General features: G+C 40.6%; 1 protein-coding gene across 1 annotated transcript; it reads left to right on the top strand.

The window, feature by feature from the left end:
- Positions 1-6,465: 6,465 nt before the first annotated feature.
- On the top strand, positions 6,466-31,212 carry MFAP3L (microfibril associated protein 3 like). The gene is made up of 4 exons (XM_045019433.1): positions 6,466-6,893; positions 23,617-23,707; positions 23,929-24,341; positions 30,281-31,212. The coding sequence occupies exons 3-4, from the start codon at positions 24,059-24,061 to the stop codon at positions 31,141-31,143; spliced, it is 1,146 nt and encodes a 381-aa protein (XP_044875368.1). The 5' UTR covers positions 6,466-6,893; positions 23,617-23,707; positions 23,929-24,058; the 3' UTR covers positions 31,144-31,212.
- Positions 31,213-63,688: the final 32,476 nt, after the last annotated feature.

Raw genomic sequence — 63,688 nt, 5'->3', positions numbered from 1 at the left:
CCTCTGTCACTGTCTTCTACCAGTTCTTCCTTGGCCCTCCTCAGTTTCTCTTTCCTCTCTCAGCTACCCAATTCAATGCTTGCTTAGCATGTCTCCTATCTTCCATATGGTGTACATGTCCTGATCACCTGAGCCGTCTTCTTTAATGATATTTTCTAACATGTCCTGCTCTGTCAGCTCCCTTACTTTCACATTTGTTATTTTGTCTTTCCATGAAAGTCTCAATTTCTTAATGGCTTCTTGAGGTCCTTTCCACCCAACAGTTCTATGATTCTATGAAATGTGAAGTATGTCCCTCAGCCATCTGTGATGGGCAGCTTCCAATCTCGCTGTGTTAGTCACTGTCACCAGCCATATCTCTGCTCCATACAATAGCATACTCAGTACAATCACATGGAATAATCTGATCTTTAGTTTGGCTTGAAGACCTCCATTGGACCTCAAATTGTTCTTCCTTCCAAAAATGGTGTTTGCTTTGCCTAATCTCATATGAATATTTTTATCACACTCACCTTCCAATGTCATTGTACTCCCCAGATAGCAGAACACTTCTACCTGTTTAATTTTTTTCCATCCAAGTACACCTTTTCATCTGTTCTCCAGCTTTCTATCTTCATAATCTTGGTTTTCTTTACATTTACTTTCAATCCAATTTTTTTGCTGCTTCCTCTTTTATTTCTGAGGTAAGGGCAATCATTCTGTTCCATGTCATATTTAGGAGAGCCATGTCGTCAGCAAAGTCAAGATTGTGCAAGTCATCTTGGCTATCACGTTTTACACCATCCACAATGCCTTTTGTTGCCTGTTTCATCACCCAGTATATTGCTAATGCACAGAGGATTAGTGTAATACACACCCTTGTCTAATTCCAGTCATAATATTGGACCACTTACCCAGGCCTGTATCCAATCACACTGCCCATCTACTTCCATCATATAAACTCCTTATTACGTGAATCACTTTGTCTGGTATCCACAGCTTCTAGCAATATTCCACGGGGTCTCTCTGTGGACACTATTGAACTCTTTCTTAAAGTCGATAAAGTTGATTAAGATGGGTTTTAGCCAAGCCGTAGCTTTTTCAATGATCTGTCAAACAAGTGAATATCTGTTCATAACATGAACCCAGCCAGTTCTTGTAATATTTCATCCACTGCCTTCTTCATTTTATTCAGCATAACAGTAGCCAATACTTTGCCCAGTATTGATAGCAGTACAATACCACTCCAGTTTGTGTACTGAATAAGCTCATCTTTTTTTGGCAATGCCACAATGATACCATCCTTCCAGTCTTGTGGCACTTGTTCTTTCACCCATATTTCATTAGAGTTTTTTTAGATGCTCAGTCAGAATTTTGCGTCCCATTTTTAGTACTTCTGATTGAATTCTGTCAACATCAGGAGCTTTCCCCTGTTTGAGACCTTTGATATCTGCTTTAATTTCATCAGCTTTTGTTGGTCCTTCTTCTAGATGTTGAAAATGCGTGAAGAACAAGCCAGACATTGGAAAGAACATTTCCATTCCATATTAAATTGTCCATAGCTGACAATCATGCACAGGTTCAAAGATAGATGGACCAATCATCTGATTTGATATGGCAGTCACAATATTCCAATATGATGACATAATAACTGAATTACGTAGTATTTGTTTTAGGTTTCAGCTAATAAAAAAATAACTTTGTTTATATACATAGGGCCCAATCCATTTAAGACAATGGTAAAACTCCTATTGACATCAATAGAAACAGGATTGGGCCCATATATATTCTAATGAAGCTTAATGAACATATTATAAGAAAGGAAGTCAATTGTTTTCTCTTTGTCACTCATGAGCAATAATATATATCTTAAAATGTTTTTCATTGGGCACAGAGAATCTTAAAAAAAAGTTAAGATACTTAAGTACAGTATAATCTCTCTCTCTCTAAAAAGGTATTTTTCATGATCAAACACTTCCTGTCATTTTACTTTAAATGTATCTAACTATTGTCCTATGAATTTGTTTTGATCACTAAACTATCAAACATGGCTATTGTACTAAATAGTGTTTGAAAAAATCTATTGTTTTCTTCCTGATCTTTGTTGTCAGCCTATAGTGCAGTGGTTTTCAACTTTTTTTCATTTGCAGATCCCTTTTGAAATCTTAGACATAGTCAATGGACCTCCAGGGGTTCATAGTCAACAGGTTGAAAACCACTGTTCCAATGACAACCTTTTGCAGACCGTTAGAGTCTGTGGACCCCAAGGGATCCGTGGACCACAGATTGAAAAGCACGGCTATAGTGTAATATTTGTAAGTAATACTTTGCTGCACCTGTGGTCCACTCCACCCAGTGATTGTAGAGACTATAATTAAGTGAAAAATACAATTTTATCTTTATTTTCTAAAAAGGTGATTACAAAACTGCCACGATCAGGGCCGGATTTAGAAGCAAATGACCCAGGCAACTGCCTGGGGTGCCAAACTTGGGGGACGCCAGGCTCAGAGTGCTGTAATGTATTCAAAAGTTTAACAAATGGAGGCAGAGAGTACCAAAGACACTCCATTCCTGTGGCACCATTTGGTCTAGGGCTGGCCCTGTCCATGATTACATTGCCTAAATATAACTAATGGTAATACCAAAGTTCTCTGCTTACACTAACGTAAAAGGCTTCTTGTGATTAAACCAGCGCTACTGGAGAAGTAAAGTATACTCACTACAGTAAATATAAACTGCTGGATTAATATAAAATGCTAGTCTTAGTTTGCATCAGACAACATGATCAATCAACATATAAACTGTTCAGGAAGGACAGGCAGGGCAGAAAAGGTGGGAGAGTTGCATTGTATGTAAGAGAGCAGTATGACTGCTCAGAGCTCCAGTATGAAACTGCAGAAAAACCTGAGAGTCTCTGGATTAAGTTTAGAAGTGTGAGCAACAAGGGTGATGTTATGGTGGGAGTCTGCTATAGACCACCAGACCAGGGGGATGAGGTGGATGAGTCTTTCTTCCGGCAACTAACAGAAGTTACTAGATCACAGGCCCTGGTTCTCATGGAGGACTTCAATCACCCCGATATCTGGGAGAGCAATACAACAGTGCACAGACAAATCAGGAAGTTTTTGGAAAGTGTAGGGGACAATTCCCTGGTGCAAGTGCTGGAGGAACCAATTAGGGGCAGAGCTCCTCTTGACCTGCTGCTCACAAACTGGGAAGAATCAGTAGGGGAAGCAAAAGTGGATGGGAACCTGGGAGGCAGTGATGATGAGATGGTCAAAGCAGCAAAGACTAACGTCTCATAGACTAACAGACGTTTTGGAGCATGAGCTTTCGTGGGTAAATACCCACTTCATCGGATGCATGCATCACATGGGTATTCACCCACGAAATTTCATGCTCCAAAACGTCTGTTAGTCTATGAGGTGCCACAGGACTCTTTGCTGCTTTTACAGATCCAGACTAACATGGCTACCCCTCTGATACTTGAGATGGTCAAGTTCAGGATCCTGACAAGAGGAAGAAAGGAGAGCAGCAGAATACGGACCCTGGACTTCAGAAAAGCAGACTTTGACTCCCTCAGGAAACTGATGGGCAGGATCCCCTGGGAGAATAATATGAGGGGGAAAGGAGTCCAGGAGAGCTGGCTGTATTTTAAAGAATCCTTATTGAGGTTGCAGGAACAAGCCATCCGGATGTGTAGAAAGAATAGTAAATATGGCAGGCGACCAGCTTAGCTTAACAGTGAAATCCTTGCTGATCTTAAACACAAAAAAGAAGCTTGCAAGAAGTGGAAGCTTGGACAAATGACCAGGGAGGAGTATAAAAATATTGCTCAGGCATGCAGGAGTGAAATCAGGAAGGCCAAATCACAATTGGAGTTGCAGCTAGCAAGAGATGTTAAGAATAACAAGAAGGGGTTCTACAGGTATGTTAGCAACAAGAAGGTCAGGAAAAGTGTGGGCCCCTTACTGAATGGGGGAGGCAACCTAGTGACAGAGGATGTGGAAAAAGCTAATGTACTCAATGATTTTTTTGCCTCTGTCTTCACGAACAAGGTCAGCTCCCAGACTGCTGCGCTGGGCAGCACAGTATGGGGAGGAGGTTACCAGCCCTTTGTGGAGAAAGAAGTGGTTCAGGACTATTTAGAAAAACTGGAGGAGCACAAGGCCATGGAGCCGGATGCACTGCATCCGAGAATGCTAAAGGGGTTGGTGGATGTGATTGCAGAGCCATTGGCCATTATCTTTGAAAACTCATGGTGATCGGGGGAGGTCCCAGATGACTGGAAAAAGGCTAATGTAGTGCCCATCTTTAAAAAAGGGACGAAGGAAGATTCAGGGAACTACAGGCCAGTCAGCCTCACCTCAGTCCCTGGAAAAATCATGGAGCAGGTCCTCAATGAATCAATTTTGAAGCATTTTGAGGCAAGGAAAGTGATCAGGAACAGTCAGCATGTATTCACCAAAAGCAAGTCATGCCTGACTAACCTAATTTCCTTCTATGATGATGTAACTGGCTCTGTGGATGAAGGGAAAGCAGTGAACGTGTTATTCCTTGACTTTAGAAAAGCTTTTGATATGGTCTCCCACAGTATTCTTGCCAGCAAGTATGGGCTGGATGAATGGACTATAAGGTGGATAGAAAGCTGGCTAGATCATCGGGCTCAATGGGTAGTGGTCAATGGCTCCATGTCTAGTTGGCAGCCGGTATCAAGCAGAGTACCCCAAGGGTCAGTACTGTTGCTGGTTTTGTTCAATATCTTCATTAATGATCTGGAGGATGGCATGGACTGCACCCTCAGCAAGTTTGCAGATGACACTGGGAGGAGTGGTAGATAAGCTGGAGGGTAGGGATAGCATACAGAGGGACCTAGACAAATTAGAGGATTGGGCAAAAGAAATCTGAGGTTCAACAAGGACAAGTGCAGAGTCCTGCACTTAGGGCAGAAGAATCCCATGCACTGCTACATACTAGGGGCCGAGTGGCTAGGCAGCAGTTCTGCAGAAAAGGACCTAGGGGTTACAGTGGACGAGAAGCTGGATATGAGTCAACAGTGTGCCCTTGTTGCCAAGAAGGCTAATGGCATTTTGGACTGTATAAGTAGGAGCATTGCCAGCAGATCGAGGGACGTGATCATTGCCCTCTATTCGGCATTGGTGAGGCCTCATCTGGAGTACTGTGCCCAATTTGGGGATGTGGAAAAATTGGAAAGAGTCCAGCAGAGGGCAACAAAAATGATTAGGGGGCTGGAGCACATGACTTATGAGGAGAGGCTGATGGAACTGGGATTGTTTAGTCTGCAGAAGAGAAGAATGAGGGGGGATTTGATAGCTGCTTTCAACTACCTGAAAGGGGGTTCCAAAGAGGATGGATCTAGACTGTTCTCAGTGGTAGCAGATGACAGAACAAGGAGTAATGGTCTCAAGGTGCAGTGGGGGAGGTTTAGGTTGGATAGTAGGAAAAACTTTTTCACTCAGAGAGTGGTGAAGCACTGGAATGCGTTACCTAGGGAGGTGGTGGAATCTCCTTCTTTAGAGGGTTTTAAGGTCAGGCTTGACAAAGCCCTGGCTGGGATGATTTAGTTGGGGATTGGTCCTGCTTTGAGCAGGGGGTTGGACAAGATGACCTCCTGAGGTCCCTTCCAACCCTGATATTCTATGATTCTATGATCAATGCTAGGAAAAGGATTGCTACTGAGTAATATATACAGCTAGTAGAGAACTGATATGCAACTAAAAACAACATTCTGAACTTTTCCATTTCTAACCCACACCATTTTGCCTTACACTATTAACTGAAATTATCTTTACTGAAGTTCTTTTAGTCTGACAAGATAATTGAAAAGAGATGTAGTGCCATAAATGCAATTTACATCAATCTGTATTGTTCTGTAGCAGAGTTGAAAAATAGAAGAATTTATTCCAGATAACAAAAGATCTTGTATAAGAATGGCATTTATTTGCTCAAGATTAATGTTAAAGGTAGACACAAGAAGTCCTATAATTCTAAATCTTCTCTAGTGCTTCAGATTCCACTGACAGCACTTTTTGGCACAGGAATAGTCAGAATAAAAATTATTTTAATCAACGTTTTAGACGTTAGCAAAATATCTAGGATGTAGGGGGGCGGGGTATGAAGGTGCAAAGGTTTCAATATAAAAAATCTTCGGTCATTCGCAAAAGCATTAATAGTAAGAAGAACAATTTATTATTTTGATTCTCTTAATCCAACTAATAATTTGCAAAATCCGCTGTCATTGCCTGTTGCCAGAGAGAAAACCTGTATTTCCGCAGCTCCCATGAACGTGGGATCCCTTAATCCCTGGATGCTCCATTCCACTCCGTTTTGTGACCTTCAGCGTGGAGAGGGTAAGGAAAGAAGCTGCACCAACCTTGGGCAGCTCATTGAATTTTCACAGCAGCCTGGCTCTAGCTCGAGCATGCTCAGTGCAGCGCTGACCTACTTTTGCGTGCCGAAGTGTGGAGAGCGCTGGCTGCCGTTCCGCTGAGTGAGAAGGAGCCGCCGGCGCTGCTGTCTTCTGGGGTCGCGCTTGGAATGTTGCGGCACCCCAACGTTCCACAGCCGAACGTCTGGACACCGCCGTGTCGCTCCCTCGAGCGCAGCCCGGGCTGCTGAGGCAGGCGGTTGCTTGCAACACGCTACGTAGGGAGCACGGATTACAGCCGCAGCGACGGGGCCACCTCTGTGAGCATTGCTGTCGGGCTTCGGTTCAGTTTCTTGTCTGCTTTCCATCGCGGTGAAGGCGAAAGGCTCTGTGGCAACCTGAGGCGCAGCATTTAAGTAGGAGAGCATCGTGGGGAGCAGAGATCTCGGGCCCGGGCGATCGCACTGAAAGGCTAAGTGGCCAAGAGGAGGGCTGGCTCACCTAGGAGATAGGCATCGGGCTTGAGGTTGGATTTATTCTTATAACTTTTAGCTTCCTACAGAGCACTGGTGGGCTGTTTTGGCATCAGGGTCAGATTAGCCGCTGGACACAATAGGATTGACCAGGACCCCAGCTGTAGGGAGCAGCGGTGGAACAGACTGCCAGTCAGGGAAGCCTGACCATGACCTGCTGTTGATTTTCCTCATAGGTTGGGTAGGGGCTCCCACCTGCTGCTGATGATGATACTCTGGGCAGGCTGGGGCAAGGGGGCCCTCTGTGCTGAAAGGGGGAGGCTGACCCACCTATCCAGGAGACCCGCCAGTTTAAAGATCAGAAATAGTTGTGATCCCTGAACCACCACACCTGTGGTTGGGGGGGGGAGAGGGAAATTCTACTGATACCACCCCCAAAAGACCCTCCTGCTAGGGGAAGAATCTTACAATTCAGTTGTCTTCAGGTTTTATTTGCTTAACAAGCTATACAAGTGCTGACAGAGTATAGGTAAAGGATTCCTCAGGTACAGCCTACCCAGGAGAGGGTTGTACACTATGTTTGGGGGTTGATTGCCTTTGTCCATTTGCCATTGCTAACCATTGCTGATCCTATGGTAAATAGATACATAGTACAATGCCATCTCTGTCATCTCTCTCTGCCAGGATCAGGCACTTTTTCCTCATCACTTTTGTATGTCTGTTATGGTTTCTGATTCTTGGAGGAAATATTTGTCTCACTTCTTTGTATTTGGGCTGTTGGAACAGAAAATCTCTCTCTGTCTCAATCTCTTCTCTGCAACATTGTCTGCACAGTTGCCTTTTGAGCCATGCCTCTTTCTGGGTTTAGACTGTGCTTTGTGCCTCCAAATTTCCATCTCCAGTTTGTGGTCACTCATTCTGTATTTGGTGAGATTCAGCCTTAGTTTTGCACATTTCACTGTGGTGCTCTGTTCCCTGAGTTCATTACTCTGATTGGGATCTGCAGCAGTCCTGCCTGTTGCTGTTTTTGATTTGCAGTATTGTCGATCCCAATTATTCAAAAATCATGAAGTCCAAAAGGATGGGGGCTGCCAGGGCACTGTGTGCCTAAGAACTGGATTGCTTTAACCCACCCATTGTCACCCACAGTAGCATACAAATTGTCATATCAGACCAGCAGTCAATCAAATCCAGGATCCTGTCTCTGAGGGTAGTCAGTGCCAAATGCTTCAAAGGAAGGTGCAGTAATCCAGTTCGAAAGATTACTAAATAATCCGAACAGTAATGAATGCCAGTTCTTAAAGCACTGCTTCATGCAGCAGGGAAACCCAAGAGATCAATCAAATATTAGGCATTCCTAATGCACCCATCACCATAATATCTACCTGTGGTGCTTCCAAGAACCTGTACCCCTGAGAGTATAAAATTAATGAGGCCAAAGCCTTTTCTCTCTGGAACCTTAAACTCCAGTGTTCTCTGTTTAACTTGGAATTCTTTGTTTTGGGAAGTATGAGGTTGGACAGTAGATTTTTGGCACATTATTATATCCCTGTGGAGAGGAGGAAGGGGGGGTATTAATTCAGCAAGTAGCACCTTTAAATAAAATAGATCTTTTAAGGAAGTTTTTTTATTGGGCTATTTTAATCTAAAGTAAAGTCAGCATGATTGTAGTTCGCATTAATTAAAAGTTTTGATCAGTACAACAGTCTCATGTGATACCTATCTGAATACCATGAGTGCCTTAAAGGGACAACATTCCTACAGTCTTCAACTTCGGAACATTCTGACAATGTCATCATACGATGTTACTTTAGCAGTACAATATAAGCAGTATAACAGGACAATCAATTGTAAATAACAAATAAGGACCACCAAGCAGTCATATTTTTAGTTCATTTGCACATACCAGACTTTTGTACAAAGGAGTAAAAGTTTCTAACAATCTGACAACATTGATACCTCTTTCAGTCAGTAATTTGCAGCTTTTCAAATAGATCTCTCTGATAAGCAACTTGCTTGACATTGTTTTAATTTCCAAATGGTCCTTCTAGACCAAGGGACCCCTCTTTTATGATACATTTTGTAGAAAAACTGAAATGTTAGTTTACAGTGAAAAAGTGTTTTTGAACTGAAATGTTTTTTAAAGTAAAAAAAACTAGCATACGTTTTTAGTTTTTTTAAAACAATACATTTTAGAACAGTTTTCCTACTCATTGCAACAGGGTCAACTAGAGATCTGCTGTACTTCGACTCGTTTTAATGGAAATCATGTTTGCAGGATTTACATCTTTTGTTTGGCTTGTTGTGTACAGACAGCAAAAGCATATTTGTTTGTGTTCGTGCAAGGGATAATAAAATCCCTTTCTTTTCTCTCTCTATATAAGCCTTTTAGCTTAAAGTACTTTATATCAACACTGATTTATTGGACAGAAAAGCTGCAGCTTTTCTTCCACCATTTTATAACCACCTCAATGCTGTAAAATATTCATGAGTTTAAACAGCTCACAATAAAACAAATATAAATAAAGCTCTTCCAAATAGCAAACCATCTACCTGGGGGAGAATGGGGACGGGTGATTAATCTTTCTTCTGCTTTTAATTGTATACTTATAGATGTGCATGGTATCACTGAAGAGTTTGCAGTTTGAGCTGAATAGAATTAAAACACAATTCAATTAAATAAAATAGCAATGGGAAAAGGCATTAGGTATTCATTGCATGCCAGTAAAGCCCTGCAAAAACCCCATATTGCACAATTTCCCACTTTAACAATCTGAGAAAGGCCCATTCTATACTATAACAACTGCAGTGTTTGGGTACGGGATTAAAATGTGTTAGTTGTCCCACAAAACTGAAATACGATTCAGTCTTTGGTAGCAGACGGAACCAAACTGTTTTTACCATGTCCCCAAGTTGTGCTGCAATCCTGCAAACAGCCAACACTGTAGCATAGTTCAGGAAAAGAAACTCAAAACATAGTTGGTGCTATTTACACTTCAAGACGAAAATGATTTTTATCCGCTTTCAAGGAGTACAACGTTATACCCTCTTCCCAAACTCTCACATCATTACAATGTAGATGAGTCCAAAGCTCTTCTCCATTTCTGTAACCACCTAGGTCAGAATCTGAAGACTTAGGCCAGATCTATAGTAGGAGTGCTTGGCACCATAGCCAAACCAGTATTGTATACCTGCAAAGCACTCCTAGTTTGGACACAGCTAATGCCAGCAAAACTTCACTTTTCCCAGTATAGCTTATTCCAGTTCCCCCGCACCCAAGCAAAATAAGCTATACCAGTTTTGCTGATTTAACTCTGTGTACATTGGTGGTGTCTGTCAGAGATCACACCTCATCACACTCTTAACTGACATAGCTATACCAGCAAAAGTTTGTAACGTAGACCTGGCCCTAAATGCCCCCCATCGGATCCTTTTTTGTCAGGGCAAAACAGGTTGCAGGTTAGGGCCAGTGTGTGACTGTGTATATGTCTTGTCATTGAGTGCAATCCTAATTGCATTATTTAGTGCTTTAAACTGAAAATTCCTGCATTTAGTTAGTACAGTGTAATTTCCTATCCATGTACAGGCATGTCCTAGAAATGCCACTGCCAAACAATGGGGATACTATTACTTCCCACCAATTACCATAATTTAATTAAATCACTCATGGCCAAGTGCAGAGCATCACAATGCATATCGAATGGGAAGGCTGAACAGGGAGGATACAAATGAAATGTCTTCCCCTACTACAAGCCTGCAAAAAGGAGTCAGTCATTTTGTCTCAGAGCTGATCTCCACGCAGACTTGCATTGAAATAAAAAAAGGTGTGAATTAAAACAATGTTAGTTATTTTGGTGAAATGTAGTATGTGTAAATTCAGAATAAAAGTAGCTAAAGTCATTAAGGGCTTATAGTGCAGACAGTTTTTGTACAGTTTAACTATTTTGGTTAGGGATGTAATTTAAAAAAAAATTAATTTATTAAATCAGTTCAACAACTAGTGAGGACACAGCTAAATTGGTATAAATGGTGCTTTTCCCAGTATATCTTATTTCCTTAAATTTACCGGGACAAACTGTACCAATAGGGGATTGTTCTGCTTTAATTATGCCAAGTTTCAATCCAATATAGTTGAAGTGATATACAAACTATGTGTTTAGACAAGATGTAACAAACTTTGTTTTTCTTTTAATGAAAAAACTTTATTTAAAAAAATAAAAATATTTTTACTTTGAATTAAACATTTGCAGCCCAAAGCTGACAGCCTTATGGCTGGCACTTGGGAAGAAGACAGTGAAACTGACTATATACAAAAGTGCCCAGACCATTCTGTTCTCATTATCCAAGCTGAACTGAGGCAAAATACAAAGAGTACAAAAGAGCATAACGAGTGAAAAGTAAACCAGATATTTAAGTCTTTCAAATTTAAATAATCTTAGGTCCTGTACATAGAGCCATGCGACTGGAGCCTTGTGCCCATACCACGCCCCATTGACTTCAGTTTAGCTCCACACAAGCATGAAGTTCTGTCCTCATGGGTCCCACTCTGGGATCAGGGACTAAGATGCTGTTAACTAATAGGTAAAGAAATCCAATAATTTTTAACTTGACATTATCCTTTTAGATGACAATCATTAACACACCTAAACTACAGTTAATTATTCCTTGCAAGCCACCCCTGACAGTTCTGAAGTGGTCATAATCACAGTGTTAGTGCTTAACCTCCTTGTACTTCATTCTGGAGGTCAGTAAGTAAAAAACAAGTCAGTAAAATGTGGTACATGCATATCACAGATTACATATTTTTATATAATGACTGTGGCCCTCTGAAGGTTGTTGGGAGTTTTTATATACAAATTCATTATTCTCCTGTTACTGAAAGAGGAGCCTTAAGTTAAAATACTGTTTCTTAATGAAAACTACATACACTGCACTGAAAATACAAAAGACTGAAACTATTCAGTTGTTTCGAAGACATGATAAACCTTTAAAGATGTTTATATAAAATATGATTAGTCATGAAAAGCCTTTACTATTTTATTTAAACAAAACCTATATTTTTATCTTGATCCCATTAAATATCAGTCCGAGCATTCTATATTAAATGTAAAATGTGGGCTTTGGGGTTTTTTAGAATGTGTATTTAAAGGACTAATTTCCTCCCCATCAGCTAGGAAAACCAATTATATTTTAGCAAAGTGGACTTTTACGAATACAGTTTATGGAGTGGGGAAAGAGGAAGATAAATATATTGGGCCCAATTGTCCATTGCCTTGTCCCTTGCATAGTTACTTACTCCTGTGCCAAGTGGGTGTAAAACACTAACAAATCAGATTTCTCCAATTGTTTACACCCATGGAAGGATTTTAGACCCACTTATGTAAATAAGAGATGAAAGGTGTATGAAGAAAATGAGAAATACACAGAAGCCAGTGGGATGAAGAAACTCACAGAGAGGTGGTATTTGGAATCATTGTGGGGAGATTCCATATGCCTCTCTTCTCTGCTATTCCTACTCCTTTCAACCAAAGGGATTTAAGTCCCTGATCTATCTGTGTTTAGTTTGAGTGATGAAAAAGTAGCAGTGTGAAAGCCATAGCCTAGGGTATGCTAGCAAAGAGTTAAGCAAATATCTCATAAAGTGACACAGCTGTTTCTGGAGTAATAGCTTTGTGTACCAAACCATGAAGCACAGACTGCCTGACCTCCTAAACAAATACAACTGCTAAATACATCCTGATGATTTATGCATCAGAGCTCTTTATTATTGTAGTAGAAACCTTGAAAAAGAGTATATACCTAAACATCCAACAAATTTACTGGACATGAAATTCTGGGTTTAAGAGACCTCTTCGCTACTGATCTTTCTGTGTCTATATAACCCACAGCAGATCTTTCTGTGTCTATATAACCCACAACTCCCTAATGGAACATGTCCATCAAAATGCAGCAGAAGTAAGCTTCTCTACTGAAAAAAAAATTCAGTTTTTATTGAGTACTTAATTGGTAACTTGGGAATTTATTAAGATGCTTTGTCCATGTGAAAAAATATATTTTTACAAATTGCAGACAGGAAGCCTTCTAGTTAACGTGTTCTCTAAATGTATCTGACTAGACGTCCACTTTACATGGAATAGTTGCTGGTGATACAATTTCATTTACACTGAAGTGTATCAAGGGTTTTGCTCAGATGTTTGGCACAGGTCCTCTACACTGCCGCACATGAGATCCACACTCAATTCCTTAGGTCATCAAGGACCGGGGGAGATTCTTGAGGAATTTAATAATCCTTCTAGATAATTACAGAGCAGCAAGCTTCATCTACTCGTTTTAGGTTGAATGGATTATGGGCCTTGAGGATGGTTTGGAGAGGGGTGGAATTTAGGTCCCGATCCAGTAAAGCACTTAAGCACCTGCATTCCTTTAAGTACAAGAGGTTCCATTGACTTGGGACTATTCATATGCTTAACTGCTTTTCAGGATTAGGATCTCAAATAGGAAGAACAATTATTGAGTGGAATTCTGCTGATCTGCTTTGCAACTGTGTAGGTATATTATAAACCTAACTGTAAAGCAGAATTTTCTTTATTGGCTGTGAATTTCCTCCTAGTTCATTCAGTGTTAAAATATGATGTGCAGCTAGTGCTCCTTAAACAAAGGACTTCATCATAAAGTATGTCACTTGTTTTAGAATGACATTTATGTCCATCACATTGTATATCTTATTGCTTGGCATTTTATAACTGTAACTTCTTAGTGTGAATCTCAATTTTGAAATAAAGACTACGGAAACCTTTACAAAGGGTAAAGAAAAGAAACCTGTCTCAAAACCTCCTGTACTTTTAGTGCTGTCTGTAACAAGTAGCTTAGAAGGGTTTCTTTATTAATATGACTCTTCTCTGTAACATAGTTTTGTTATCTCCTCAGAGCCAGTGTACGTCTCTGAATTTTCCATTTTGCCTGCTTTCCCTATTTATTGTTGTTTGTCACTTTACAAACAAAAGGACAAGTTCCTGACTGAAGTAGCTTAGTAGGGTCTTTAAGCTATAGACTCCTTTATACCTTTACTTGTAAACAGCATTCCTAGTTAGCAAAAACAGATTAGTTTGCAAATACTGAATTGCCCTACTGAAGACCATCCCACCTAGTAATCCATCTGTCAGTGGTCAATACCACATATTTCAGAGTAAGGTGCAAAAAATCACCATAGTAGAGAGTTATGTACTTTGAAGTATGACGTTTTATATCCCTTCCATACTTTTTTGGCTAGCTTTCTTTTTTTAATCCTTATTACGACTGGATTTAACTAGATACTGTCATTTTCTATATAAATGCCCAGTCTATTTTTTATTCTTGTTTCGCTCCTGGCTTTAATGTTATCTTGTGGCAATGAGTTTCATATGCTAATTATGTGTTGTGTAAAACATTATTTCCTTTTATCAGTTTTAAATTTGCTGCCTTCGATTTCATTGAATGTACCCTGGTTCTGGTATTATGAGAAAAGGTAAATAGGAGTGCCTGATCTATTTTCTCTATACCGTTCAATATTTTGTATACTTTAATCACATCCCCTCTTATTCATCTCCTCTCTGAGCTATACAGTCTTCTAATCTTGTTCTTAGACTAGTTCTGCTTTATCCTTTTTGAGATTAAGTTGAATTGAAGAGTTTCTGAACATGAGAAACCTAAACAATATGAGATAAAAGCACAACTTTAGATTCCTACTAACTACATACAAAAGAGAAAATATTTTTATTATTCCAACACTTACACATATCTTCTTGGGCATATCTACCCTTGCCATTTAAAGCAGAAAAAGTCCCTTTTGTGTGCAAAAACCATGGGAGCATCTACACTTGCCAATGACTTTTTGCAGTGAAACTCAGAAGTTTCACCGCAAGAAGAAAACCACCTCCACAAGAGGTATATAGTTCTTACTGGTGATGTTTTTGCAGTGATGTGCAAGTAAGACATATTCTTCCTGTTTACACAGCTTTTAGCCTCTGGAGGATATACCACAATGCCTAGGTGACCACTCTGGCCAGCAACTCTGCTGCTCTGATGCCAGGTAAACAGACATCCACCCCTCTCCTGCAAAGCCCCAGGAACTTTGAAACTTCCCTTCCACTTATCTGGCCAGGTGACAATGCCTGCTCTGCGGAGCAAACAATCCCCTGCTTGGAGCAATGCTGAGCTACTGGAGCTGATCAGTGTTTGGGGAGAGGAGGCTTTGCAGGGACCCAGATGCCCCGATCGCACACACACACCCCTTCCCACAAGACCCATCATCAAACTGGAGAGAAATGCACTGTTGGATAGCTGCCCTAGAGCGCTGCTCTCATCTGCAATGGAAGTGCTGCTAATGTAAACACTCTCTGACGCCTCAGGAATTAAGCGCTTTACTTTCACTGGTTCCCTATCACCGATGAAACTTACAGCGCAAAAACTCTGCAAGTGTAGACATACACCTTGTGTACTTAGAGATCTGGCCCTTCCCACAGTTACACAGTCTTCAAACAGGTCTTCTCGACGGTGCTTTCACTCTTTTCTCCTTCTTTAGACTTACATGGTAAGGCCATAGCCAATCTTTACTGCAGGTCAACATCTAACGAAACTCTTACAGTTTATCCGTCTCATTAATCTGTCTCCTCATTCTAGAATACCACTACCCAAAATGATAAAGGAATGCTAGAGGGGAGTTGCCATGGTGACTCCAAGTGTCATTTCTAGAATCTCTTAAGGCTTAGACACAAAACCCTCATTACTTCACATGTCCTTTGTTACTCTGTTTTTGGTGTCCCTAAGGCAATTCTCATATTTGTGCCTCTCACAGGTTGAGTATGACAGGGCTAAAGACACTTGGCTAGCCATGCAGCTCTGTTAGTGCACCTAAGGCCCTAACCTGCCTGTGAATATCTCTAGTATTTACAACACTTCTCTTGAGAAGATATAAGTGGCAGAATGGTAGGATGTTTGTTCTCACAGGGACCCGAGGAGAAGGTTCTGAAAGATTCTAAAGGCAACTGAAATGAGCTGTAGAGACAGAGAAATGTGCTTCAAGCTGGAAGCCATTAAACCAGTCAAGGAATCAGGTGCCTGAAGCTCTAAGGAAACGGTTAAGTCATGCAACAATTGCCATCCTAGCTAGAGACAGTAAAGAAGGAAACAGGAGGAAAGTCATGAGGGTACAAGCAAAGAAATATCCCAGAGAGACTGAGAAATATCCCTTTTAGGACCACTGCTTTTAAGATGATAGCTTTATTAACAAGAGGATGACAAAAGCCAGACAACTTGCTACCAGTTGTGAATGAACTGTGTTACTATTCATCTGCCAGCCTAGGCCCTAACAGTTTAATCTTTTATTGGGTGGTTCACACTCATGAGCCTCTGAACTCCCAGTGGTCTTTTGACCCTTCTGAATGACATAAACAAGTCCCAGTGTCTGCATTTCTGCTCCAGTAAAACCTATTCGCTTTTGACAGTTGTCCACTGTATAAACATATTGCCTCTAAGACCAGAAAAAGGGATGGGTGTGAAGAGAAAAACCAGTAAGTAGTATTTAAATATCAGGGGTTAACTTTAACCATAACTTTGTTGTACTGTCCTCATGACTGCCAGTCAGGTGGTGGTTTTGTGCTGTGGACAACTGAGAACAAGGATGAAACCAAAGTTCTCTTTCCTTTTACTTCATATTTACAGACCAAGCAAACTAACTCTGGACTGTTAGTGTTCCTCAAACTATAGAGACACTATTTATCCATTATACGAGTTGATTTCTTTTGGTTTGCTGTTGAATTGAATAACCTCATAGCACTAGATAATAGGGATACATGTTATTATTAGAAGGAGAACAAATTAATATAGACTTAGTAGGCCAGAACAAGGTATGCATCAATGTCTCTCTTTTGTGTACCCCTATTCAGAATGACCAGTTGATGGAGCACAAATTCAGTACTTCTGAGTGCAGTTTCTTCATCCCCTATCAGTTTATTTGGTTTTTCAGGGGTAAAACACCAGCTGTGCACTTTGGGTATGATATTAAAAATAAAAACTCAACTGGTCAATCAGAACATGGCTGCATGCAATTGATATCCCCAACAGTCTCTGAAATAACAAGAGAAAGACCTCCCAGCTTGGACCAATGTTTATTCCTGGGTAGGAAAATTTACAAGCCTTATAGTTTCTCTCTGCTGTATTATGCACATAAGATGAAATGCCTATAAATATTGGCCATATATGACTGGGGGAACATTGGCAGTGCAGCATGCTCTGGGAAACTCCCCCACATAAACAATATACAGTTAACACCCAAACAGTTTGTGGTCATGTCACCTGGAAGAAATGTATGCCATGCTCCCCTCAGATGACACGATTTCCAGTGGAATTCTCTAAGGGAGTTAATGCTGATTCTTGCAGTATTACTTTTAACTGTTCAGTTTCTACCAGCTTTGTGGGGGAAGGGGGTGAGAGAATACAAGTTCAGACTGGAGACCAATGGCAGACGTGTTGTTGTTAGAATGGTTGCCCAGAACAGTACGTGGAGGGGAAGATGTTGCACATCTGTGTGCCAAGCGCCCTGGGGTGAATGCTGAGATTCCTCATGGATCCTCAGATTCCATCCTAGTAGGTGATCATATCTTCTCTCTGTCCCAAGGAGGTAACAAAGCACAGCTAAAGAAGTTCTTTCCCCTTTCCACAGGAAGGAGATAATTTGGGCATACAAGTAGGGTGTTTTTTAAAAAAACTTCTTTAGACTTGAAGTCATTAATTCAATAATTGGCTTATACAGATGTGTCTGTTCATGTGCCAAAGACAGAAATAACTACATTATTTACAGTGACAAAGATAAATCATTTATAATTTTTCCCCATTCTATGACAAAAATCCTCACATCACAGTTATTGGGTCTCATGAAAATGATGGGATTAATATTGTGTACGTAACAAAGTGTACTGCTTCAGCTGTTGGGATTTGGGGAGAGGTCGGAAAACATTTCAGGATGCTGGGTTTGGGCCTAATTAACTCAATGGAAACTTGGACTGAGTGAGGACTGGAGGATCGGACTCAATCTGCAGATGTGGGGGTCTCCATCAGGACTTATTTTGTGTTTCCATTCTTTGTTCCTCTCTAATAGCACTTTGGCACAGACAGAAGAGGATTTCCTATAATGTTTAGTTACCCTGGTGTCTTTTGTAGTGTCTGAAAACATTTGTTGCCCAAGCCCCAAGTCCAAAACACTGTTTAGGATTTTTCAGAAATGCCTGACCCTTGCACCCTGGAAAGTATTTAGCACTCCTCAGGAAACCTTTCGCACATTGCAGATAGAAGCAGACCAAGATTGCAGTTGTCTCCATCCATTCTGGTTTGAAAATATCACCGGATAAGCTTTTGATAGATGGTTGGATTAATTCTATTTACTTCAAACCTAAATGCATCTATAAGGGCACTTTCAACTGTTTTAACATTGTACAATCCAGAAATCCCATGAGTGACTGAGGGTTTAAATGACTCATGCAAGGTCACACAGCGAGTCAGTGGCAAAATGAGAAATAAAATTCAGAACTGCTGACTCCTAGATCTTGCTCTTACCACTAGAAGTAAAACTATTTAATTTTAAAATGTTATGGACCATACCTTGATGATATATTTTCAAAGTAGATATTCTTCACATTTGACTATGGACAAAACTTGGAAAAAGTTCATTGACTGAGTTTGAGTTCTGACAATACATTTACACTGTACATGCAGCCTATCGGAAAAGTGTAGTTTGGAACCTTTAGTGATGATCCATCCTGGTAAATAGAGGAAAATGTTTCACTACTCTAACAACAGTAATGCCAATTTGTGTGTAATCAAGTTAATCGTTCCATGTTGTAGAGATGGGAAAAAAACTAAGATGAGTATTGCCAGGGAAGGACAAATTCAGTTTAGAATAGAGAAAAAGAGGCCTTTTTAATTTTATTGCTCCCTTAATATATGGAATTGACCTAGTTTTGCCAGCAGTCATATTTTTTCCTTGTTTAGATGCCACAGTAATTTCCATTGTTAACCAAAATCCTTAAATAAAATCAAACTGCTTTGCAAAGGAAAATGGAGACTTGGAAATTAATTAGATGTTTGCAGTTCTCTATATTTAGATCTCAGTTAGAATAATTTATTTCTGCTAACGAACTAAGTTTTGCTGCATTTGAGTGGCTAATCTTATGAAACCTATCAGTTGACCCCCTGTAGTTAATGTTAAAGCATATTGTGGTGTCTGTATTCCTTACACTATCCTATGGGTGGCATTTTCAGACGTGCTCAGCTTTGGACTAACTCTGCACCTATCAAAGTCCAAACGCCCATTCACTTCACTGCGAGCATAGTTAGACCAATAGTGAATGCTTTTGAAAACCCCACCTTACCTGCAGAAACTCCAGCCACTTTATAGGACAGTACTCAAGGGGTTGTCAAGGGATGGTAGTGTAATGAGAATATCAGCAAAAACTCTCTAGCCCAAACACTTAATGGTACATGACCAAAACAAGTGCCCCAGTTCCATTTCTAGCCCAAAGAAGCCGTAGCAAAAATTACATCTCTAGTGGATATTTTTCCTTTTTAAATTTAACTTAATAAAAACTAAGTTAAATATGTTTCTGAAATATTATATTTTAAGTATATTCCTCTAGCTTGGATAAACTCCACCATTCATACAGAACTTAAAGTCTGGCAGTAGCCTCAGCAAAGTGAATAATCCAAGATGCTTTACCATGTGTGCTGTGGTATGTAAACACAATTGCATGTGTTAAAGAAATAAAAACCAGATCCTACAACCCTTATGTAAGAGTCCTTACTTAAGCTGTTGACTTAAAGAGGACTGTTTATGCAAGTGCAGTTGAAGGATGATGGCATGGTATCCTCTCTCACTGAAGATACCTCTCTCACAGGTCCTAGGAAGAACCAGATGATAGTAAAGCAGGATTGGATAGTTGAGTTTGTGATGACTGGGAGAGCAACATGGTAAATTGCCTCGCAGGTGCAAAGGTTGCAGATCTCATGAGACATCTAGGCAGACTTATCTGTTCTGCTGGAGAGGAGTCGGTGGTCCTGGTAAATGTAAGTAACAGTGACATAGGGAAAGGTTGGAGAGAGGCCCTGGAGGCCAAATTTAGCCTTCTAGGTCAGAGATTAAAGTCCAATACCTCAATGGTAGCATTCTCTGAAATGCTTCCAATTCCACATGCAGGACCAGAAAGACATGCAGAACTGCAGGATCTGTATGTGTGGATGAGATGATGGTGTGGGGAGGAGGGTTTTAGGTTTGTTAGGAACTGGGGAATCTTTTCGGAAAGGAGGCGCCAATACAGGAAAGATGGTTCTACCTAAACCAAAATGGAACCAGACTGCTGGCGTGTAACATTAAAAAGGTTGTAGAGGTTTTTTAAACTAAGAGCTGAGGAAAAGCAGACAGGTACAAGGGTGCATATGGTTTGGACAGAAACATCCCTCAAGGATGCATTTATTAAAGAAGAAAGTCTGTATCATAGTAAAGAGGATAGGAAAGAAGTTGGTAAAGTACAGGTATGAGCGAGTGACATACAATCAAATTTGAAAGAGTCCCATTTAAATATAAACACGAAGGCAAGCAAATGAATATTGACAAAATGTACAAGTGCTTGTATACAAATGCTAGCAGTCTAAATATTAAGATGGGTGAACTGGTGTGCCTGGCATTAAATGAGGCTGTTTATATAATAGGCATCATGGACATTTGGTGGAATGAGCATAATCAATAGTACGTGGTAACTCGAGGGTACAAAATACAATGACAGAGCAGGTTGTGCTGGTGAGGGAGTGGCACTATATATGAAACGAAAGCACAGCATCAAATAAAGTAAACATCTTAAATGAGTCAAACTTTACTATAGAATCTCTATGGATAGAAATTCCATGCTTGAACAATAAGAGCATAGCAGCAGGAATATACTACCGACCACCTGACCAGGATGATGATGGTGATTATGAAATGCTCAGGGAGATTAGAAAGGCTGCAAAGGCAGAAAACACAATAATAATGGGGGATTTCAGCTATCCTCATATTGACTTGGTATAACATCACCTCAGGAAGGGATCCAGAGAGAGATTTTCTAGACACCATAAATGACTGCTTTTTGGAGCACAGCTGGTCCTGGAATCCACAAAGGGAAACACAATTCTTGATTTAGTCCTAAGTGGAGCACAGGATCTGGTCCAAGAGGTGAATATAGCAGAACCGCTTGGTAATAGCAATCATAATGTAATTAAATTTAACAACCTGGGGTGGGGGAGATGCCAAAGAAACTCACTACAGTAGCATTTAATTACAAGGGGAACTACACAAAAATGAGGAAGATAGTTAAACAAATATTAAAAGGAACAGTCACAAGAGTGACATGCCTGCAAACTGCATAGAAACAAACACCATAATAGAGGCTCAAAATAAATGTATAATCTGAATTAAAAAAAGCAGAGGACCAAAAAAATGCCACCATTGCTAAACAGCAGAGTAAAACAGGCACTTAGAGGCAAAAAGGCATCCTTTAAAAATTGAAAGTCAGATCCTAGTGAGCAAAATAGAAAGGAGCATACACTCTGGCAAGTCAGGTGTAAAAGTATAATAAGGCAGGCCAAGAAAGAATTTGAAGAGCTAAGGACACAAAAACTAGCAGGAAATATATTTTTAAGTACATCAGAAGCAGGAAATCTGCCAAACAATCAGTGGGACCACTAGACAATCAAGGTGCTAAACAAGCACTCAAGGAAGACAAGATGGGTGCAGAGAATCGAAATGAGTTTTTTACATGGTTTTCACTGCAGAGGATAGGGGGAAGATCTCCATATCTGAATCATTTTTTTAGGTGACATATGTGAGAAACTGTCCCAGATTGAGGTGCAATAGAGGACATTTTGGAACAAATTGATAAACTAAACAGTAATAAGTCACCAGGATCAGGTGGTATTTACCCAAGAATTCTGAAGGAACTCAGATATAAAATTGCAGAACTAGTAACTGGGGTATATAACCTATTGGTTAAATCATCCTCTGTACCAGATGACTGGAGACTAGCTAATGTAACACCACATTTTTAAAAAGGCTGCAGAGGCAATGCTGGCAATTACAGGCCAGTAAGCCTAACTTCAGTACCAGGTAAATTGATTAAATCTATAGTAAAAAACAAAATTATCACACACAGAGATAAATACAATATGTTGGGAAAGAGTGAACATGGCTCTTATAAATGGAAGTCATGCCTCATCAATCTATTAGAATTCTTTAAGGTTGTCAACAAACATGGACAAGTGTGATCCAGTCAATATAGGGTACTTGGACTTTCAAAAAGTTTAGACAAGGTCCCTCACCAAAGGCTCTTAAGCAAACTAAGCAGTCGTGTTATAAGGGAAGGTCCTCTCATGGATCAGTAACTGGTTAAAAGCTAGGAAACAAAGGATAGGAATAAATGGTTAGTTTTCACAATGAAGAGAGATAAATAGCAGGGTTCCCCAAGGATCTGGACTGAGACCAGTGCTGTTCAGCATATTCATAAATGATCTGGAGTACTGGGTGAACAGTGAGGTGTCAAAATTTGCAAAATTACTCCAGATAGTTTAGCCCAAAGCTGTAGTGAAGAGTTACTATGGGATCTCACAAGACTGGGTGACCGAGCAACAAAATGGTAGATGAAATTCAGTGTTGATAAATGCAAAGTAATGCACATTGGAAAACATAATCCCCTACTATACATACAAAATGATGGGGCCACTTTCTTGGAGTCATTGTGGATAGTTCTCTGAAAACATCTACTCAGTGTGCAGTGGCAGTCAAAAAAAGCGAACAGAATGTTAGGAGCCATTAGAAAAGGGATAGATAATAAGACAGCAAATATCTTCATACCACTATATAAATCAGTGGTACACCCACACCTTGAATACTATATGCAGATCTGGTCACCCCGTCTCGAAAAACATATATTAGAATTGGGAAAGGTATAGAGAAGGACAACAAAAATTATTAGGGATATGGAACAGCTTGCAAGTGAGGAGAGATTAAAAAGACTGCCACTGTTCAGCTCAGAAAACAGATGACTAAGGAGGGTTATAATAGAGGTCTATAAAATCATGAATGTTTTGAATAAAGCGAATAAGGAAGTGTTATTTACCCCTTCAAATAACACAAGAACCCAGGATCACCCAATGAAAATAAGCAGCAGGTTTAAAACAAACATAAGGCAATACTTTTTCACACACCACACAATCAGCCTGTGGAACTCGTTGCCAGGGAATGTTGTGGAGACCAAAAGTATAACTGGGTTAAAAAAAGAATTAGATACGTTCGTGTAGGATACAGGGGTGCTGGAACAATTTTTATAGTGGGGGGGTTCTGAGAGCCATTTAACCAAACTGTAAACCCTATGTAGAATGGAAACCACTTCAAGCCAGGGGATACGGCAGCACCCCCTGCATCCCTAATTCCAGCACCTATGGAACTATTGGCTATTAACCAAGATGGTCAGGTATCTCCATGCTCCAGGTGTCCCTAAACCTCTGACTTCCAGAAGCTGGGACTGTACAACGGGATGGATCACTTGATAATTGTCCTGTCATGTTCATTTCCTCTGAAGCATCTGGCATTAGGTTATGTCGGAAGATAGAATACTGGACTAGATAGATCTTTGGTCTGACCCAGTATGGCTGTTCTTATATTTTTATGATAGAACCAATAATGGCAACATGAATGTGACATGCTTTTTGCTTTTCCAGTTTAGGTGATTGCTGAGGATTAGTTTGTATGTAGAATCTTCAGACTAAAACTGCAACTGCTGCTACAGCTAAATTGCTGCTACGTGTCCAGGTAATAAATCCTTCTCCTACACTTGCCACTTTTATCAGTGCTATTCTTGGAAAAATGTATGCATCTTTTCCCAGTAAGAATGGGGATGGTGATAACATTAGCTTTTGGGTAAGACTAAAATGATGTGTGTCATATGCATTCATGGATATCTCATTATTTTAAAAAGAACTTTTGTAATGGAATATTTATGTCTCATTTTTAAAAATGTATTTATTTTATAGGATTTTTTTCTTAAATGTAAATCTTCATGGATCAAGGTAAAACTTTCCTGTGATTTGCTCAGCTTAGAAGGCTGCATTCAATAGACAATTTCCTATCCCAGCTCTCTTCTGAACAGCCTACTGAAGAAAGATGAACATGCTGAACAGCCACCACTTTTTGAACTTCTTGCGTACCACACGCCTTTTCATCTTACTAGCAGCTTTGACAGCTGCTGAGGATGTGACTAGTAGCACTTTAAATCACACTGACATGAACTTGGGATCTGTACCTGTGATTATCTCCATCGTTGACCATATTACAGTCAAGGAAGGGAATAGTGCCTTGATTGACTGCAATGTCCAAGGAAATCCTGCTCCACGTTACAAATGGTACAATTCCAATGGTTGTTTGCTGAAGGAAGAAGAGAACAGTGGTAAGGCTTTTATGCTCTGATTAATTTCTTACAATCTAACAAGGATCTTGGCATCCACACTTTGTTTATAATGGACTTTATTATTATATATAGACAGATGTATGTAAATGTAACAACCTTATTGTGTTATGCTTTCCTGTGAGGAGGTATGAAAATATGGCAGTCTCCTGGGGTCATGGCAGCTGTAAATTCATTTGTATACACTCTGTGAGAAAACAATTACAGATTTTAGTGGTTTGTTTGTTTGTTTGTTTTTGTGTGGCCACACACAGCAGGAAACAAGAAAGCTGAAGAGATAATATAGAAACCAGGGCCGGCTCCAGGGTTTTTGCCGTCCCAAGCAGCGGGGAAAAAAACACAAAAAAAAGCCGCAAACAGCTCCACTGTGCCGCTTTCTTCTTCGGCGGCAATTCGGCGGCAGGGACCAACGGACTCACTGCCGAAGAGCCCGACATGCCGCCCCTTCTCCTTGGCCGCCCCAAGCACCTGCTTGCTGGGCTGGTGCCTGGAGCTAGCCTGATAGAAACAAAAAGGAAGGGATTCTTTTCATCAGCAAATTTGTGTTTGGATCCTAGTCACCACTCTGTTCCCTTTGCTCTGATCTGGTGGCAAAGAGAGGATATAAAATTGGCTTAAGAGCTAGGTATTTTTGTTTACTGCCCAGGACCTGTCCATAACTTTTACTAAAAATACCCGTGACTAAAATGGCCTTAATGATAAGTACATGCTTAAATCCTTTGCCATGTCCTTTGGGACCTTAGTATTACATAAACTCATTTTTATGAAATTTAAATTTGGGGACAAATGTAAGTGCACATTATTCCTTTATGACACAAGTAAGGTTATTGTAGTTTTATGAAGCAACCATATTGTCCATGTAATAGAATTCATGCAGGACACTTTAAACACATCATAATGAAAGAAGGTTTTGAGTTATTCACATTAAATTCAGGATGACTTGTCTTATCAATGGCTGACCTGAGAGAAAACCCTGATATGATGCAATGATTCACCCAGCTGTGTGCACCACAGCATAATGTTTCTGTAACAGCTTTCTGTATTGTGACTTGTACTAACATATTTATCCATATGGGTACAGAAAAGAACTGACTGAGCTTCAAGCACAGTATGTAGGAGATAAGGCAGCGTATTGTAATTAGTGCTTTGGAGAGCTTTTACTGGAGCTCTCTCAGCAATAGTACTGAACAAAGCACTGTAAATTGCAGGGATATTAAGGCATTATATCACTTCAGCTTAAATTTCCAGTATTACAAGTTGTTTGTCCAGGAGGAAACATACCATCTCCTATAATGGGTGTTTCCTAGCACAAGCTTTTTCCCTAGTGTGTGTATTACTATATTTAAAATGTAGTGCTGAATTGTTCTCATGCAACAGGAAAAGCTCTACACAACAGTGTGGGCAATGAAAGGGGCGAAAATAATAAACAACTGAAAAATATTGTGTTATGGACAATTTGTGCTTGGAATCCACATGATTTGGCTTAACTGCTATTAGTACTTCCCAAGGTTAAAACAAGTGGTTGCCTAAGGAAGCAAAATGAATGTTCCCTGTGGGTATAACTCAGCCAATGCAGAGAATTCATGCAGGACCCTGTGCACCACTTAAGACCCATTTAAGCCTTTAAATATGAGACTTAAGTGGTATATAGGGCCAAGTGTAGGCTCTCTGCACTGTTGCTTTGTATGCCCAACTGAGAACTTTAAAGGTTGCATAATTTTCCAGTTTGTCGACGGCAGCAAAAACCTGTGAGCCAACACTAGTACCTTCTCTACACCCAGAATAGTCTGTTTCTCAGCAGGCTTGTGCTTTCTGCCAGAATCTTTTGGCACAAAACCAGACACTGAGTCACAGTCTAAATGCCATTATGTCATTTGTAACAGCTGCAGCAGGAATACATCAGCAAGCCATTTTGTGATTTTACAATGAATAAAGTTCCTATTGATTAAGAAGAGGTTTAGCAATACCAATGCTTTATATATTACACTATATTATAAGTGGGGCTGGTCATGCCACCTATTATGAAGGTTGCCTGACACTTCCTTTTATAAGACCCTATTTTTAATTGCTTATAACTTTGCCAAACTATTACCATTTGGGCTGAAATTTTCCATGCTGGGTCTCTGCCTCAGACTGAAATTTTCTTTAAAAAAAAATCAGTAAAACCAGTTTGGCTGTTTCCAAGGATGAGGTTAAAGTAAGATGCGTTGTCTTGTCCATGTTAAATTTGGCCTCATTCTAAGCTATTGAAAAAAAATATTGCAGTTCACACATGCTTGGTAGAGACTTGCTAGCACTTCGGAGCTAAATTCTCCCAAAGATTGTGTTCTCATTGGACATGCTCTAACTCACAGTTGACTTTCCCTGCAATTGCAACTCTGTGTTGCTATGGGTAGGACCAGGACCAGGCATTGGAACTGCAAGCGAGACTGTCTCTCCTAGGCTCTCAGTGATCCTCATGATGTCCAAGAGAAGGAAGTTGCCTGATTCAAATGTACAGAGGACAAGAGCTGGATAAGGGGGTGAGGTGGTGGTGGAAATAGATCGTGACAAGGAGCTTGGAGAGTGTTGTGGGGAAGTGCTTAGAAGCTGGTAAGGGGAGGGGGTAGAGGAAAAAAGAAAATGGGAGTTGGGATAGGCAAGGAGATTGGGTGCCAAGGAGACTGGGAGCCAAGAAGCTTAGGAGCCAGGGAGGGGGAAACTGGGATCACATTAGGAATAGGGGGTAGATGGGGACTGGCTGAGCAAGTAGACTGTGACTGGGTATGAGCGGGGGAGTTGGGCTGGGGGGGGAAGAGAAACAGATGTGTTGCGGAGCCAGGATCTGGGGGGAGAACTGGAAGTGGCTGGGTAAGGAGACAGACTTGGGATTAGAAGCCTAAAGAGCAGAGATTCGGACTGGCAGGGTGAGAGAATGGGACTGGGATAAGGATCCCAGGGTGGGAAAGAGACAGGACTGAGACATGGACAGATTAGAGGAGACAGGATAGAAGGAATCAAGCTTATGGGGAATGGCTCGATGTGTCTGTGACCACTACTACACACTGCCCTCCAGAACAAGTCACCATTCCTCACCATCTCGCAATTACTGCATCTGACCTTTCCTTTGCTGTCAGCAACAATCCACTGGCAGAGTTTGTGTCCCATCGCCCTTTAGTGCTAGCGCATATAGAGACTGAAAACCTACAGGGGCTCCGTTAGTTCAAGTGGCAGAGGTCTGTGCAGCAGATCTACTGGTTTCAACCCTGCTGATGACCAAGCAGTATAATGAGTCAGTCTATATGGGGGTCAGTATAATGCCACTTGATGGAATTTCTGTTTTAGAAATTTGCTTTTAAAAACTTAGGAAATGAGACACATGCAAAAAAAAAAAAAACCCCAAAACCCTGTGTTCAAAGAATGTTAAGGTTGCAAAGCCAGACACTCAAAAGTTAGGAAATGCCAGAATTAAAATTGCCTGTGCAAACTTAATGTGTAATGTGTATGCATTATGATACAGTCTTTAATTACATGGCCACATGCTGCCTTTTTTCAACAGGGCCTCAGTTCCCAAGCTTCAAAATGGGATAATAATACCATCTATTCTTGCCTGACTTCACAATCTTAGCATTCTTTTAATGTAGTGGTTTTTGGATATAATAGTATAGAGAATTCCACACCCCAGCCTAAAATATTTTATATGGTTAGACAAAAAAACTTTAGGGCTCAGTTCTGACACCCTTACTCATGTTGAGTAGTACCTTACTCTGTAAGTTGTTTCCTTGTAATCAGCTGGGCTACTTACAGAGTAAGGTACTCAATGTAAATAAAGGTGGCAGAATCAGACCATAGTTAAGATTATTTAACTAATTATACTTTTATTATAATATTGTTAGAATACTAAATTAATCTAAAAAGTACAACTACAAAGTTTCACACTTCTTATTACTGATAACTAACTTTCTATTGTACTAGAGAATTTATATATACAGTCACTATGAACATAACTGTACTTTAACATTTTTGTTTTGTTTCCCTATTATTTTAATCTGCCATAGCGTATTTTATTATTTATACTGTGGCTTAGTACACTGCATGTCTACAACTTCTTCATTCCATGATGTTATGTACAAAGTGACACCTGTAGACATGGAAAATTCTGACTACCTTACAGTGTTTGGAGGGTGAGGTCCTGATACTGCAAAGACTTACCCACCTGCTCATCATTACACATTTTGATTAGTATTGGGAGTTTTCAGACATTGCAAACTCCGTAAGAATAAGAGTGCAGAACTAATAATGTTGGTGGAAAAATAATTAGGAACTCCAAAAAAGTTAAGTTGGCGTAAGCATAGATTTTCACTGAGGATAGATGTGCAAACTATGAAACCTTTAGGATGAGCCATATTTTGAGTTAGAATAATTTTCAAAAAGAGGATAGCCACTAATATTCCAAATTGAAGCTGGCTTGTCTGATTAATTTCAAATGGCACATAATATGCTTCTGTAGCATAAGACTATGAATCCAAGAACTAAAAGAAGCTTTTAAACAAACAAACAACTCTCCAGGGAGAGAGAAGATGAAATTGGAGGGGGGAGAGAATCAAATACACACAACCCACATCAAGAGGTGAGGTTGCCAGTGCAGGCATTGCCACTGCTGTTGTGTCTGTGCCACTTTCTCTCTGTAATTGCAGATTCTGTGCCCCTGCCTTTAGCCACCTTGTGCTGTTATACAGAGAATCAGCATGGAAATCCACTGTGTGGTATTCAGGGAGACACAGAAACATCCAGAATTAGTAAAGCTACACTGTCCATTTGTGCTCTACTCTCTGTCCATACTCTGGAATTTACATGATGCAGGACCTTAAACCAGCCCTCCACACCCATGGTGAACATCATCTTTTAAGCCAGTCTTGCAATTTATCAAACCCACACTACAAACCAACTGAATAGGAGATACATATCTCCCTAGTATCTAAATAGTGGTGTTTGTCACTTAAAGATGAAACCTAACTATTTATTTGGGCGGTGGGAAGGGAAGAGGAGCTAAGTCAATATCCTTATAATATTAGGATGGGCAGAAATGGGAGCAGATTCAGATTTGAGCTCAATTTGATGATCATCAGTCAGCCATGCTAGGGTCAAAGCATGAACAATTTGCACTTCTAACTCTTGCAGTAGAATGTAATGATCAAATGTATCAATAACATTGCATAAATCAGTAAAGATTGCTCCCAATAAGCTTCTTCAGATAAAAACAAATCCACCAACATGTGCACAAGATTTTACTGAGCAACAGCCTGATCTTATTGGTGTGGCCCTGCTCTTTCCTTTGTCGTCATACCCCTGCTGTCTTGTCGCTCCCTTTGTCAAGTCATGTTTCAGATTAGACTGTAAGCTCCTTGCATATTTTTTCTGCACTGTAAGATCCCTAGCATACTTTTGGGTGTGATGTAAAGTTAACAGTAACAAGATGATAGGAGATGCTATAACAAAACACAAGAAAATTTACAATCTTCATCGGATTCAACAATGGACTACGTGACTTATCAGGTCTTCTATCTCAAACTTCTATTATTCATTAAAATTCAGCATTTTATGAAGTACAGCATGAGTTTGGGATGCTGTCCGCAGTAGGTAATTAGGTTTTTAACTTGTTTGACTATGATAGATATACAATACAGTTTATTGTGGATAGTGAGACATTTAAAAAATGCGACCTGAGTATAATCAGTGACCTTCATAGTAGCTGAAATTGTATTGTGGTGGGATCCTAAAAGCAGACATGTTTTTGTGACAAGTGATTCACTCCAGTATAGTCTACGTTATTGCCATTTTTCTAAATTCTGGAGCCAGTATGACAAAACTGATGATTAAAATGTGATACTGACCATGTAAACAAATGTTTTGGACTGAATTCTTCTATATCTTTCCTGCAGGAAAATGGTGGTTTCTTGACAATGGGCTACTGAACATTACCAGCGTGTCTTTTGATGATAGAGGTAAATACACATGTGTTGCTTCTAACATGTATGGCACTGTGAATAATACTGTGACTCTGAGGGTCGTCTTTACCTCTGGAGATATGGGGATCTATTACATGATTGTCTGCCTCGTAGCTTTTACCATTGTTATGATCTTGAACATTACCAGGCTGTGTATGATGAGCAGCCATCTGAAGAAAACTGAGAAAGCAATCAACGAGTTTTTCAGAACAGAAGGAGCAGAGAAACTACAAAAAGCCTTTGAGATTGCTAAGCGTATCCCAATCATCACCTCAGCCAAAACTCTTGAGCTTGCCAAAGTAACCCAGTTCAAGACCATGGAATTTGCTCGCTACATTGAGGAACTTGCCCGAAGTGTTCCTCTGCCACCTCTCATCATGAACTGCAGGACTATAATGGAAGAAATCATGGAGGTGGTTGGCTTGGAAGAACAGGGACAGAACTTTGTACGGCAAGCAGCAGAAGGCCAGGAGACTACTGATGGAGATGATATGTTTATGATTCCTAATGCACTAAAGCGCAGCGACTCTCCCACAGCTGACTCTGAGGCATCATCACTGCATGAACCACCACAGCAGATTGCGATAAAAGTGTCAGTTCATCAGCTGTCCAAAAAGGACTGTATAGATGACCAGTCACAAGACAGTGTGCAATTAGAAATTAAGGAAGAAGAGATTCCTCAAACACCAGCATCTCCTACTGACCCAATTCCTGATCCTTCTACTGAACTAAACTCCAATGATATAGCATTGGCAACTGACAAAAATACATGTTTTATTTATGAAAGCCATGTATGATAATTACTCTGTGAATCTATGCATACCAAGAAAATCAGGTGGAGCTCCTTTAAAAATAGATATTGTACTTGCCACTAAGCCTTACCTGGAGATTATCATAGCAAAAGCATGCATGTTGATTATTTGATATTTTCTTCTTTGAGTTAATTTTACTATTATGTATGACAGAGTAATTACTATTATATTAATACTAATTGCTCTTTTTGGTTTAGGAGTTTTTTCCAGAAACATTTACCTCAGCAATTTCTAGGTTGTTGTCAACTTCAGTGACCTCCTGGAAGTCATTTGTAGTGTTAAAGACACTTGATTTACTAAACATAAAACTGTTCTTCATTTTTCTCCTTCCGCTTCCTCTCTTCCATCTGCTGCATTTTTGTGTAACTGTTCCCATGAATTTGAAACATTGCCCAGGAGGCAGGATTTCAGTAGCCAAACAAAATCCTAGTTAGATCCTATTTACCAAGCATCTTTGCCAAGCTGCATTGTGAATTAGAGGGCTATTAAAGAAGGTTAAATGTGTCTTTTTCATTTGAGACCATTTTATTTATGTTTAGACAGTGGGGAAATAGGTTTCCCTACCCCTTAGACTGAAGAAGCCAATAAGTGTTCATTCACACAGATGATATACAGTGTATTTTTTTCTACAGAAGAGAAAGCACTTTATTTCTGCCAGAAGGCTACAGTACAAACGTGGAGTAGATTTTTTTCATATATTTAACCATCTGTTGACTTTACCAGAAGTCTATATCAAGAAGGACTATGGGTGTCCAAAATTTATTGTCTTGTTTTGCTTACATGGTAGAAGTAAATGGAACCCGGTGACTTTATATAACCTGTCTGGAGTGTGGATTCAGTAAAAGTATTGTACACTCCAGTATTTTGTTGCAGATGAGGCTGAAGTGGTGTAAGATCCTTGTTTATCAGGATTTCCTTTTTCTGCAGTGCAATTTCCTGATGAACAAAAACAAGTGCATCCATAATCATAATCTTTTTAATCCGGCAATGAGTCAAAAAATTAGTCAAATACTTGCTATTAAGTCATAATGGTCACCTCAGTGCATAAAAATGGACAATGATCACAAACTGTATTATGATAGTACAATTGATCTGCTATTTTAAAAAATCCTCATCAAATTGAGATCTTCTGGGGTGAGGGGGTTCACTGACATCTGAGCAAATGTGACTCCATCTGTATATAGCTTTCATAATCATGGCCAGTGGGGCATATGTCTGTCATTGGATATTTTTAAGAGCAGGTTAGTCAAACACCTGTCCAGGATGGTCTAGAGAAGACTTAGTCCTTCCTTGGCTGGGGACTGGACTAGTAGACCTCTTAAGGTCTCTTCCAGTCCTACAATTCTATAATATTAGGATCATGGAGTTATGCTCGGATATTAATGGACTGCAGGGATGGGGGAGGGAAGGGGGATAGTGTCTATTTCAGAAGTACTGTAATAATATGCACTACCAGATGAGCATGGAAAGAGAACACTTACAAGATAGAATTTGTGCATGATGAACAGTATGTTATTTAATCATCTGATACACATTTCACTTGGAACTGCTGAGCAGACCATGGTCTGTTCACTTTGGAGAAGGGCTACCATGCATTAGATCAAGTGTTAGAAATAACCTGGAGTCTCTTACTCCAGAGTGTTGTGGAGAGAGCATTCATTTAGACCGCTAAGAAATTGGTGAGCGCGGGCCACCCAGACATTTCCCAACAGCTGTCACAGCTAGTATAATTTGAGCAGTGCTGATGTTTGGCTTGGAGGAGATCAGATATGTTCACCGCATAAATAGTTGGGGGCAAACAAGGTCACTGAAGTTGCAGCCATCAGAAATGGATAACAATGGTGGTGGTGGCCCTGAATGGAGTGCTGAGTATCCTCAGGACCCAGTTCAGTTACAATCCACTGAGATACACTGAAGTAGCTAAGATATGCACCTGCCCTCACCTGTAAAATATGGTAAATGTCCCTTTCCTTACATTTTTATGACCAATGGGTATGAAACAAAAAATAAGAGGCTCAACTGGACTAATTTTTTTTTTAGGGTGCTATCAACTGTATGTGCAAGTTGTAGCCATTTAGATGCCTAGCTATTTGACTGCACCCAGTAGTCAGGTAATTCGACATCTAAATATGCACTTCCACAAACAGAAATATGCCGGGGCAAGGCCTCTTTAAAATTTGGCCCAAAATGTATCACTAATTGTAGTTACATGAAACAAATACTGTGCAGAAGAAGAGGCAGGAATGTGTTAGAAAGATGTTTATCATGACCTATTGAGAGTGAAAGTGCTCACCAAGTGAAACACACTGTAAGCTCTTCGTCTGAAGTACATTTTTGTTTTATGTTCTTATCCTTTTTGTTTTAATCAATTATTTGCTCTTGGTTAACAAAAAGAAGATTTTACATAAAGCAAGGGTGGAAGTGTGCACTGAGTTCTTTTAATTTGTCTTAATTATTTATATTAAAGAGACATATTGATATTCCTAATTGTTTAATGTTTAGCAAAAAATGGTTTCATACTATAAAGTGACTTGCCTGTTGCTCAGTGAAAGTAATTTTCTCAGGAAGAGCCACACTGTTCTTCATAGCAGAATGCTATAAATTTAGGAAGAGATTACTCCTCTAGTTTGTGAGCAACTCTGGACTGTGGTTTTGTCATCTCTTGAGTTCATATGGGTGCCACAATGGGGCTTAGGTTCCTAAACCCCCAGTTTTAAGCACCACTGCCATCTACAAAATCCCCTCTGAGCTGCCACCTAACCCTGGAGGCAAAGAGATAAAACAAATCAATATTTTGAAACCAAAAAAAAATCAAACTTATTTAAATTAGATATTTTGTATTTAAATTAAATTCAGATTTATTTTTTTAAACTAAACCTATTTAAAAATACATTTGAAAGTGACAACCTATGTTGAAGGCTAAAATTATTATAAGCTATTAAAACTTGCTGCCAAGTTTTCAAGAAAACCGTACCCACGAACTGGTGGAAGTTACTGGAACCAGAGTTTGTTGAAATACTAAACCAGCTTCTGACAGCAGTAGCCTCTTCTGCAAGTGCAGAGAGAATATTTTCCTCATTTCAGTTTATTCAGCTACTTAAATTCAGTGACAAGTTCATTCAAAGCTAAGAAGCCAACTGGGAGTTGAAAAAGCAGGAAAGCTTGTTTACCCTCTCCTACTCGAAGAATAAAAACTAGGTGTGAGAGAATATCTACTAGTTCTAAAATCTCAAAGGGCACGGTGACTAGAAACAATCAGTTCAATTCATTAACTACAGTTAATATTTCCTTTGTTTAATAAATCAGTTTTAAATGCAAAACATTTTTGATAAACTTTTTTCTTGTGTATTCAGCACTCTTAAAGTAGTTTTATTTAATAAAAAAGTTAAAAAGCTGTTTCAGTGCACTTTTAATTAAATTAGAATTTCCATCTAAAAAGAGCTTGATAACATCACAAGTAAAAATAAATAATCTGGTAAATAAGAGATGCATCATTCACCATTTTCTAACATGATAAAATATTTAAAAATTAAGAATCTGAATAAATGTAAATTAAGCTATATACTTGTTTAAATAAATATGTATAGATATATTACATCCTACTGGTTAGTAAAAAGAAGCACCAAAGATTATATTTAGTTGAAAATAACATGTTTTAATAGTACTAACTAACGAGAATCAACCTTTCTTTAGGAAAATAATTAAAAAGTACAAATGCAAAACACGATTTACATTAATTATTTAATTCAAGGTTTCCTGCTTGGTGATTTAAACCATGATTAAAATTAAAATCACTTTGATTTAAATCAATCCACCTTGCCTGTAGGCACCTAAAGTCCTAATTTAAAAGTTCCTTAAGAGCCTGAGGGCTTGTGTATACTGCATGTTAAATCGGCACTGCTGCAATCAATGCAGCTGCATCAGTTTAGCGGATCTGGTGAATACGTGATCAGTTGATGGCAGAGCACTCTCCTGTCAATTTCAGAACTCTACCTCCCCGAGAAGCGCGATGTAACTGACATTGACTTAAGCAGCAGTATAGACCAGGCCTAAGTTTCTGCCTCTGGGCATGTACACTGCTGCTCTAGCAGGCATCCAGACACCCATCTCACTCCTAAGCCCCAGTGTAATCCTCAAACCAGGTGGCAATGGGAAGAGCAATGCCTATTCCATTTCAGTTCCCCCCTGTGTCTGATGAGAAAAAGGGGTTTGAACAGAGGTTACCCATCTCTGTGGGCTATGGGCTATTCCAATATGAGTCTCAATCTCTTGGTGAAGCTTTCCACTTCGTATTAAATATTAATTAGGCCACTGGGGGAGGAAATGACTCTATAGCCTAGTTATCAGGGCATTCATGACAGAAGTAGGAGACCCCTATTCAAATCCCTTCTCCTTCTCAGGGAGCAGTGGGAATTGACCCTGGTCTCCCACATCTTACCCTAACCACTGCTGGCCTAAGGGTTATGATGGAGGTCACCTCCTCCAGTTGTTCTGTCTGGAGCTAGGCAGCAGACATTCTTGAAAGAAACAGGTTAGGCACCTAAGCTACCTGCCTCCAAGACAGAAGTTCCCAGTTGTGAATTGCGAGCTGAGATAGGTGCCTCCCTCCAGTCCACACTTAAGCCATGCCCCTTCATGAAGTTCAACATCTAAGGTACACCCCTCTAATGGGTATATCTCCCATTGGCTAGTTTAGGAAGCTCACACCTAGCATGCTGGCTTTTGTGGATCCCATTCTTAAGCACCTATATCCCCGTGCATTGTATAGGGAGCCAAGGCCCTGACTCATGCTTTGTGGATTCCAGTGATTTTTTAGGCACCTAAATGTTTGGCATTGTGATGCCTACATCCCTTGAGGATCCAGGCCACAGTGTCTAGCACAGTGGTGTTCTGATCCTGATTAAGGGCCCTATGCGCTCCTGCAATCTGTTCAATAATAATTATTAATAAATTACAATAATAGTATGAGGCCAAATAACCCCATGGTCTCCAGCAAAATTTCAAAATAAAATCTATACTTCAAGGAAATTTAACATATTTTTCAAAGGGCTCGACCATGCAAAGTGAATAATGAAGCGCAGGCTTTAAAGTGCACAGTGAACCAATTCTTAGCTAAATTGCTTGGATCTGATGCTCAGATAAGTGAATTTCTGGCCCCGTTTACGTCAATAGGAGTTTTGACACTGGAGCTAGGATTTCACCCAATTAAACCTTAAAGTTCACAGATGATGCTGGTTCAATCAATGTAATCTGAAGGCTTCCTTTCCCTACGCACCCATAAAAAGTTTGAAAGGTAAATGTAACTTTTGGGGGCATCTAATAGTTTGGTCACAGTTAATGTGTTACTTGGTTGGGGGAAATGTAGGTTTGTAATAGTTCTGTTTTAAATATTTTCTCTCTGTTTTCATATAGGTTGAGTAATCTTCAGTATCTTTTTGGATCTATTGTGTTACACCTATAAGCATAATGTTTAGTAAATGCTTTTAAGCACTCATTTTTGCAGTAGTGATGTGGCAAACAAGGGCTGAAGATCTCATTCCACCTCTTCCTCCTAGCCTGTTTAATCATAATCTATCTAAAATGAACTGTGTTTCATAATATGATGAAAGAATAACATTTGGAAATAGCTAGTATAAATGTTTTGATGGACCATAATTATATTTCTAGTATTTACATTATTACATAACTTTAATTTATATCCAGGATAGTTTCATCACACATCTTAAGCACTTAAAGGGAATAGGAGTGATAAATTACCTATAATTTGGCCTAGGCACACCTTTATACACTATTATTATTTGTTAAGCATCCGTGTGTTTGGTACCATACAACACTCAAAATGCGGAAAGTCCCTGTTCAGACAAAATTATGTTCTAAACATATCATGCAGACTAATCCAATTTTAGAACGAAATAAGGAGATCTTTTGTTCTTAATGCAGCTACACCCTTCATGGTCATCCCTATATGTCAAGAACTGAAAGTACTGTAACATATAATCAGGGTTTCCTGACCAGCTTTGCTAAAGTAAGTTACCTACATACGGATTCAGAATAACTCGTTTTTAAAAAAGCGGTAATACCCAGTGGTAAATTCAGAGACTTGAAACTTGTTACCAAGAATATACTGACAAATCACTATTTAAAGTGTTGGTCTCATTGGTATCGATCATACTTTGTGGGACTGCTGAAACTTTCTTAGATGCAAAGAAAATGCTTGCTTTAAATTACAAGTTATATTTCAGTAATTCTGGAAGTTTTCTTTTTTTTAATGTTACAACAAATGTAAAAGACCTATGAATGTGTTCTGCTGATCAGAAGCATAGTTACTGTATTTTGCTTTTAAGAACTGTCAATTCTAAGATTTTTACAGCCGTAAATCACAAAGAGAAACCAGTTCACGCTAAAGTGGCAAAAAATGTGATCTAGCTTGTAAATTGATCACTGTTTCAATAAAGAATTTGCACAGATTATATTGAGTGTGTGTTTGCTGATGTGAAAATAGCAGAAAAATTATGGTACTGTTGCAAAACAGCAGTATCTGAAGTTTGAAGCGACGCTGTGATGGGGTGAACCCCCATCACAGGCAAGAAAGAGTGAAATGCCAATTAGACATTCACTCCACCTGGTGAGAGCCACAATTTGATAGTTTCTTCTCAGCCAAAGAGGCAAGACTATGTGTCTGATCATTCTGTTCTTTACTATAGTTTCTACCAATTTGCCCAGTACTGAAGTTAGGCTCACTGGCCTGTAATTGCCAGGATTTCCTCTAGAACTCTCTTAAAAATCGGCGTTACATTAACCACCTTCCAGTCATCTGGTATAGAGGCGTGTTTCAGCAGTAGGTTACATACTACAATTAGTAGTTCTTCAATTTCATATTTGTGTTCCTTCAGAACTCTTGTGTGAAACCATCTGGTCTGGGTGACGTATTACTGTTTAATTTATCCATTTATTCTAGATCCTCTTCTATGGACACATCAACGTGGGACAGTAGTTCAGTTTTGCCACCCTGAAAGGCTAGCTCTGATGTGGGTATCTCCTTCACATCCTCCGCAGAGAAGACTGATTCAAAGAATTCAGTTAGCTTCTCTGCGATGGTCTTATGCTCCTTTAACACTTTGGTCATCTAGTAGCTCTACTGCCTGTTTGGCAGGCTTCCTGCTTTAATGTCCTGAACAAAATTCTTACGGTTAGTTTTTGTGTCTTTAGCTGTTCATTTTGCACTGTTATCAATGAAGGAGAATTGGGGAAGCTCAGGAGCAAAGTAAAATGCATTAAAAAAAATAATCCCAACTACACATATAAAATGTGCTTTAAATTAGCTGTTACTACTCAAAAGAGAGATCTTGGAATCCCCATGGATAGTTCTCTGAAAATTTCTGCTCAACATACAGCAGTGGTCAAAAAGGCTAACTGAATGTTAGGAACTATCAAGAACAAGATAGAAAATAGGATAATGCCACTATATAAATCCTTGGGCAACCTAACCCTTGAATACTGCATCCAGGTTTCATCACCCCATTTAAAAAAGGATATGGTGGGATGAGAAAAGGTTCAGAAATGTGCAGCAAACTTGATCAAGGACAGCTTCCATATGATGAGAACCTAAAAAGATTAGGGCTGTTCAGCTTAGAAAGGAGATGACTAATGGGAGATTGGTAGAGGTTTATAAAACTATGACTGGTGTGGAGAAAGTGAATAGGAAAATGTTATTTACCCCATTCACATAACACAAGAACTAGGGGGTCACCCAATGAAATTAATAGGCAGCAGGTTTAATACAAACAAGAGGAAATACTTTTTCACACAATGCATAATTAACCTGTGGAACTCTTTGCCATGGGATGTTGTAAAGGCCAAAAGTACAACGGGGTTGAAAAAAGAACTGGATAAGTTCATGAAGGATAGGCCCGTCAATGGCTATTAGCCAAAATGGTCAGGGATGCAATCCTGTGCGCAGAATGACTATAAATCTCTGACTGTCAGAACACAGGAGGGGAAGACAAGAGATGGGTCACTCCAACTACCCCATTCTGTACACTGCCCCTGCAGCTCTGGTACTGGCCACTATCAGAGACAGGATACTCGGCTAAATATACCATTAGTCTGACCAAGTATGGCAGTTCTTACGTCCTTGTACATCAGCAGGGAAGCAGAAAAACATATTGAAGTATTTTAAAATAGAATGTTTTAAAAATTAAACTTTAGACACACTATTTAAAGGGGTCTCAATCAGAAATTTTCTCCTTTTTTTTTCAGTTAAATTTCAGTCTCAGTTGGGTTTGGAGTGCCGGCAGGAAAAAACCCACATTTGATCTGTATAGTGAGAAAAATGCACATGGAAGTCCCAGACAGACGATGAATGTGGAATATAGAAAACCCTAATGCCATTTTTACACTCTCTCTGCAGACTAGAACCATATTTTGTTTTCCTGTCACACTAGAGGACATCGGATGTTCCTATCTCTCCACCTCCACTAATACCTATAATAATCTGATCTATATTTAAGTCAGCTAAAAATACTGATTCCTCTTTGGTTTCATTTCCTCTGCACTCTTGTCTTTTTTTTCTCCTCTATCTTCCCCCAGATCTCTCCACTTTCTTTAGGCATTTGAGGGTCATTCAGCTGTTACCTCTTGGATGATGAGCCCTGGGAAGAAATGAGCTTTAATGACTGTAATGAACCTTATGTTCAAAATACTCCATTTCTAAGTATGCCTTTCACAAGCTCACAAAGTAAACTGTCTGTCATAAATACAAGGCTTGAGTGCCAGTATGCTGTATTTAACTGTACAGTTCCAGGATTCAGACCAAGCCAGACTGCTATGCTAGAAGCTGACCCATGAATCCATTGGATAATGCAAGAGTCAGTAGATTGTCATTAAACTTTAATCAATCTTTAAAACAAAAAAATGAAGTTAATTTACCAAATTACCAGTTTATTTACCATTTACCAAAATAAAATGTATGACAATAAAATGTAATAACATCAAACTTAGTACACTTCTATCCCGACATAATGCTGTCCTCGGGAGCCAAAAAATCTTACCGCTTTATAGGTGAAACTGCGTTATATTGAACTTGCTTTGATCCGCTGGAGTGCACAGCCCCGCCCCCCGCCTTCCCTCCCCGAGACCTGCTTTACTGCATTATATCCAAATTTGTGTTATACCGGGTCGCGTTCTATCGGGGTAGAGGTGTATATGCAAATTGAATAAATAGAAAAAATTACTATTTCTGACCACAGAAAAGGAAGATACTCAAACTCATTAATCATCCCTTATAAATTGGACTGTATCTCTTTAAACTCTTATTTATCATTCTAATAGAAATTTAGCCTTTCAAGATTAAGCACATTTGTTAAATCAACCTGCCATTCTGTAACATTTCTCCACCTTGGGAACAGAAGTCTTTGAGCTATTAAGTTTGGTCTGCACAGAACTCTTTCCTAAAAGGACGACGAACACTACAGGCAAAGAAATATTGCTAAAAATAATCAACCACAATCCTGTCTATTTCACTCATAATTTAAGAAACTGGGAATGACTTTTCTTGTTCTTTTTGTCATGCCAGCCCTTATTTTTGGTAAAGATTTGTGGGAGAGCAGGAGGTCAACATGAAGCCCCCAGCTGTGCCAACACTTAGGCTACATCTACAGCAGGGGTCAGCAACCTTTCAGAAGCGGTGTGCCGAGTCTTCATTTATTCACTCTCATTTAAAGGTTTCGCATGCCAGTCATACATTTTAACGTTTTTAGAAGGTCTCTTTCTAGGAGTCTAAAATATGTAACTAAACTATTGTTGTATGTAAAGTAAATAAGGTTTTTAAAATGTTTAAGAAGCTTCATTTAAAATTAAATTAAAATGCAGAGCCCCCCACCCGGTCCAGTGGTCAGGAGCTGGGCAGTGTGAGTGCCACTGAAAATCAGCTTGCGTGCCGCCTTCGGCACCCGTGCCATAGGTTGCCTACCCCTGGTCTACATGTACAATGGCGCAGCTGTACTGATACAGCTGTGTCACTGCAGTGTGTCTGGTGAAGACAGTGGAGTTTACATGTTCTGTGACAGTCTGGACTGTTGTTCAAAGTGTTAACACAATTTGAGAATTAGCTTCCTTGAGACAGAGCTATCACTTCACTGGCAGGTCTGCCATATGTCACAGGAGCACAGAAACTCTCACATTTGGTAGAAAATATTTGCCTTGTGTGATGTTGGAATATGATGCTCTAACACTGTTGAGTGGTATGTAACCTATTGCTGGATGAACCTTCTGCATTGCACAGGTTACTGTCATTCCTTCGTCCATGAATGATGTTGTACAATATTTGGATGAGAGATGGGCATGTTTATATCTGTCCCATATGTAAAATAGTAATTGGCAGATACCAGGAACAGAAATCCAGCAGAGAATTTGATATAGTCAAATGATTTTTAGTACTGTAGTACTATTTTAGGCTTAGGAATTTCTGATTGATATTCCCAGCTATGGAGCCACACAAATCTCTACACATTTAGAAGCACTTATATGCATAAATAAGCTAGTATTAATCCATGTGTGTGTCGGAAATACAGCTGAGATTCTTTTCTTTAAGGGAGTAACATGTCCATTTTCTCACTTAGTCATGCCCCTTTTTAAAAATGTGCATCTTCACATGTAATGTGGATAACCCGTAGGTCTCTGGAATGGCCAGAAGGCTGGTGGATCTTACAGCCCAATTACTACACAGCAGTGACACCCCTTTGGGAAATACTGCACACCATTAATATCCTTAGACTTTAATGGGGAGATGCAATGCACCCTGTAGTCGAGGAGAACAGTGATCTTTAACCTGTGGTCTGCAGACCCCTGAAAGTCCACAGATTATGTCTAAGATTTAAAAAGGGGTCCGCACCATCATTTGAAAATTTTTAGGGGTCCGGAAATGAAAAAAGGTTGAAAACCACTGTTCTAGAATCAGACCCTTGGAATGCATAAATGGAGATATGCCATGTCAAGATATGTGTCAAGTATTGTTTGCTAAGGGATGCATTTAGTAGATCTGTTGGCAAAACATAGCTTTGCATACATATACCAATAAGACTACAGGAGTGAAATGTTGCAAGAGCCTAGACAGCTACTGAGCAAAGCTTTAGCTAACTAATACCTTGTAAGACAAGCAACAGAGTTAATTCTGTATTGTTTACTCAGGCCATTGATTTCAGTGGGGAATTTTGCCTAAGCAAGGCATACAGGAGCAAGGACAAAAGGTTGATCCTCCTAAAAGAGCTTATTTACCAGGTTGATGTCCTGGTAAAATTAGTTATGAGATGCTGAAAGCCTAACAAAGTAAGAAATCTCAAATAATCAAATTTTTTTGAATATGCACAAAATTAAACTAATCTTAAACCAGACCAGGCTGCAGTGCTGACATCCTACTAAATGTTTCCAGGCAACAGCAAGAAAACACTTAAACTAAACAATTACAGAATGCTAATAACAAGCAAAGCTGACACCAAACTAAAGCCTGATCCATTATGGGGCTCAGTGCCTCCTGAGAGATGCTGAACATCTTCAACTTTCATTCTCTTCACTCAAAGTAGGAAACAGTCAGCACTTCACAGAATAGCACCCAGGGCATCTTATGGAGTGTTGATTTGTGTTGTTTTAACAAAGGATTCTCTTCTAAATTCTTTTAAATGCTTTGGTGATAATAGCTTCCCTTTTCAGTTGACCGAGACTACCACCATGGAATCTTCAGAGAGCTCATCTTTGAATGGACTAAAATTTCCATTTTTGGTTGAAATTTATTATTTTTTTTTAAATTGTTAACATTTTGATATTTCAAACAGTAAAAAAAAATGATTTTAACAAAACTTTTTTTTTTTAAGGAACCAGCTCTACCTAGGGGTGCTTTTCTCACCTGGGTGCTAAGTAAAATAGTGTCCCTAAACCTATGCTGCCAGAAGCTGGCAGCAGGGGATGGAGCATTCAAAATTGCCTTGTTCTGTTCATTCCCTCTGAAGCAGCTGACATTGGCCACTCTCAGATGACAGGATACTGGGGCTAGATGGACCATCGGTCTGACCCAGTATGAGCTAACACGATATTCTTAAGAGGCCAAGACTGCAAGCTGACTGATAGAAGGGTATTGTGATAGGGGCAGCATGTCACACCCCGACCTCTTCCATGAGCGCAGACCGGTCTGAGACCTTCTTGCTTGTAAATGCCACTCTGACTTTTATTTACAGTTCCTCCACCAACACATGTCAGTGTCTCCACACCTTTACACTGTATCTTAACCTTCTAACCCCTTCTTCAAAAAAAAAAGTGGGGGGAGGGAGATAAAGTCTACTCAGCAGCCTCCCTTTGTCACACTCGCTAGCCAGTCCCCCTTCCTGTGCCCTTTTATACAGCTTCCCTGTTAATGAGCTAATTTGACTCATTGACTCACTAGCCCCAAGCTGGCCTGGTAATCAGGTACCACCATGCCCAATGAGGCCTTCTCTGGGACACCTAATTAGTACTAAAAGTGACCAGAGTGTTGGCTCAAGTGCTATTGCTCAGCACTCTGTTACAGGTGCCCAATGTATATATTTGATATGTTATTTGGTTGGGAGTCAAAGCAGTCCAGAGAACTTAGATGCATGTAATTCTTTACAGGGTAACGTATTATGTACCAGCCCTCTAATAATCTTATTTCTCTAATGGCAATGGATCATTTTATAAATAGCCTGTCCCACATTTTGAATTCACATATCACAGTTTTTGGAACACAGTGAAGGCAGCAGCAGTTATATTTTTTAAACTAAAGGACAGAGAAAGGTAATGGGGGAACAAAGAAACAGGAAATAAGAACAATGGTAAACACTAGGAACGCATGTGCAGTATAGCAAAATGGGACTGCTCACATATTTAAACTTAAATTCTGTGTTTAACTGCTTTGTTATCAGGGCCTATCCATCCAGCCTGATCTCTCTCAAGTGGAAAATAAATGTAAGAAAAAGGAAAAAAGACAAAACTTTTTCTCAGAGTTCTTTGCGGGCAGGAGATAGTTCAGGCCCCAGTATCACAGAGTCATTAGCACTAGAGTTGAGAAGGAACTCAGAGCATTCAGGCTGGAAGAGACACTTTGTTCAAGTAGCCTTTAGGTAATAGTTCCACGTCATGTGTCGTAAGTTAGAGTTTGTGCCCACCTGGCATTGCTTATGGCCAGGGGCGGCTCTAGCAATTTCGCCGCCCCAAGCACGGCGGCACACCGCGGGGGGCACTCTGCCGGTCGCCGGTCCCAAGGCTCCGGTGGACCTCCTGCAGACGTGCCTGCGGAGGGTCGGCTGGTCCCGCGGCTCCGGTGGACCTCCTGCAGTCATGCCTGCGGATGCTCCACCGAAGCCGCAGGACTAGCGGACCCTCCGCAGGCACGCCTGCGGGAGGTCCACTGGAGCCGCCTGCCGCGCTCCCGGCGACCGGCAGAGCGCCCCCCGCGGCATGCCGCCCCAAGCACGCGCTTGGCATGCTGGGGCCTGGAGCCGCCCCTGCTTATGGCTAGTAATAACAATGTAAGGATTAAACGTTGTTTATTTTGTGATTTCCACCTTATTTTCTGTTTTCTGCTAATAACCTTTGCTTTTACTTTAAATAAATGGAATTGGATGTGATGACTAAATCTGGTTTAGCCTCTTTTTGTCTGCTGCTGAGGTAGAAAAATAAACTAAACTCTGATCTCAGAGGAAATGAGTCCTAACTCCGGAGTGAAGTAATATTGTGAATGCTCAGGTCAGGAGGAAGAGGGACTGGGATCTCCTCCCAAAATGGTGCTGCTAGGAAGCTGGCTGGTCACTTTGCACACAGGGACTGTCAAAAGACATCAAGGCCACCAGGCCTGGTTACAGATATCCAAACAACCTGGCTACCCAGCAGTAGAGAGCTGAAGCTTATTGACTGTGATGGCGTCTCTGAATTATGATAATATGCAGGAAGTAGAACACTGCAAAGTTCATCCACCGGATGGGAGACCCTGCTACCTTGTTTAGTTTGCTCTATTGTCAGGCTGCCAACTGGTAGACAGAACACTGCACTATGTGTTTGCTTATTTTTAATGTTCTCTCTATAACAACCAGGGGCCGGAAAGAGGAAGACAATCTCTTTAATATGATCCATTTCAAGTAGAAAATCCATAACTTTTTTTATGTATGAATTTTCCTTTCAAACACACAGAAGCAGAAATGGCATATATCAGTCACTGCTACATGAGAATTATCTAAGGATATGATAAAACAGAAAGACTTTTGGATTAATATGTTTTTAAAAAAAATCTATACCAGCTAGTTTAACAAATGTGACACTGTCTAATATACCAGGATGCTTCTTTAAATGAGTGTAAATAAAACCTCAGAAGAGGCATTAGAGAATGCAGTGCTTTGTACTGCAGAATCTACATTCCTATTCTAACCACACATCCATAATCGTAAGTCATTCGTGATAAAAATCAATGATCCTAGTTTTCTGATAGCAGTTCCTGGGAACAGTGAACAAAAGCTATCTCCTCTCAAGAGAGTATTTAGATTTTTAAGCTCCCTCGCTTTGCTTGTTTATTACATACAGTGCCATTCATTTGAAGAGCAACCACAGTGCCAAGTTCCAGCTTGGCATTTGTGGAGCATTTTCCTTTCAGTCTCTTGAGAATATGTACTTTACTGTCTCATGACTCTTGGAATTCTCAACAATGCAGTGCAGTGGTGATGAGCCAGGCTGAAGTGGGCAAAGATGTTGTTGGCATCTGTCTCTGTTGCTATGGCTGCAATATTCCACCGAAGCAATAATACTTTTTCAAAGAAACTAAATTTAAAAAATTTCTTGTTTTCTTTTCCTCCATTTGAACAGAAACTACCTAAAAATGTAGTTAGAATGAATCATATGTCTTATTTATTTAACAGCTCACAGGACATGGTTTTTCAGCTTCCTTCCCACAAAATAATTTCTTCTTTTTGGACTCACAAAAAACAAAAACCCACCCAAGCAAAAAAGAAGATTGCCCCAACCCTGAAATGAGAACTACCTGGGTAGAGGAAGACCCCTGTGCCCATAGGGAGCCCATTGACTTCCTGCATTTACCCAATTTTCAGTGCAAGATCAAGGCTGAGGACCTTAAGTAATTTAGAGGAGTTGCTGTACATAGAGAAGATGAACGGCCGGTGCTCTGTTTAATATTCGCTTTGTATATAGAAGTTCTGATAGACTGTATTCTGGTCACATGCATGGCTAAGGTCCTGACAATATATCAGAAACTACTATAATGATATATGATTTATCTGTAATGAAATAGAGATGCAGCCATTCCAAACTCATGCTGATAAAAGCTTTATATTTACCCCATCTTGTGTTTCTCCTGTTCTGTTCTCTATATCATTACAATTATAAATATATGAAAGGTTCAAAACATTTCAAAGGTTATCATATGTATTTTTGTTCCCTTTTCTTCATAGAGTCATAGTCTCTACAGTCAGAAAGGATCAGCTAGTCTGACTTCCTATACATCATGGGATGGAATTTCAGTATGTGTATGTGAGCATCCACATGCATATAGGAGCAGGTCCAACCCACAGTGGGTTGGAAATTTTATTTACCGTACTTATATCATTAACTCAGAATGAATAGTCACTGCACATCAGTGTACTATTCTTGTGGGGCTCTGAAGCTAAAAGTAAATCACCAAATCTAGAAAAATACTTTACTATGTATTACATTGTACAGCAAACTTTTAATTCTGCACATTTTTCTTCTGTGATAGTCTTTCATGAAACTGGCATTAAGTAAGGTTATTCTGCACCCAAAAAAACCAACAACCCTATTTGCAATTTACTACAATAGGGTACATCAATATAAAGACAACAGGTATCTTCCACAAAGTGGAAATATTTGTTGTTCAAACAAAGCTATTTAGCTGATCAATGGCACTTATCAACAGTGCTAATTGACAGAGATCAAAACAATTTACACTATTCTCTGGAGACAAGCTTTACTGTAATGGAGAAAACATTGATTTTCAAAAGGTGTTAGTTTTTTTGCAAACAGCAAATAAGAGACAAACATATTTTCTTTTTAATTGCTGCTTGGAGACAATGTTGTTATCAAGTTTGGGAGTTTTGTTCTCTTAGCCCCTCACTCCTCAAATTTCACCATTGAAAAACAACCAAATAACATTTAAGATAAAAAATGGTTTTACACTAACCTAGTGTGTCAAAGCCCAGTGGTCTGGTAACAAAATTCACTGTGCAAAGGCCCAACCTCAGGATCAATTTGGTCTGCAGCATACCACTATGCTCTAGCATGTGGACCCGACTACAGGAAGTGAGAACCAGAGCACATGCCATCACTGATTAAATAATACAAACCCTTTAGCAATCAGAGATGAGAGCTGTACATACCTTTACTGGTCACAGTATGGTCCACAGGCCCCTGCAGAGTTTATATTCTACATTCAGCACCATGGTATTTAGGAAAACTGGCCCCTATTCTCAGCTATGGCCAAGGAGAACAAATTTAAATTTTTTATTAAAGGTAATGTTTAAAATCAAATTTACACAAGTTAAGAAGGAAGATACTGTACATCTAGGGTCAGGCTTGGGTTATGAGGCATTACAAGTGTTGGTTACAAGGTTCATAAGATATATACATAGTACATAACCAGCGTAGACCCAGATTGGAGTGCAGGAGTTTTTAAAACATCAGTGTATAAGTGATCTCGGGTACGCCACCCATAAAATGTATTTAGAGTCCAAGTCAATAATGGTGTAGTGAATAAGTACATGGGTGGGGTGCGTCCCTTGGTTCGTCAGGGAAGGAAGGAAGTGGGTTATCTCTCTGACCAACGATCATGATTACTCGACCTGGTACTGACACTGTCCCGTGATGTGCTCTGTGTATATGTCTCTGGGCCACCTGATGGTGTCGGACACCATGAGCTGTCTCATGAGCCGGGCATAGTGTCAACCGACACCGCACACTCTCAGCACCGGCTCGTTGTGGGGATCCCATAAGCCCAGGGCTCCCACGATCAGGGCGTGGATCTGGACCTCATAGCCCTGGGCTCTCAGGATGTCAGCCAGCGGGGTGTATTTCAGCACCTTCCGAGCTCAGGCCTGGTGGAAGGCCGGTGACCTGTTTTCGAATGGCACCATAACGTCCACCATGAGGACCTTCTTCTTTTCCACATTGGTCATGAAGATGTCGGGTCGCAGTTGGCTGTCCATTCCAGGGATGGCGGAGTTGATGGTGTTCTTCCCCAGGGATGGCAGGATGGCTTTCACTAGCTGGTTCTGGATGGCGTTGTGGCAGTGCCGTCAGGCTCCGGAGTGGTGCTGGCATCCACACAGGACATGGGGCAGGGTCTCATTGGAGTAACCGCACTTCCTGCAGTGCTTGTCCCTGTTGCCATGGCGGACTACTACAGCTCTGGAGTGCTTGTTCAGACATGGCCTTTGCACACTTGCAATTCTGGCCAGCTGTGTGCTGGGCTAGTTCATGGCATAACAGAGCAACCTGACCCTGCTTTAATTCACACCAGCTGCCCCATGAGAACAAAATGTCAGCTGGGGAGCACTAGGTCATAAGAAACCCCTAGCCACACTTCCTACCTTGGCAGCAGAGAGATAGGCATTGGATGGCCGCCAGTGTGGCTCTCCTGCACTAAAGGCTCCCTGTATGCTGAGGAGATCCTCCTGTGACTGGATATGGCATTTTTAAGGCCATTTTGTTTGGTGCTGCCAATATAGAAACAGGATAGCACATTGCAACTTAGGGCAGCACTTACATAATGTTTCTGCACATATTGCAGTTTTGCAAGGGACAAGGTCCATGAGTTGTAGTTTATACTTTTATTAGTAATTGGGGTTATTAACATCTGCTAAGTAAGGCCTACTGACAGGTTACACCAGCTGATATCAGAAACCAGATCTCTACTATGATAGACCCAAGGCTCATCCATTTAGCCACACTGCCTCTCAGAAAGAACCTCACAAATCTGTATGCTGTCCATAAAACAGGGCAAGTCCTGTTGTATATCCTCTAGCGGAAGGTCCACATAGAATAATAGCCTACTCCTGCTGCCAGATATTGTAGGGGAGGAGGGATAGCTCAGTGGTTTAAGCATTGGCCTGCTAAACCCAGAGTTGTGAGTTCAATCCTTGAGGAGGCCACTTAGGAATCTGGGGCAAAAGTTGGTCCTGCTAGTGAAGGCAGGGGGCTGGACTTGATGACCTTTCAAGGTCCCTTCCAGTTCTAGGAGATTGGTATATCTCCAATTATTACCTATTACGTAGCTCATGTAACAAAGGTCTGCTGGTGTGCTTTAACACAGTGCTGTCTGAAACATAGGAGCCTAGTCTTATAACAGGCTTATTCAAAGTGATACAAGCTACAAAAGTGAGATCTTGTAGAGTGTTGCCATTTTCATAATGTAATAAAAATACTGTAATGATAAATAATTAATAATAAATAGTGTGTAATAAGCATGTCATAAAAACAAATTTTATATTTCCAAGATCACTGCTTTTATAATTTATACTCAGGTAAAGGAGAAAACCCCTGGAAATATTCATTTTTAGGAAGGGGTTCGCAAGACTTGACATTTTAGTGAAAGGAGTTCACAGGTTGTTAAAAAGTTTGGGAACCACTGTATTAAAGGAAGAAGCTTTGCAGCAGAAGCACAGAAATGCAACCATTCTAGGGGGGCCACCTTCCTGTTTCTGCACATCACAGGATTCTGTTAACCATAGATCCAGGATCCACAGCATTTATTGCTCTCCCTGCCTGCTCCATCTCTTCCAAAACCCTGAAGGGACAAAAGCTAGGTGACCCTTCTGAAGTTCCTTGTTTTCTCTGCCTCCCCTTCTGTGTGTATGTTTTGGGGGAAGAGAAGAAGGGTTCAGAGGAGAGATGGTTTAAATCTCTGTGTACATGTTTAATTGGGTCTAGATTCATTTTGTCGGCAACATGTTAGGGCTGTCAGAATCTATGGGTGGGAAGACCTTGCTGCAATAAAGGAAGCACTCAGTCTCCTCTAATTATACACAACATTAAACTTTTATGAGAGAAATCACATGGACATTATTTGCCTTTATTGAGTGTAGTCTCAAATCAGCTAATTGAGTTGGGTCAGCTGAATTGGTCCTGCAAACTAAAGCTTAATCTAATAAAGTCAAAATATTCATACAAGACCAGAATCCCATATTTATCTTGAGCAAAAAAACTAAGGGCTAGTCTACACTTACGAGCCGGGTCGACGCGGTGAGTTCAACTTCTCGGAGTTCGAACTATCGCGTCTAATCTGGATGCGATAGTTCGAACTCCGGAAGCGATAGTTCGAACTCCGGTACTCAACCACTGCAAAAGGCGGTGGCGGAGTCGACCTTGGAGCCGCGGACTTCAATTCCGTGGCGTCTGGACGGGTGAGTAGTTCGAACTAGGGTACTTCGAATTCAGCTACGCTATTCACGTAGCTGAATTTGCGTATCCTAGTTCGACCCCGATTCTTAGTGTGGACCAGCCCTTACACTAATTACCAGCTCCCAGGGGTAATAAAAAAAAAAAGTGTCATCTCATAACAAAATCTCTCCCAGTTTCTAGAGCAGCTACAGCTGAAATTTTACCAAGTGATCTTTGGGGAGTGAAACAGTGGCTGGAGTTCTGTACACGTACATGTGTGTAACTTCACAAACATAATATTCCACATAATGATTTCTTCAGGCTTTGGGTGTGTGTCTCTTCAAAGGTGTAAAAATCCTTTATATTTATCATGGTAGAGCCCAAAGGCCCCAATGAGGCTCAGGGCCCCATTATAGTAGGCACTTATACAAACGCACAGGAAAATGTAATCCCTGCACCAACGATCTTAAAAAGACAAAATAGATGAAGGGTAATGGGAACAGATACACCTTTCATGAAAACTGATGTGAGTGACGGTAGGCACATGGTATCCTGGCTCCATTGTTTGGTTTGCTTTGCTTTGGGGGGGGATTGATATATTTGTTTTATTCATGTTACCAAAAAAAATGGTTTTAGAAGGCACTTGGGTGGAACTGCCAAGGGATTGGTGGAGTAAGAAAAGACACTGGACAAAGAGAAACTATGGATAGGCAAAGGAGGCAAGTAGCATAATGATCAGGAAGAAAGGAATTGAGGGTTTGCAGTGGTTGAAAAGGGGTGGGGTGAACGGAGACTAATAAGCGATGGCAATACAGAAACTAAGGGTAAGGTGTGGGGAATCCAGACTAAATCAAGTGAGGGATGATGTCAGCAAACTATAAAAGCCCCTTCCAGTTCTTGCTGTTCCCCATATCAGAGAGGAAGTAATTGGGGTTGGTGCCTGTCACAGGGTCCCATGCAGGCTCTCCCACTTTTGGGCCTGCACTCTGTGTTTAGGCTAGTATTATAAAGAGTCTTCCACCTCTCTTTTTATTAGATCACCCCAGGGTCTTTATTTACAGTGCTTGTGCAATTCCCAGATCCCCCAACAGTTAGTGCCCCATAGACCCTCCCCAGGGTCTCCTGGCCCTTGAGGCTTCCTTGTTGGCAAGGAGACCAAGATACTGCCCTCCTATCTCCTCCCAGGCTAGCCTCCTCACTGAGGTTTGCCCAGGGCTTTTATAGCCCTCTCCTGCTCTAGCCCAGCTGTCACTAGTTAGCTCAGTATGTTCCTCTGAGCCGGCCCTCCTTAGGGCTTTCAGCTGGGCTCCCTGCTGAGTACCTGCATCTCTACACCTGGCCGCCTGGCCAGAGAGCAGGCTGCAGCCAGCATTTTGGCAGGGCTTTAAAGGGGGTTTTACCGCTACCCTGCCACAATGCCCTAGGCAAGTCCCTCTGGGTCTGATGGGTTGGGCATTAGGGATCAAAGGCCCTGAATTACTGCCTGAACTCTTTACCAGTGCAGTACTGATACTATTTCTAAGTTAAATTTCTCCCAATATATTAAAGGCACATGCCCTCCTGTGACACAGAGGCCCATTGGTGGTTCACTACTCTGCACCAGCAACTCGTCAGGACTGACAAACTCACTACACCTAACACATTGCTGTCATAGTATTTATCTGTGAAGATACCAAATCAAATGAAAGCTAGTGACAGACTGGTCATTATATTACTGTGAAATATAAGTATTCATACTAGATGAGGAATTATGTATACCTATTGATATTATGCTTTCAAATCTGTAACAAGGCAGAGTGGATAAACAGGTCTTATGGCAGACAAAAGCACCTCTATTCAGCTATCCCTGTCTCTTATGTAAATTAAGTATTGTGAGCCAAATACAATAGGAGTTACATCTGCAAGTGAAGTAAACAGGAAGAACAAATTAACCAGGGGAGGGGAAAATGTGAAGGCAGCATGGGTGGGAAGGTCTTATCCAGGAGTACACTTCAAAAGGATACATTTTAAAGGTTTAATGGCTATAAGAAGGGGGAAAGAAACCCTTTGTTATCGATTTCTAAGAAATCTCCTTGCAGGTAGAGTGTAGGGGAATCATGAAAAATATGGATCATGGTATGAATGAAAACCTGTAAGCACAACAGAAAAGGTTTTAAATGAGAAACTACTTTAGATAAGATTAACTTGCTAGAGTTAAGACTTAGTTTTGTAGAAACATGTTATCTTTTGCTTCTCATTATCCATGCTCACTACATCTTTGAATCTCTGTTCTTTGTTAATAAATTTACTCTTTTTATTATAAAAATATCTCAGTGCCTTCATACTAAGTAGATGTGCATCCTCAATTGAATCAAGCGTGTACACTGGCTCTTTAGAACAGCTGACTTGATAATCACTGTGAGTGTCCAGTGACAGAGGCTGGACACTACAAGGAGATGCTTCTGAGGTGCTTGGGAAGTGTTACCCGCAAAGCAGAGTAAAGGCTGACGGAGTTTCTGATGAGATTGTTTGGGTGGCTAATAGACTTGGGTGACAGGGAGCTTACACCCAGTTTAGCACCAGAAAGTTTCTCTTTCGCTGAAGGCAGGAGGGTAACAAGGTCACACAGGGTCCTGGATGCCATGAGAAAGTGTCACACCCCCAATCATGAAAAGTCTGAAATCTAAAGATTTAGTTAAGCTATTGTTGTGTTAATGGGCTTTAAGGATTTACTTTTATTCCATAGCTCAAGATGTCAAACAGCAACATGGCCAGCCCCCCAAAAGTCATCTTTCAGTTCAGAATGAAAAAATTCTGCCCAAGGGGCAAATTTCTGAAATATTGAATACCAAAAAATAAGGGTGTAGAACATCAGTAGTGCTGCCTCAACTTTACTACAGTTCTGTTAGTAAAACTCAGACCAAAATATAATAGCTAAATAACTTTATGGCCTGAAGCAACTTTGTATATATTTAGAACTAGCTTCGTGCTAGGTGGTCTTGTTCAACAATGGTAAATAGAATCAGCAGAGACAAATGTGTGCCAGGCCATCACGTGTAAGACATGCCACGTGTTAATATATATATTATGGATGGATAATGGAAGTGAATGTTAATCCGACACTCATGCACTGTCCTAAATATATAGTTAGGAAAGGCTTGATTCAGCCAAGAGAGTCCAGGCCAGCACATACAATATTAATTACAGTCAACAGTATTAACAAACTAAGCTTCTGTTAGCTACTGCCAGAAAACTGTAATGTTCTATCAGTTCTACAGTTAGAGTTCTAAACAAAGAAAATCCATCTTTAGATATGTAATGTAGCTAGAAATAAAATCAGTACTATTGAAGGAATATATGGGGCAATTTCAGCATTTGTTTGATTGTGGATGATTCTAACCTAACCCTGTGGAAGTTACCATTGCCAGGAAGTAAGGGCAATTAGGCTAGGATGGGTCTGTCATGGGTTACGCTCACTGCCAGCAGTACCTCCTCCTGGCTACCCTGGGAATTAGCTCCACCAGGCTTGTGCTCTGCCTCCCGTGGTATTTTCCCCCATCCTGTCTCACTCTGCAGCCCCACTCACTCTCAGATCTTCCATCTCCTCTTCATGACTCAGACCTCTGGCCAGGTCAATAAGATCCTCCCCTTTCAGGGGAACTCAAAGTCCTTCTAGACCTGCTACCTAGCTGGTATTTTGAACACCCTTGCCACTTCCCAGTTGCTAGTAGGGGAACACAGGCCCATACTCTACACTGGGTTCCAGCCTAAGGACTCTATAACAAGCAGCCAAAGTCTCTGCATGGTCTGACTCCTTTACTGCTGTTTCCCTTGGCTTCTTCCTACTCATCTAATTCCCACCCCACCCCTTGCCAGCCTCTCCACTCAGGGAATTACTGAAGCCTGCTTTCCAGTTACCTACCACTCCTGGGCTTTATATTGGTCCTGCCTGTTCCTGCCCAGCTTAGCCTACTCCTAATTAGTGGCATGCTCCCTGGCTGCTCCTCTAGGTGCACCCCATGGAGTTAATTGGCCTGCCTGGCCACCTTAACCCCCTTCAATCATGTGTGGTACAAATGCTGCATCACAGGTTCAAAACTCACTTTTTATAGATGTCAATGGGAAAAGCAGACAACCTTATTCCGAGGTAAATTTCAACACTGTGTTTGTTAAAAATGACACACCCCACCTCTCAGAACCTCAGGGACTTATGGCTGAGGGGAAGACGATGTGAATTAGCTTAGACTGGGGCTCTCCTGTGTCAGCTAGGTGTCGTTGGAGCCTCACAACAGCCAGACACAAGGAAATGAGTGGGTGTTCAGATGAGGGACTGCTCACCTCAGTTCATGCTCTTGTTCTTCTATCTCCCCTCTAGCTGGGAACTCCTCCCAAATGTGTGGAATTACATGTGGGATGGCATTATTTTTTCCATAGAGCCCCCTCAGGTGTGAGGAGCCCTTCAAGGGGGTTACCTAAGGCTAAGGGAAATTCTTGTTAGCAGAGCTTCATTAGTCACACAGCTAGGGTGGGGCTGGCTGGGTCCAGAACTGCTGTGATAATACAAGGCCTCTGAACTAATGGCTCTGATCTTTCATTGATCCCATGGGAAACCATGACTTGCTCTTTCTGCAGAGGGGCAGCCATCCCCCCTCTCCAAGAAATGATGTGGGAGAATCTCTGCAAGAGCAATCTCTCAGATTTCTACCCTTTGTGTTTTACCATGGAAAGGGGCTATCTGGCCTATTTATAGTATAAAGACAGTGTTTGGCTTCTGTGATTTGAAGTAGTAGTGGGGGAAGAACACCTCAATGGAAGATCTGCACTATCCTCGCTTTATACATTTTTGGCAACACTTGCCGGTTGATGCTATTTCATTCTAAAAGCAAAAAACTTGTGTTTCAGGGATTTTACTGCATAGCTAAATCAGTCCCTGGCAGGATTATTTGACAATAGTCAGAGATTGATTTAACTCCCGTAGAGGTAAAGCAATCAACCCTCAATTCAATTTGATGGCACAGTTTTAGCCAGGGGTTCCCACAGGACCCAGAAACCCTCTCCTGCATGGAATCCAAATTGATTGTAGTGTTATCTCTGCCACCATGAGAAACACGGGGGCTGTTTCAAACTGATGCGCAATTTGAAGCCCAGCAACAAAAGATTTCTTTTTCCTGCTGAAGAAGTCATGAATCCCTTGTACTGTATAGGGAATCTTTGCTTGCAGGGCTGGTAGAGAGTTTTACATTATCAGTATTAGCCATGCTTTCTGAATTTCCATTGGTTTTAAGGCATCCTAACTAAGTTTTTTTTAAAAAGTGGGGGGAGAGAATACCAAGAATCTCTGTAAGAAGCTGACTCCCCTGAGTGAAGTTAATGGTGAAGATTCACTGAATCACAATAATTCTCCCAAAGAGGTGGTTGAACTAGACTGTGCCTCAGGACAGCAAAGCTCAGAAATGAAGAATATTCTTCAACAGTTGACAAATTCACTCAGCATCTCTGCTCTCGTTTAGAGTTTAGTCATTTACTCAGGATGCTTTTAAATCTCATTTAAAAGTGAGTAATAGGTTGCAGCAAACATTTGAGTAGAGGCTATGAATTAATCACAAAACCTAGAAAAAATTACTAATTTATCTGAAATGTACATTGATTTTCACAAACTGAGCTTTTTTTTTTTCACTTCAACTCAAAGTACAGACAAATATAAGAGGTGTAGTGCAATGAAGTTTGGATTTTGCTCCACACTAAATTACTCAAGTGGACTCAACCCAAAGCTCCTAATGGATGTTTTAAAAACAATAAAACCACAGTGCAATTTGGCAGAAGCAATGTTTTTCTAGAAATGGGTTTGAATGCTTCTGCAATCAGGGGAGTTGCTAGTGAAGCCTTAAGTGATAGTCTCAGATGTTTGAGGGACTCTGCTATTATTATTTATATAGTGGAAGTGCCTGGGAGCCTCAATCATGGACCAGGACCCAATTGTGCTAGGTGCTGTACAAAGACAGAACAAAAAGACAGTCCCTGTCTGCAAAAAGCTTACAATTTAAGTATAATTACACCCTGGGCCAAATTCAAGAGAGATAAACAAGCAAACTCCCATGGACATTTGTGGGTGTTACACCCAGATGTACCCCAGAACAATAATCCCAAAAAACAAAAATGTGCATACACACTACCAGGAACTAGAACACTGAGATCAGGGAGCAGGAAACAAACAGAAGCAGGAAGGCAACAGGCTCATACACCAGTCGTCACATGGGCCAAATTCAGCAGTGTATACAGTGGCCATAACGTAGATATAAGTAGTGTAACTTCCAAGTATTTGGCATTGGGTGGGTGTGCAGAGTGCAGGGACAGCTCCAGACCCCAGCGCGCCAAGCGCGTGCTTGGGGCGGCATGCTGCGGGGGACGCTCTGCCTGTCGCCGGGAGGGCGGCAGGCGGCTCCGGTGGACCTCCCGCAGGCGTGCCTGCGGATACTCTACCAGAGCCGCGGGACCAGCGGACCCTCCGCAGGCATGCCTGCAGGAGGTCCACCGGAGCCCCGGGACCGGCGACCGCCAAAGCGCCCCCCGCAGCATGCCGCCATGCTTGGGGCGGCGAAATTGCTAGAGCTGCCCCTGGCAGAGTAGGCCCTCTTTTTAAAATGTACCTTTTTGCTCATTGCTTTTCCAGTTTTGTACATCCCTTGACTTCAGTAGTAAATTAACCATCTTGCACCTCTAATAAACAGCAAATCAGTGCAAGTTTCCTGCTTTAACACTGGTGCTCACATGCATTTTCTGAGTAACATACAGTGTATGCTTAACTTGCACCTTATTGCTGCTGAACATAGCCCCCTACAAGCACAAGCACTAAGGATGAATGAGGTGCATCAGCTGAACTGTGTGTTAATCCCTATTACTCTTTTACTTTTATAACCACTCAGTTTCACTAATTTTTTTTAAACTATCTGGGCTTATATATATATATATATATGCAACATTTTCTTTCACAGTCACAAATAGGAAAAATAGAGTGTCCATTTATATACAAACAACCTTTGAACATTACAACAAAATTTTGCAATCCTATAACAATGGAAAAAAGAGTTCATAGTCAGTTTTCTCTGTATCAAGATGTCCTTATTATGAAGAAGTGATTAATTTGGAAACATTGGGCATAGATAATTTCAGCATAATAGAACTGCTCCCTAAACGGTAGCACAGCATATAAATTGTCTTTTTAATCTAGTAGCTGCACAAATTATTTAAATGTTTTGAATGTTTATGCTCTCATTTACACTGATTAACTGTATTTACTTCAGTGAAATTACTCACTTTACACCAGCATAAGAGAGTAGAAGCACTCTTTACCTGGGTGTGTTGGGGAAAAGTTATTTTGTTTTGTCTCTAGCAAGACATTGTGTATTCTTGATTCCTTGTAATAAAAAATCATCAGATTATAGAGGATAAATAATGGAATTAAAAAAACTCACTGTAAAATATATCCAAGTATACACTTATGGATCTAGTTTCAGGGGTAACTTTTTTTCATTCGGTAGTAGAAAAGTAAAAAGAACAGGAGTACTTGTGACAACTTAGAGACTGAGGGCTTGGCTACACTCGAAACTTCAAAGCGCTGCCATGGGAGCGCTACCGCGGCAGCACTTTGAAGTGTGAGTGTGGTCGCAGCACCAGCACTGGGAGAGAATTCTCCCAGCGCTGCACGTACTCCACCTCCCCGTGGGGATTAGCTTACAGTGCTGGGAGCCGCGCTCCCAGCGCTGCGGCACTGTTTACACTGGCGCTTTACAGCGCTGTATCTTGCAGCGCTCAGGGGGGTGTTTTTTTCACACCCCTGAACGAGAAACTTGCAGCGCTGTAAAGCGCCAGTGTAGCCAAGGCCTAACAAATTTATTTGAGCATAAGCTTTCGTGGGCTTATGCTCAAATAAATTTGTTAGTCTCTAAGGTACCACAAGTACTCCTGTTCTTTTTGCTGATACAGACTAACACAGCTGCTACTCTGAAACCTAATAGAAGAGTGTACATTACAGGTAAAAGTGCATTGCCAGTAATCATTTGTCACTGATATTAGCAGCTTTGGGGGAAAAAAACCAGTCATAAGTTCTTTACCAGCCTCTTTTCTTTCCCACCCTCCAGAGAAGAACAATTTAGCCAAATTTCTCTGCAAATGTTATATCTAGCTGACAATGTAAAATTAGTTCTGACAGACACTGCATTTGGCATGCACTGTACAGCTATAAACTGGAAATTGTCACAGAAGGCCTAAAAGCTTAATTGAATCAGAAAAAATCCTGCTGAAGAGCTTCCCAGGATTAATCAAATCTTTACTTTGATTAAAGTGAGATCCAGGTTACTTCAGACTAACACCACAAGTCCAAGTCAAACACATTTCCAAGACGTGGGGATACTGGAGTAAGAACATCTTCCTACAGGTAACATTTAACTTAATTTGAGTTGATTTAACAAAATAACTTATTGGTCATTTGCAGGGTCTCTTCTTGGTAAATCAAAACCTGAGATATGATGCAGTGTCTGGATGTTACAGTAGTGTCATGCATCCCTGAGAACCTGGAATGTCGCTGTTGATTTTATAGAGTTTATCCCAGTCTCTGTAAAACTGGCAGACAGGCCAGCTGAAGGAGCTGCCAGTCAATGAAGCTGGTGAAAATGACTGCAGGCTGCCCAATGCATATACACTAGGCCTGTCGCACATTGAGACGATGTCATCAGTTCCAAATGAACCCCTGTGTGCACAAGTCCTGGAACAACCCCGCCTCTACATGTATAGTCAAATCCACACTGTGGCAGGGAAGGTGAAAAAGTGAAGCTGGCACTTCCCCCTACCCCTCAGTGTGCCATGCTCCCATGCACACTTACCTGACCCCTGCCAAACAAGTCTGTGTAAGCCTACTGCCCCTCAACAAGTGAGGCTTCCTTTCACTATGATAATCTGGTCACAGTAGGCATGCTGAAATATCAGCATACATTAAAGTGTCACTGCACTGAGCAAATAGGTTTTCCCCCAGAGGGTCCTCTCACATACCTCAGGAGGATCTGACATGAAGCTACTTTTAAAAATGGCGTACCCTACTCGACATACTTTTACTTCCATCCAGAAGATCCAAGATCATTTTCTGTCTGGACACTTCTGGGACAACAGACTAGGGGAAAGAGTTTCTCATGGTTCAACTCCATTGACAATTTCTTCAGAGGATACCGCTGCTGGCCTCTCATTCAGTCCTTCTCAGCTAGGAGAATAGCAACACTATTGAACTGAGTGTGGTCCAGAAGTGAGACGCCACTGGGGGAGAGGTGAGGAATTTGTGGTCTCAATAATGGCTTTTTTTTTTAAGTTGTAAGTCTATAAAGCTCCTCCCAGAAAAGTTATTTGGAACAGAAAATTGCACTTTGTTTCTTTAAGCATGAATTATAAAAGCAATTTTCTTTACACTGTAATAGCTTTTAATGTTCAGCTGAGCACTCTGTCAGATAAAACCTGTAGTAGCTTTTAAGAGGGCAACTGCTTCAAGCAAAGGTCGCAGTAAACTGACCATTTTAAGCAGCCCCTGAAATGGAATAAGGGTAGTCCCCGGAGCTGTGGGTCCAGACCACATGCAATGTTTCCACCAGCCATTGTAATGCAACTATGTTTGGATCAGCATAAGCCTATAATGATCAAGGCTATCACTGTGTACTTGAAACTAGTGGGAAAAATGGCTTGTAGATCAACAAAAGGTTTTAGGGCCAAATTCAGGATACTTCTTCCATGTATGCAGGATAAGAGGCAGCTCATACAAAGCAAAACATTTATGCCCCATTTGGGGTTCCCCCCAAATAACTTGGAGGCATTTTCATCAGTAGTGTAGCTCGAGTGAAGTTAATGGAATTACAGGAGGGATTCATTTGGCCATGAAGTTAACATGCCACAGACTGTCTGCGGCATGGAGTCATAAAGGGAGGTCTTGGGGTTGAAAGACTTATCCAGTGTGTCTTAGTCCAGGCATTGCCTGACCAGATGGCTGCACATCATGCCTGAATTGCTTCCACTTATGACAAAACTCTTTGATAAAGGTGTAATGACACCCTTAAATAAAAGTAAAAACCTGTTTCTAATCAAAATTAAAGTAAACAAAACAGTATTGCTAGCCCCTAGTGTTCAAAACTTATGAGTCAGCCTCCAAAAACCATGGTATTTAAAAAATTGGGGTTCTTTTCATTTGCTTTCTAGTGCTGGATTATTTAGGGTTCATATTTTCAAGCTGCTTTCCACAGCCATGAGAGCTAGAAACTTTAAATAAAAAAAAAAGCTGAGATCTGAGGTAATAGTCTTAGCTACTGGAATCAGGTTAACACCAAATATTATGAGACTCATGATAAAAAATTATGAATAGGCAACACTGAATGTATTTTGTTGGGGGGGTTTTTGTTTGTTTTGTTTTTAGGTAGTTTGCAATCATGAAGCAGTGAATGTGCTGGAGGTCTTCAGTAAGGAGCAAGGTGTAAATTATAATTCCCGTCACCCTGCAGAGTGACTCCAGCTATACAGCGATATAACAGAGCAGAACTTGGCCAATTGACTCCACTTTATTAATAAAGCTGTAAAGCAAGAAACACTGGCTGTTACTAGATCTTTAGAATGGATCAGTTAGGGCCCAGTCCTCCATGCCATTCTCAAGCAACACTCCCATTCATTTCTGTGGGAATTTCCCTGAGAAAGGAGGACAGGAATTGGCCCATGATGTAGATGTAATTTTCATTCTACAGCCTCCTGCAGAGATTTTCAATGTCAGAAGTCAAAATGAAATGACCTTTCCATTGCTTTTGCCATGTTAGCGGATTTATAATATTGAACTGAAAAAACAAATAAAGTCATTCTCATTTTACTGCCTATGCCTAGCTTTTTATTTCCCATTTGTCAACATAAATCTCTGATCCCTAAGCATCTTCTGTATAGTGGCAGGGTGCAGCATTAAAGCTGGTACCATGTAGCATTTTATTTTGGTAGTGAATTAGGCTGATCTAGCAGAGTACTATAAAGATGAGGAAATTCTGTCCTTCCAAAAATTCAGTCTATTGACTCCATGGGCATTGCCTAGAGATAAACGAGAGTCTAATTTGATCCAGATTCTGCAATACTCCTGTAGCTGTGCCAATTAAAATGTCCCTCCCTCTGCTCCACACTAATCTTTGAGACACTATTTCAATACTTGACAATTACATTTGCAATAGCAACCCAACTTGTTGTGTCACTACTGCCATAGTTTCTAGTTTCCTAATATATAGTGTTAATGTTCTGTGATTGTCTTCCTTTCTTCTTAGTTTGTGAAGATAAATTGCATTATATTGCAAACAGATTATCCTAACAAAAAAATGCTCATTTCTTACTGCATGTCCTGTGCCTATTTAGAATATCCTATGCTCTGCTTCAACTCCTTGTCCTGATGGTATCAAGAAATTAACCAGTTTTAGTGGGTTAGAAAAACTTCCAAGTTATTGGCACAAATTCACTTGGGCTATTCAGAACCCGAATGAACTCCATATGGCAGCTGGACTTGCACGGAGTACTACCTTATTAGTATTCAGCACCACTACTACTTGAGGGAAAAAGAAACACGAGAAGAGGAGATTAAGGGAAGGAGAGAAATATTTCTTTGTGACCATTCTTTGTAATATTATTGATTACCTTCCCCAGCTTCCCTTATGTGAAGCTGCTGCCATGTAGCATGTTCTGCAGCTGGCTCAATGACAGCACCCTACATGGATCTGGCATGCAGGTATCTCATTTTGTGCTTGCTAAGAGAGGAAAAGTGGTTAAAGGATCACACAAAGATGTTACACAGCAAGTGTAGTCCAATAATCTTACTCCACCTGTGTATCTATGTATGTATGTATAGTATGTAGGTCCGATTATGTTCTCACTAGTTTTACACCTGTGTAAGTCCATTAATTTAAATGATGTTACTCCTGATTTACACCAGTGTAAATGAGATCAGATTCAGGCTCTATGCTAGATGTACACCCATCATTCAGGATCTCAGTTGATGTTAAAGCCCCCAAAATGACCAGTACAAAAGCAATAACACTTTAAATCTGCTTGGTAGAGAAATAGCTGCTGATATACATGAGAAGGAACAGTATGTTTACTTTCTGTAGCATTTACTAGTAACACATCAGCTGTGCTATTGACCAAATTACACTAAGCCTGAACATAGGACAGCCTAGTATAAAACAATCAGAGGTACTTGGAGTGACAACATAAATGAAGTATTCCATATGCTAAACATTAAAGACCCAGCCCAACTCTCACTGAAGGAATGGAAAATTTTCCATGGAAGCTGGATCAGGCCCTTAAACAAGCCTTATTCTTGCCAAGCTGATGAGTGCCAAAAGCAAATAATGGCAGAGATGGAGTTCTCAAGACATTTCCTTCTTACTCTGGCTTTGATTCTTTCTGAAGGAGACTGGAACACTAGATGAAAGTGAAAGGCCCTAAATATTAGTGGTGGGGAGAGCTTTAGCATCCACACATGTACTTAAGGAATAGCACTTAATATTACTTGTATTATTTTTAATCACATAGTAATAACATGATGGGCAGGCTAGTATGAACACATTTACTTGGCACAATGACAAACTGCTGTGTGACTAAGCCAAAGTCTACTCTAGCTTTGTTGTCATTACTAGTGTTTTATCTGGTATGTTTCTTTATCTCCAAAAACTGGCCCTTCCTCAGGGCTTCATACTGCTGCCTCTCACACTCTCATTATTTATTGACAATCTGCCTGAAGCCTCCATTCACATACATGACAGTTGTGCTCTTACTTACTGTTTCTCTTCTCTGTTTTAGAAAGCCCAGCACTGGCGCAAACTGATACAGTACTATTTTTTGTAAAACAGGTTGAGAGTCGCAATTAATCCAACTCTTACCCACATGAATATTTACCTGACTAAAGACTAGTGGTCCACGTGGCCCATGACACACAAAATGAATAGACCAGTGTGTATGCATCTACCACTACCCTCTACTGACTGAAGTCAGAACTGTTCAACTAGGCGTCTGTTGGTCAGGAAACAGCTAAGACACATCAACTATAGAAGGCTGTTGGACTGCACATTTTTCAGACTCTTCCCACTGTGCTTAGTGTCAT

Source organism: Mauremys mutica, chromosome 5 (genome assembly GCF_020497125.1).
Source record: "Mauremys mutica isolate MM-2020 ecotype Southern chromosome 5, ASM2049712v1, whole genome shotgun sequence".
Taxonomy (NCBI): domain Eukaryota; kingdom Metazoa; phylum Chordata; order Testudines; family Geoemydidae; genus Mauremys; species Mauremys mutica.
This window is presented reverse-complemented; position numbering and strand designations above follow the sequence as displayed.

Bases quoted from the DNA above. Each gene is read 5' to 3' on its own strand.
- MFAP3L (XM_045019433.1), top strand. From the start codon at position 24,059: ATGAACATGCTGAACAGCCACCACTTTTTGAACTTCTTGCGTACCACA. The intron at 24,342-30,280 runs GTAAGGCTTTTA...TCTTTCCTGCAG, and splicing joins GAAGGAAGAAGAGAACAGTG to GAAAATGGTGGTTTCTTGAC.